Raw genomic sequence first — 72,089 nt, forward strand, 5'->3', positions numbered from 1 at the left:
AATAGCATTCACATAATGCCCTTCATGGCCTCAATTCACAATAATACAACAATATAACCACCTCCACCAAAGGTGGATCAAACCAACCAAAAATCCAAGCAATCACCAATACTTCACTCATAAGGCTTACCACCCTTAATTCACCCATTATCAATAATTAATCATGAATAAACATTAAACAACACAAGAGATATCAATACAATTCACTTTACACATAATTCCATCAACTTTGAATTTATAGAAATAGACCCACTTCATAAACACATTTTGGGGTTTTGTAGAATACAAGGATTCATGGAGTTTTTCATCTTAAAACATCAATAATATCATAACTTATCATTTGAAATCGTTTCATGCAAGAACCCATGAGTTTGAGTAGAAATTAGGCTTTTTCACAAACTTTGGAAAAGTTGAAAACCATTTGAAATTGGCTCTAGGGTGATAGCTTGCCCTAGATAAAGAACTCTCATACCTTTACTAAGATTCCCAAGAAATTTGATGAAGAAAACGTCTTGCATCCACAACCCTAGCTCCCACTTCTTCTTCTTCTTCTACTCTTCTTCACTCAAGAACCCTAACTCTTACTCTTTTAAAATGAAACAAAAATGATTCACAATCAGCCTAACACAACAATATAACCTCAAAAGAAATGATTTGTGAAACGACCAAAATGCCCTTAAATTTCCGGACGGACTCCCTGCCAACTGCCCAACTTTCAAAGGGCATAACTCGCTCATACGAACTCGGAATCGAGCAAATTCGGTGGCGTTGGAAAGATCGTTCCAAGGGATTTCCAAACATAACTGGAACTACTCCTGGATCATCCTGAGCTAGGAGTTATGACTGCTCAAAGTTGGCCAAAAACTCACTGATTTCCACACTTGGCCGAATTTCCAGATTCTGAATTTTTTTCCAAAAATGACTACTTCCAATTTCAAGCTTCTTCATATTCATTTTAAATTGTCGGATGTTACAACTTTGTTCTAGGAACTTTTTTTAAAGTATAGATTTGAATCTTACTACTTTGTACTATGTTTTAAATGGTGGTCAGCATTGCTATTGTTAAAGAATACAACAGTTCTCATTCTCCAAAAAGCAAATTTTCTACCACTGTCAAATAATAAAAATTAAAAATTTATCTCAATAAAAAAAGTATTATCATTTATATCATTGTATTATATTTTTTTGATGTTGCTTTACCAGTTTATGATCGTCATATGCGTAAACTTTTATTAAATAATTTTTAACAACCCAACAACTATCTATTACAAATACATTAAAAAATAACAACACCACAACATATCTCTAACTAAGTACAAACAAATAAGCCATTATAGTGTATCAGCTTATATTGAATTCTAATTTCTACGTAATGGCATTCAACGTTGTGTTGTATTCGATTTCTGATGAACTATTATAATTATAAACAATGACTGACAGATATACTCATAAGATTACTTCTTGTAGTTTTCAATACTTATATATTGTAACCTATTAAGTTAACATTAACCAGCAACAACTTAATACACAAGAAGCAACAAAGAAAGTCTAAATTACTTTGAAATATGCAAAAGTAACTATGTACTAACCTTAAGTATCCCAATATAATTGCTGATGTTTGTCAACAATACACTAAACAATCTATAAAACAGTAATTACAAATCAAATAAAAAATATAGTAAGAAATCCTTTTCACTTAGAATGAATTAAGACAGAAATTGTAGCATGAACATTGTTCAAAACAGTTGTATATATCTAAATTATCATAAACTACGCAAATCTATATATTAATACTTTTAAAGTTTGATAATAAATACAACTTCATAGTTATCAAATAGTTTGATCCATATTTAAATTAAAGATAGATTATAATACTTCAAATATTTACAAGCAATAATAATTTTTAAATTTAGTCATTTCTCAAAATACTTAAGTGAGAAGTGTCCTTGGTATAAAGAAGGTCATCCTTACAAAGTATGATATGGAGAACAAGAAATGATAAAATTTGTTGATAATATATACAAAGAAACTGTGGATAGCTATTAGTAACCTGTCCAATGTGCAATATTGTAGACACATTACCAATTCAACATCAAAATATCCATTAAACTCACAAATTAATACCTATTTTATTGAAATTACGATCATATGACTTCTACTTTTTCCTCTTCTTTTTTTACTTGAGCTTCTACATATCCGATCTACTGTTATAATTGACATAAATACATATAACAACAAATTAAACTTAAATAACTATGAGTAGGTTTTATACTTTTCTCATTAATAAACTTATGTTATTCAAAAACACAAACACTAAATACACCAGTTTTACATAGAAGTTCATAGGACTAATTTAACAAACATGCAGATGGTGCATGAGAGGTGTAGGTTGCTCATCTGCAACAAATTAATCACTATGTCCAAATTAATTTTAAAATGAAATGAAATCACATTTTTGTACTTTTCCATTTTACTCAAGATAGCTAATCTAATTGCTTGAAAGTTCAAACCAACAATTCACATGAAAAATTGTCCAGTACAAGTTACACCTGTTTGCTTGGGAAATTAAAACTGAGATAATCATAGAAGAACACTCTCAATCTCCAGACAAAACAACAAAATTTGTATCAACATAAGCTTATTACAGTTATAATATAGCATGCATTTACTAATTTATTATTTAAATTAAATTTAAAATATTAATTAGCCCATATCTAAGCATCCCAAATAGAGTAAGATCGAGCCAAAATAGAGTTGAACAAAACATCAAGATAAATCTCACAAAAATTAATCCAAAATAGGCTAATACTCTTCAATCGAAGTTCTCATTAAGAACGATCAATATAAAAAATGGAAAAAATTTAACTCATAATTTCACGGAACATTCAATGGTTGACAGAACGATATGCTACATCTGAAAACAAGTCCGATCAAATCTTATAGGCGAAATGTTCTGGTGGACCCTTGTACTTGTATGTGTTTGTATTTTGGACCCTTCTACTTACCATTTTGTCATCTGGACCCCTGAACCCATCCAAACACAATATTTTAAACACACTTTTTGATGTGGCATCCTATGTGGAAAGAATCCACACGGAGCATGTGAAACACACAAAACAAGAGTGTGAGACACCTTCAAAAGGCAATAACTATCAGATTTTGACGTTTAAAGACAATCTCTTCTTCCTTATTTTAACTCAACACCATTGTTGGACAAATTTGAGCATTTTTCTCCTTTTTTTCTCGATCTTGTCTTTTCAAATTTTCTCTCGCCTTTATTTTTTTCTTCGATTTACCATCTCTTTTTTTTGTGTGATTCTATTGTATTTTTGTTGGTTTGATTTTGTTGGTCTTCACAATGACGGCTCGATGCTACTACTGTGGAGTATATGCTGAACTAAAGACGTCAAGAACACCAACTAATCCTGGAAGAATGTTTTGGGGTTAACAAAAATATTCATCTGGTAATGGGTGTGAATTTTTCCGATGGGCTTATACAAATGATTCAACATACCAAGAACAATACAACATCAAGAATCCATCAACGAGTTCAGGGCAAGGAAGACAAGCAAGACATAGAAGACAAGGAAGGCATGGAAGGCAAGGAAGACAAGGATCAAGCACTAGTATTGATATCAGTGTTATTGTAATTGTTGTTATTTGGTTTCTAGCTATTATTTGTAAGATATATTGATTTGTACTAGCTGTTATTTGATAATGAAATGGAATAACAAAGACCTTGGCCTCAATAGTTGACTGCATTTGCTTCAGAAATCTAAAGAGCAACTTCATTTAAACACAAATTCATACAGAAAAACAAAGTCTTCCCAATAGCAACTTAACAAAAATTCATATACAAACACAAAGTCTTCCTAATAGCAGAACCAAAACAGTTAGGATCAAGTCATTAATCAAAATAAAGTTAGTTGGGATCAAGTCATTAAGCTAAACAAAGTGAAATCTAATGTGTGCCTTGAGTGCTTGGTGTGGCATAAGTGTATGTTCTGCCTTGAGTGCTTGTGTAACTCTCCTCTCATAGCTGTGTCACGACCCAAGCCTAGGGCCTAGACGTGACCGGCGAATGGGGAACCCGAAGGAACCCCAAACAAGCCTCATAGCGTATCTTACACATCATTGGTCGCGGAAGCAATTAAAATGACCATAAGCGATAAGCATAATCAAGGGGGAAATCAGGACTAAGGGAGCAAGAAAAAAAAAGAAGAAATGATACATAAATACCATAGATGAATCAAGCTCAAACATAATACACAACTTGTCCAACACCACCTCTAAACATAGGTACTTTAGCGGGGGCCAAGACAAACAACTGGGCTCACCCTCATAGTCAAAACATAACTAAAAGGAAAAGTCTTATACATAGCAAAAGATCATAAGCAACGTCCCCGGAATGGAGGACTCACCAATAACCTTGATAGAAAATCGTATTAGCCACGCGGAGGACGAGGGTCAAGCGGTGCTCCGGTCCCTACATGGTGACATCATGTAGGCATAGAGTATGCGTTAGTACGTTTGAATGTACTAAGTATATGGGATGCAATGCAATGCAACAAGGGATGGACATCATAGGCAAAATGCATAATCGTACCCGATAGATAGCATATTAATGAGATGATATGTATAATGATGCTTATATAAAAATCATATTTAGTAGGACATAGTATATGTGTAGTGAGTGACCATCAATATAGTATTTCCAAGGCCTACCACCCCCTTGGAGAGGCGAAAGAGGTACAAACCCCTCAATATGGTTATACGGGGCTACTACCCCCCGTACTAGGCAACCAAGGTACAAACCCCTCGATACGGTTATACGGGCCTACTACCCCCCGTACTAGGCAATCAAGGTACCAACCCCTTGATACGGTTACCCGGGCCTACAACCCCCCGAGCTAGGCTTGATCGACTCACACACTATATAGAGAAAATCATATACATGTATCCATTTCATCATCATTTCAATACTTATATAATCATCCGACTCATAGGACGTACATTGGACCTTCCATTTCATAAGAATTCTACAAATGGCATTTTATCAAACATATGGTGGGCTACTTGTTCATGTAAATAAAATCATGTGTTTCAAGAGTACTAAGTCCAACCAATTTCAAAATCCATACAAAACAGCCCACCAACAACATACATATATATATACATATATAACAACCTTCATAATTTGATCATTGAGGCATGAAAACCATAAACATCATATAATCATTCTATTTCATGATAATATACAAAAATAGACCATAATAGGATGTGTAGTAATAATTCCATAATTCAATAGTTCATAAATGATCATAAGGACCCATAAACTTGAAGTAAAATAGAGGATAAATGGTTGGACTTGTGGAAAGGAAGGTTTCCACAATCAACCCACATACCTCAACTTTGGAGAATTCTTGATGAAGATTGGAATGGAGAATTGCTTGAGATTGAATCTTGAATCCGGAATTAAAGCTTGGGATCCTTGAATTTGGTTGATGATCTTGGTGGAATTTTTGGAGAGGGTTTAGAGAGAGTTTTTGGATGTTTTGAAGTTAAATGACTAAGTATGGATATGTCCCCTTTTTATAAAAACGTCCCAACACTTAGAAAAAAAAAATTGAGGCGGGTGAACAGTGTTTTCGGCTACTGGAATTTGCATTTTCTGCCGGACAGGTTTTACGAAAATGGTCATAACTCCTTCATCCTAACTCGGAATGAGGTGAAACAAATTGCGTTGGAAAGCTAACTCACAGAGCTTTAATTTTGATAGTTTGAGCTCCTTCCAGTTCCTTGTGTGCTGAGAGATATGCCCCTTTAAAGTTGACCCTCAAAATCGCATTTTTTGCGATTTTCGAATTTTGATACGGTTGTTCTAAAATTCGGGTTAGACTCATTTCCCACTCAATTTGACCCCCTGAATAAGAATATGAAGTCGAATTTCCAAAATGATGCACGGATTTTGAGATATATGGAAATTACAATTTTAGGTGTTTTCGAAGCACATTTTCGGGCATTTTTGGGGTCGTTTCAAGCTGCCTTTGAGTAACTGCAGCTCTTCCCTTCCACCTTAGTCCATTGGGTTTGTAACCAAGATGAATATTCGTAGGAGTTGAACTTGACAATGTAGCACTATGTAACACCCTATTAATATTTTCAGACTAAGAAAGCAACAAAAATCTTCACTTAAAGATGAACTAATATCAATTAACACAATTAAATGTGTTTAAATAATAAATTTCTAAATCACTTAAGTTAAATTTTAACATTTCCATTTCTACTCTATCTAATTCGAATTCATACCATTCCTGGTTCATTAATTCTTCTTCTTCTTCTTCAAATATCAGCTGCCATATCATTTGTTTTAGTTCCGTAATTTCTATGTTTCTTAATACATACAAGATTAATATTTTATATGCTAATATCATTTCGTCATGCAAATTAGGCATAATAATTTCAAAACATAATTCCCTTATACCATAGTCTTGACGAATATTATTCATATTAGATTACTATAAACTAGATTATTTTCAACATGTTTTCCGGTCACTGTTAACATCGTACTTTCGAAAGTATTTTCTTCCTAACAGTGCCTCAAATATGTTTACTCCCCTCACGGCTTCTTGCCTATGGTTTCAACTTTAGGATGGCATAGTCTGGAAGTTTTCTTTTCTTTCCTCATGTTAACAAACTAGAAAACATCTAAAAATAATTCTAGTATATAATAACTAATATAAATTCTATTCTATCATTACTATGATATTCAGGAATTAATAAATTTAGTTATGCATCATAAATGTATATACCTGTGTAGTATCTGCACTATTTTGATCCATAGTTTTACTTGAAACTTAGATTTTTATTTGAGAGAATATTTGTTTACAAAAGGGCTGTGCTTTCCGTGTCGAAAGTCTTGCCTCTATATGCCATAATGGCTACCTATTTATACACATATAAGTAACCTTACTATGGTTACTTTATTCCTACTATGATTACTTTACAAACTTTACACCTAACTATAGTTACTTTACTATTCCTACTTTTGTACATATTCCTACTTAGACTAACACGTTAGTGCTTCTTTACATCTGCACTACTTTACAAAGTCAACAAAATGACAAACAACTTTACTTTACATTTTGTACATAATATTTCTAACTTAACACGTTACTACTATCTTTTCTTTTCATAAAGTAGCTCCACTTAGCAAAGTAGCTCCACTTATAGCTTTTTCTTTTTATCTTGTCGGTTTTGTCACTTTCTTGTTTTTACTCTAGCTGCACGTCTGGGATCACATTATCTTCGCTTTGACATTTGGAACATTGATGATCCGGATATTTATGGCCAATAGTTTTGCAGTATCTGGTCATTATTTCTGAAGAGATAAAATCCTTCCTTATAGCTCTTGTTGTAGGTTGCTGCTCAGGTTTTAGTAGACTTAGTGCCCATTGCCTGAGTTCTTCCATATCTGATGCTCTAAATTCTCGACAATTCGAATATATCATTGTTTGTTCCCGTGAATAATAACTCCATATTGAATTGTTGTTCAAATAATTAGATGTTAACTCATTCAATATAGTAGCTATTCCAATAATCCTTTTCCCTGCATAAAATGCTGGTATCTCTACTTTTTGTATCTCCTCTTGCTCCTCTATTTTTTCCGGTATAATCATTTCTCTAGTTAGTCCAATTTTTATAACTTGTATAATCGGTTTTATTTCGTCGTAAAGTATTTCTGCTGGTGCTGAATAAAACTTTATATAAAACAAAGTTCCTTTAGTTGGATCTTGTAATTCATGAATGCTTTATGTAACTCTGGTATCGTAGCTATTTCATCTCCAGTTTGGGTATATACTGTGTTCAATAATCCATAGTTATAGCAAGTTGCTATTAGGTTTGCATTTGTCTTAGGTAAAGCGATTAGTTTATTATATCCTTGCAAAGCTTGGGTAATATAATCTTCATGTGGATTTTGGGTAGTTTTTGATCTGGGGTTTTTATTTAAAAAGGTTTGTATTTTGTGGATATTTTCTATATATGCTCTGGTTATATGGTTATAGGTCTTTTTGTCCTGGTTTAGACTTTCCTTATAAGTATTTATTTGAGGTGGTACAAATATGGGGTTTTGTTTTTTGGGTATAAATGGTTTTTCGAATATCTTGTTCATATTTGTATTGACATATCTTTTCTCCTCTTTTGTAGATGATGTGCTACCTGTAGCTGCATGTAATAAATTGTTAGCTTGGGTTTTTCGGTGTTTCCCAACGTCACCTTCTAGCTCTGGAATTTTTAAGTCTTCCGATCGACTTAGCTCCGCATATTTACCGCCATGCTGCTGACCTTTCATTTTTTGTATCTCTTTGTCCATATTATCTATCTTTGTACAAAGCATTGCTATAGCATTGAATATTTTTTCATCTTTGTCTAGATCCGTCTGTGTAGCTTTGTCTTGATATGTAGTCTGCAATGACATTTTTGTTAGTACTTATCACTTCTAATGTAAATGTAAAATTCTGTATATTTAATACTAGTCTTCGTATTTCTTTTGTTGTTACTGAATCTTGTATCTTCCTCGTAATCCACCATTTCACCTGCGTATTATCTGTTCTTACAATGAACTTATTATATACTATATATGGTTCAAAAGCTAATAAGCATTTATATAGTGCATATAATTCTTTTCTATTTATTTCCCATTTTATTTCGGGATTTGTAAATGTCCCTGAGCAATATCTACAATGATGTTCTATTTTTTCTTTATCGTATTTATATTTTAGTACTCCTCCATAACTTATTTCGCTTGCATCTGATTCTACTATATATATAAAATTTTTATTTTCATCTGGAAAATATAATTTAGGTAACTTCTTACATAATGATTTTATTTTTTGTATTTGTTCTTGATCTTTTTTATCAAAATAATATTCTACGTCTTTCTTTAATTTTTTGTGCAAAGGTTTTAGATTTTCTGCTAAATTAGGTATATATTCTCTTACTTGGTTTACTAATCCTAAAAATGATTGTAATTTCTTTTTCGTATCTATTTGTTCGTCAGAATTTATTATTTTTTGTACTATATGGTTTTGCATTTTTATACCATTTTTATCTATTTGTATTCCTAAAAATTCTATTTGATTTTTCATTATTTCTGCATTTTTCTTACTTAAACTTATTCCTGAGTATGTTATAATATGTATAAATTTTTCTAACAATCGTATATGATCTTCTTCTGTTCGTGAATATAACAATATATCATCTATGTATACTATACAATTTTCTAGTTGGTTAAAATAATTATCCATAAAATGTTGGTATCTTCCTGGTACATTTTTATATCCAAAAGGTAGTACGTTCCATTCATAGAATCCTTGTGGTACTGTAAAAGCTGTTAATTTTTTAGATTCTTCTTCTAGCTTTAGATGATAAAATCCTGATTTACAATCAAATTTACTAAAATAATTATATCCTTGTATTTGTCTTACTTTTAATACTTTGTTAGGTATGGGGTAATTATATGTTTTTGTTTTTGCATTTAAATTTCTATAGTCAATAACCATACGACTTTTACCTCTTTTTTGTTCGCTGTGTTTATTTACTATGAATGCTGGACTTGTATGTTTGCTATTACTTTCTTGAATATATTTGTTTTCTAATAATTCTTTTATATGCATTTTAAATTCTTTTAAATCTTCAAAATTATATTTCAATGGTTTTTGGGTTATTATGCTATTTTCATCAATTAGTTCAATTTTTACTTTTGTTTTATGGTTTTCCCATCCTTTTAAGGGATCTTCACTATATAACATATCTAATTTTTCTTGAATTAATTTTAATTTGTCTATTGAAAATATTATTAATTCTATATTGTGAGTATTTTCTTTAACATTTTCTAATTTTTGAGTGATTTTTTTACTTCCTTTAATCCATGGTGTAGGTTTTCTGTTTTTATTACTTACTCTTTTTGCTCCTATCTTTTGCTTACATGGTGTGGTAAATCACCAATGTGTTTTTGTTATTACATGGGGATATAGTTTTTCTAGAAATGGCATTCCTAAAAGCATATCTTTATTTATAAATTCATAACTATATATATCTTCTATAGTTAATATTTTATCCCATATTTGTAACTTTATATTTTTTGCTTTATATGTTATCATACTTCCTTCATTATTAAATCCTGTGACGACTATAGGTGTTTTTAGTTTTTCCCATTTTTCATCTGGTAGACAGTTATGTTTACACATGTTTGCTTCTGCTCCTGTATCTATCATTGGAGTATAATATCTGTTGTAGTAATTTTCTACTATTATTTTTGCAAGTATATAAATTTTCATAATGCTCTTTTTACTATAATCTTTTTATTTTTATAAGTTATTGTTAATTGGGTATTTTCTAAATTATATGGTTTCATTTCTTCTAACCATTTTATTCCTAATATTATATTATCTTCTTGGTATATTTTAAAGTCTATTAATATTATTATACCTCCTATGATTATTTCTTTTTGAGTTGTTTCCTCTATATGTAACAATTCTTTTGGTAATTCTGGGCATACTTGTTCTTTAGAGGTTATCTCTTCTTCCGATACTAATTCTCTTGGTATATAATTTTCTTCTTGTCCAGTATTTATTATGATGATATGTTTCCTTTGTTCTATTATTCCAGTTATATAGTAGTAATATGGTTCAATTTCTTTTATTCTTTGATATTCTACTGATTTTCTTAAGGGTTGGGACGTATCAATATTTTTATCCATGTTTTTTATTCTATTTGATGTACTTATCCTATCACTTACTATTTCTAGATCGTCTTCTATGTCTATTTCTTTGTAACTATAATCATTATTATCTATCACTGTTACAATTTGTTCAAAAGGACTCTCTATTTTTATTTTATTTATCTTATTTTTTGCTGTTATCTTATGTTTTGTTGTTAATACATATAGATTTTTACAGCGGGCTGTAAATATTTTACTTCCTGGGGCTAACTCTATTCCTGACATTTTCCAATATAATACTAATGATTTATCTATATTTCTATCATTTATTGCTACTGAATAATTAGCACTTATTATAAACTTAAATTTTTGGTAGATTAAATTTCCTTTTACCGCACTTATTATACTTCTTTCTATTGGTTCTACTATTCTGTCATCCGCCAAATATATTTCTATTGGTGTATCTATTCCTTCTCTAAAACAAGCTTTTATTAATATTTCTGTTCCACCTAAGTGTACGTATTTTATTGGTTCTTTAGCTTTAATTTCTTGTATTTCTTTATTTATTATCCTTTTATTTATTATAGGTATTCTTGCTTTTCCTTTGGTATATTTACAATCTATTATGTGTTCTTTTTGACTTACTACATAGTATTCCTCTTTTTGTCTTTTAAATATATTCCTTATTAATGGTATCTTAAATATTTTTTCTACACTGAGATCTAATTCTTTTCCTTTTATTTGTTCAAATATATTGGTATCAAATATTACCTTCTGTTCCGTAGACTCTTCATTTGTATATTCTTCTTTATTTATTATTTGTACGTCTTTTTCAGTCATTATTTTCTTCTATTTCATTTTCAGATATTTCGTTTTCAAGTGATTCAAATTCATATATACTATCATCACTATCTGGTTCATAATCTATATAATCTATTTGTGTATATGTTTCATCGTTAATTATTATTTCAGATATTTGTTTTTTCTTTGGATTTTTGGGTAATTTACAATCTTTAGCAAAGTGTCCTAGTTTTCCACAATTATAACATGTACATTCTGTTATTTTTTTCTTTGGTCTAAAAGGTCTTTTTGCTTTAGTATTTTTTATATAATATCTTCTTCTTGGTCTTTTATACATATATTGGGATTTATATTTTTTATATTTCCCTGATTTTCTATATTTCTTTTTATAATAATTATCATTGCATCCGAATTGGGGTGCTATTTTATCTTTACAACATGCTAGGTTTTTAATTATTGTTTTTTCCATTTTTATGTCTTCTCTATATTTTTCACATATTGCTGAATACCATTTTTGTAGATATCTCATTCTTGCTCCAAGTGTATCTTGTAATCCTGCTTCGTTCCAATCTTTTATTATTTTAGAACTAAATGGTTCTGGTAATTTTGTAAAATATAATTTTCTTATTTCTTTTGATTCTTCTGCATTATATGTTCCTTTATAATAATATTCTCTAAATACACATGTATATTCGTCTATGTAGCACATGTTACATATAGCTAATTTTAGCATTAAATTCCTATGTAACTGTTTTTCTTTATTTTGTTCTTCTACTTCTGTAGTTGTACTACTGAATTCATTTCTTATTACCATTTCATATTTATTTAATATGTCGATTGGTGTGGTTGCACTATCTCCGTCTATTTTTTTATTATTTCTTAATGTTTTTATGCTTTCTTCTGCTAAATTTTGTAACCATAATTTTACCGTTCCTAAAAATGTTCTTTCTATATATCCTGGTACTTCTGACATTCCAATTTTATTATTTATTAGTTGTTTTGCTATATACATGCCTAGCACAACATCTAATTTCAGCATTTGGCAATAATTCAACAAGTGCAAAATGAAGATCCTGTCAAACAAAGAACATTTGACATACAACAATGTTAAATATCAATTACTCGAGAAATTAAAGAATTAATTTAACAAATAATATAGTAATACCTTCTGCATATCATACATCACTGTTAGTCACTCACCTTCTGTAAGCTCCAGATCATGTTTGATGCACTTGAGAAATCAAGACCATGTATCCTTGGTTTCTTTATCAACTATTGCCCATGATATAGGGTACATCTGATTATTTCCATCTTCAGAAATGCAAGATAACAGTTCACCTTTACATACACTTTTGAGAAATGAACCATCTAAACCAATAATCCTTCTACACCCTTCTTTCCATCCATTTTTTAAGGAACCAAGACAAATATAGATGCTCATAAACACCTTTTTTTTCTGAAATTGTGTTCTTGGATGTCCTAATAGATACGGTAGTTCCAGAATTTGTGGTCTTTAATTCCTCAGCATGATCATACAACCTGGCAAACTCCTCTCTGAAATCTCCCAAATGTTCATTCATAACTCTCAGTTTTGCCTTTCTACAGCTTGTCTTACTAACATACAAATCATACTGCTTTTGTATCAAAGACTGAATCTGATGTAGTTTGATGGTAGGCTCACTCATAATTCTCTCCTTCTAATGTTTACTAATTCAAATAGGGGTACACAGTTTGTTTCTTGTTCTTTTAAAACACTTGTGGACAGGAAAATATGTTTTAACAGTGAAGTTTCCAGTGTTACCATCAATACTTCCAAGAATATGCCAGGACAATACTTTTTCTTACACTTTGCCCTTATACTTTCCTTCTCATTAGGTTTCAACTTAATATTCACACTCTTCTTAATAGAGTAAGTTTGCAGTGCCTCCCTGAACTCAATATGATTTAAAAAAAACATATACAATTGAAATAAAACCTTTTTAGCAATTGGATCAAAGTAGATCTTTGTAGTTTCCTTCCTAGGTACTGGATCTACCACTTCATCATTCTTAACATGATCCCCTTCAGCTTCACTAATGTCACTATTAGGATCTGAGCTATCAAAATAAGGGTCATCACCACCCAAATTGCCTTCAAATCTCCCCCTCTTCTCTTTATAAATGTCTTCAAAATCAGTATCTATACATACAGGACCAGATGGTATCTCATCTGGATTTACTCTATCAGCCTTATCTTTAACTTGTTCTTGAATGTTAGACTGCCTAGCTTGAAGTAACTCCTCATCCAAATTACTCAAATCATCAATATTTTCATCAACATCATAGAGGGAGTCAGAATCAGAATGTTCTTCAACTCTAGGGGCTTGTTCTTCAACTCTAGGGGACTGTTCTTCAACTATAGGGGACTGATTTTGGTTTAAATGCTTATTTTTATTTTCATCAAATGGTTGAGAAGAAGACACATCAGCCCTATCTATTTGTGGAGAGAATGACAGATCAACACTATCTATTTGTGGGGAGGATGACAGATTAGCCCTATTTTTGTGTCGGGAAGAGGACACATCAACCTTATCTTTTTGTGGAGAGGAGGACACATCAACATTAGTGCTAGGCAATATAAGTATCTCCTCAACAACTAAATATATACTAATGGGATATACAACATCAGCCCTATCTATTTGTGGGGAGGATGACAGATCAACCCTATCTATTTGTGGGGAGGATGACAGATTAGCCCTAATTTTGTGTGGGGAGGAGGACACATCAACATTATCTTTTTGTGGAGAGGAGGACACATCAACATTAGTGCTAGGCAATATAAGTATCTCCTTAACAACTAAAGATATACTAATGGGATATACAACATATACATAAACAAAATTAGCACCCTTCAAACCATTAAGAAAGTTTAAAACGTCAAAATCAGTATTTAACATGTAATAACCACCCTTCTTGTTGACTCTACATCCAAATGCTCAACATTTTCAACACTCAATTTCAGTGTTATTTTATGAAACAACATAATATGCAACTCATCTACATCTATATAATCTTTTCAAGACTAGTGATTCCATTGGCATACCTTACAGTAGAATCTAGTGAAATTGAAGTGTCACTATAGTTAAAGCCATTAACTTATCATGCATGTAAAGTCAAAAGAAAAACAACTATCGTTAAAGCCATTAACTTACCAAGCCTGTAAGTTAAAATAACAAAAAGACCTATTTTTTTAAAGGAGACAAGGTGTCAAGAATCTTATACACCTATGATATGTAACAATGGACCACTAACACTATCAATACCCAAGACAATTGACGAGAAAAAAATTATTAATTTTAGTCGAAACTGAGAATTACGAATAAACTCTAGAATCTAGTCGAATTCACGAAATATGCCATTGAAGTCACTCGAAGTCATTCATCCACTACGAAAGCATAGTACACTAACAATAGACACAAACCAAAGTAGAATCTCCAAAATATTTTAGAAAATTGAATGACAATGACCCTAAAGTCAAATAGATACGCACGAAGAAAATGAAAAAAAATCAGAATTAACACAAAAGACAAGAACTTACAATGAAAATCTCAGTGGAACTGAGCTTCAACTAAGCTTCAATTGTGCTTCAACTTAGCAAAATCATAGAGAAATCGCGGAGAGGAGAAGGGGAAAAGTCGTGATGGTTTTGGAATTGCCTTTGGAATACAATGACGACTATTCTTACTTCATATGTGTGATAGGCTAAGTGGAATATAATATTCATACGTGGATTGAAATTTTTTCTTTTTGGTCAACGTGTACGAGTTTGTGCAACACGCACCATACCACATCAAAAAGTGTGTTTAAAATGTTGTGTTTGGATGGGTTCATGAGTTCAGATGACAAATGGATAAGTAGAAGAGTCCAGAATACAAACAGATACAAGTATAAGAGTCTACCAGACCATTTCATCAATCTTATATGCCAGATCAATTAATCATAGCCTGCTTGAAGAAAGTCTTTATTATGCTATGTTATCATCTGCATGTTCAAATGTTGAAACGGTAAAAAAATTATCATAGTTATGATAAAGAGTATCAAAGTAGAAAGGAGAATCGAAGAAGTATTAAAGAAACAAAAGAAAGAACACTCACAGTGATGGTAAAGCACGCAGGAGCTTAGAGAAGATCGACACTAGCTCTGGCCGGAGACAATCGAAAGAAGAAGCGCACCTCCCTTCTCAAAATTTAGCTTCTATCACTGCATATGTTTGGTCTCCTTCTTGAGAGAAAAAGTTTTCTTTTTTTTCTTTTTAATATTATTTTAATAGCTTCCTTTTTATCCAGACTCATTTGATGGTTTGTCCAAAGTTATATTTCATTTTTTAACTTATTCAATAAAATTGGCCCATGGCCATAGTTTAATTTTTGAAAAAAAATAAATATTGAAATGAGTGTACATGAGTCTTACCATCTATAGACAATGATGAAGGGACGCGTATCAATATACGGATACCTAGGAAGTTGTATTTTTTTATTACTTCATTTACCTCTTTCCATATTAGTTTACTATTTTATTACCTCCGTCTATTTTTAATTGTCATAATTTTTTCATTTAGAGTCAAACGATAATAACTTTGACAAACATTTTATGAATGTATTTTTAGCATATTGATATGCAAAAAAATGAAATTTATAATACTTTTAGTATAGTTTTTTATTATCTAATTTTTTTTTGTTTAAAATATCGAATTAATGTAATCTAATTCAATTTTTAAAATTAGTCAAATTGACTTTTGAAAAGCGCAACATAACAATTAAAAATGAATAGAGGAAGTAATAAATATAGTTATCCCATATTATTTGATTATCTTCCTAAATCACTGCTTCAACTGTCAACGGATAAAAAAAAATTAGTTTTCTATATATGAAATTTGACAAAGTGATTTATAGTACCTTTTAAGTAATTTTAAGAAAATATGTATTTCTCTTTTTTCCAATTTATTTATACACATAGAATTTTGAGAGTCAATCAAATATAACATAGTAAATTTTTTACATATTTAATTTGTGAATTATTGTAATTTATAATACTTTTAACTTTTTTTCTAGATCAAATATGTTGCTTTCTTACGAGTGTCCTAATTAATGTTATGCAAAATAAACTTTCAATATTCAATTTAGTTCTTTAAATAGTTCAAATTATTTATTATTGTAATTTATAGTACTTCATATTATTTTTCAAACAATATATGTTAATTTATCTATCACAATTTATATAGAGTTAATAGAGTTTTTATATGTCTTAAATTTTTTTCTTTATGACAACTTATTATTTTTACGTGATTTTCAATTAATTAAAATAATAATAATAATTTAATTTAGAAAAATACATAAATACCCTAGAAGCATACACATTGACCAACAAGTATCACCTTCAACACTTTTATATATAATATTATCTTTTAAAAATATAATTGACTAATAATAACATTAATTTAATGAAATAAAATAAATATAACTAATGAATTCTGATATTTATTTGAATAAACTATTAACAAGTTAATAATAGATTTTTTAAAAAATTATATTTTAAAATATTGGCGCAACGCGCTGATACGCATACTAGTTTAACAATACCACAATAAAAACTAACAAGTTTTGTGTAATGCAGAGTTCTCCATACTTAGTGATACACAATACTGTGTTAGACTAACACATTACCCATTTTCAGTTAGCATTTCTAAGTGTTACAGTTCATCCATCTCAGGCTACAATCTGATATCATAAAACAAGACTGCCTACCAGCACTGAGGTTAAGGGAACTGTTAAGTTGTCATCGAGTTCACTGCTTAGAGGATGGGATTCAACCAGTGCTGCAGCAAGAGACATAAACAAGAACCCTAAGACCGTCTTGGAGCTCACCTGAATATACCCCAACAAGGAGAAATAGAGCAAGAATCTGTAGCAAAACCATAGAGACCAGTAAGAAATATGCAGTATTTAAGCAAAACATGATAACAATGAAAGCTTTCAATTACCCAAGGGATGCTAAGAAACCAGCAGCTGCCATTGCAATACTACCAGCAAATGATTTGTTTTTATTGTATGGGAGTTTCTGTTTTCCGAACCTCCTGCCAACAATGTCAGCAATACCTGGAGCACGAAAACAGTAACTTTTACTATTTCTTAGAACATCGTCAGTCAATCAGGGAGGTCAAGTAACCATGACAGACAGAAATTAAATTGCCTCAGCATAGCATACCATCACCAGCACAAAGGTTGCAAATTAGTCCAATTGAAATAGGAGAATATCTCCAATATATAGCACAAGCATAAGTGATTGAAAAGGCATAGTACAATGGTCCCTTGAGAAGCTCCCTAATGTAAGAGGCATGCCAAACACAATGTAAGTTGCCAATTAAATTGCTTAACAAAGAATAAGAGGTCATTGAAGGACAATAAGAAGTAATCCTTAGCTTAATTAGGACTACAAAAAAAGGATTGGGGTTGGCCCGGCAATTATGCTTTACCAATTTTGGCACAGCTGCCTGTTTTCAGAAACTTTTCTCCCGCATCATTTTGTTATGATATAGGAGAAATAGTAGGACTTATAAGAATAAATAGTGTTATCATGTTCAAGTGTTCACAGATGTTGGCAGCATCATATTACGCACAGATTGCAGCTTTAGTAAAATTAACAAATAGCCTGTTGCCAACTTACCATTAGAGGAATGAAGATATGGATGCACATAAATAAATATGGTTTGCAACCTCCTCCTCAAGGGAACCAGTTTTTGGTTGTGACGTCTCGCTATTTTCAGTAATAGTTAAGTTCTATAACAAGAGATGGTTTAATGAAATTGTTCAAGTAAAAGCTAAAAATATTCTTCTGATTACTAAACCTGTGGTCTCCAAATCGGCTCATAGACTTGACAGTTGCATCATCTTTCCATATTCCTAATCCCAAAAGAAGCATTTTTATTATGTTAAGACCGGGAATAAAAGCTGCTAGAATTGCTCCTTGTTGACCAGAACTGGAAAAACAAAACACCGCCTCACTCACCAGGTATATTAGGAATTGAATGAATGAAAGGCTTCATGGTTAGGTTGAAAAGCATTACCTGAACATTGGCCAGCAGAGCATGAAGACTAGCCCAATGCTAATATGAACAAGCTTTCTGTTCGTTTTCTGGGTAATACAAAAATTGTAGAATTCAGAAAATACAGTACAAAGGCCATATCGGGACATCATTAAGCAGAAAAGGTAAGGATATCACTTCCAAAAGATGAGCGAATCCAGCAATATGCTTAAGGTGGGCTAAGGTCATAAATTTAGTTATAACTTATAACATCCTCTTCAATGGATTTGATAAACCTTACTTGTTTAAGTATATAGTAATTACAGATTACAGCTCAATACTAAAATCATACAACCTTGGAATAATTTCTCGATTTTCAGTATAATTTCTGAATTACGTAAGGAAAAATACATGAATATGGTCCACACCTTATAATATGGCATCTATATAACAGTAAATGCACTCAAGATTAGCAGTGTTTGCCAATATAAACACTGCCTGTGTTACAGTAATTTGGAATTCAAAAGTTAGTTGACAAAGTTAGTTAAACACTGTTAAGCTACAATAATCAGTGTAGTGGTAGTTAGTTAGATGTTAGTTGTAATTGATTTGTGTTAGATGGAATAAGTCAAGTTCTTTATAAATGGACATTGTAATCATCAGTTACATTCATATATGGAAAATAAAAAATTCTCTTTCTCTTTCTAATCTCTCTCTTTCTATTCTTCTTCTTCTTCTTCATTACTAACTGTTTTCTCGAGAGATCCTGAAGCAGTGCTTCGATCCTCGAATTCATTGTGAATTCCTGCAATCGAGTAACATTGGTATCAGAGCTACTCTATCCTTGGATTTTAATGGTGAAAGGAACAAAATCTGCTGATAATTCTCCAACATAAATGGGGGAATTGAAGGAAATGATGCAGAATTTGGCAGAAAAAATAGGAACGTTGGCAGGGGAAGTTACAAACCTGAAGAGATTGGATCAGGTGGTCATGGAATTGAAGGAATAGTTGGTCACTAATCGAGAATCTGGGAGGGATAAAACTCCTATAGAAGATGGTCCTTCGACTGCAAAACATTCTGATGAGAGAATTCACCACTATGAAGGGAGAAGTCACAGACCCAAGAGTCCTACCAGTTACAACACCCATCATTCAAACTTCTCAAGATGGTCCCGAATGGAATTCCTCAGGTTTGCAGGGGAAGATCTGAGATCGTGGTTGTTCAAGATTGAACAATTTTTCTCCATGGAGAATGTAGCTGCAGCTGAAAAGGTAACAGTAGCTGCAATGCAACTGGAAGGAGAAGCCATCCAATGGCATCTTTCTTTCATGAGATACAGACAGTATTTACAACCAGCTACTTGGAATGAGTATGTGATGGCTATGGTGGAGAGATTTGGAACAAATTTTGATGATCCCATGGAGGAAATCAAGAAGATCAAACAAGTGGGGAGTGTTAAGGAATATCAATCAGTGTTTGAAAGACATCTCATTAGGGTGAATTTGTCACAAGAGAATGCAATCAGTTGCTTTATTGGAGGGTTAAAACATAAGCTGAACATTGCTGTGAAGATCACCAATCCGATTTCTTTATCACAGGTATACAGGACTGCAAGAATGCAAGAAGCATACTTAACGGTTGTGAGACAGCCAATATCTAATCAGTCTCAAATGGGTGCAAAAAGATTCATGGACCAAAGGATTAGTAACAATAAGCCTCTGTTATCTACACCTGGTACAAATACTTCTAGTTTTTCTAAGGCAGTAAATAGAAGAACTTTGATCATAGAGGAGATGAATGAAAAAAGGGCAAAGGGGTTATGTTACTTGTGCAATGAAAAGTACATGCCTAGGCATAAGGGTAAGAATTCCAAGCAGTTGTATTTGTTGGAAGTGGAAGAATTAGAAGAAGGGCAGGATTAAATGCAGGAACAAGGTGGAGAATTACAAGAGGAACAAAATGAACAATTAGAGTTGGGACCACCTGTGGAACACATGGAAATTTCTATGCATGCGTTAAATGGGTCTTTGGGATTTAGAACCTTGAAGATGACTGGTTATCACTCAAAAATGGCATTACACATATTAATTGATACAAGAAGTTCTCATAACTTCATTGATCCTGACCTGGTCAAGCAATTGGGGTGTGAAGTGAAGTCTATTAAACCTGAGATGGTAGCCGCAGCAAATGGTAGCATGTGGGTGGACAAGATGACGTCTGTGACTTGGTTACTACAAGGAGCGGAGTTTTCTGCTGATTTTCTATTATTACCTTTAGGTTCTTGTGGAGTTGTGCTGGGGTCCAATGGCTATTAACGTTGGGTGATATCAAGTTGAATTTCAGAAATTTAACAATGGAGTTTTGGTACAAGAGAAGGAAGCATTTACTCAGAGGGTCTGGCAATCAAGTGTTAACTCCTAGTGCTGGGAAACTGACCAAACACTTCAAAAATCAGTCTCAGCTTTGTATGATTCAAGTAATTCCTCAGGGAAGTGATGAAGACAAGTGGCATCCATTAGAAGTAGCAGCTGATAAAGATCTTGAAGAAGACCCTGCACTACTAGAGGTATTGTCAGAATTTTTGCATTATTTGAAGAACCTGTTGGTTTACCACCTTTTAGAGGTGTATTTGATCATAGGATTGTGTTGTATTCTGGAGCTGAACCTGTGAATAAGAGACCTTATAGATATCCTTCAGTGAAAAAGGATATTATTGAGGGTCTTGTACAACAAATGTTGGATCAAGGGATCATTCAACCTAGTTGCAATCCTTTTGCATCACCAGTGGTATTAGTAGGCAAAAAGGATGGCACCTGGAGACTATGTGTAGACTATAGAGACTTGAATAAGTTTACTATAAAGAACAAGTTTCCAATCCCTATTGTAGAAGATCTATTGGATGAACTAGGAGGATCCAAAATATTTTCTAAAATAGACTTAAGGTCTGGATACCATCAACTAATAATGGCAAAGGAGGATGTGCCTAAGACTGCTTTTAGAACACACTCGGGACATTTTGAATACTTAGTCATGCCTTTTGGTTTATCAAATGCCCAGCTACATTTCAAGGTTTGATGAACACTGTGTTCCAGAATTTTCTAAGGAAGCATGTCTTGGTGTTTTTTGATGAGATACTAATATATAGTAGAACTATGGAGGAACACATATTACATCTGAGGTCTGTTTTTTTGAAAATGGTGGAGCATCAACTATTTGCCAAGAAAAGCAAATGTTTCTTTGGTGTCCATAGAATTGAATACCTTGGTCACTTTATCACATCAAAAGGTGTTTCTACCGATCCTCAAAAGATCCAAGCTGTGAGGGATTGGCCTGCCCCAACTACTCTTAAGCAATTAAGGGGTTTTTTAGGTTTGGCTGGTTATTACAGAAGATTTACACAGGGATTTGGAGTTATTTGTAAACCTCTTACTAATCTAACTAAGAAAGATAAATTCAAATGGCACCACACAGCTCAGGAGGCATTTTTGCAATTAAAGGAAGTTTTGACTCAATCTCCTGTATTAGCTCTACCTGATGCCAACAAAACTTTCATTGTTGAAACTGATGCTAGTGGTTATGGAATTGGTGTTGTTCTTATGCAAGAGGGACATCCTATAGCCTTTATTAGCAAGGCATTATCTCCAAGCCATGCTGCTATGTCAGTTTATGATAGAGAGTTATTGGCCATTATCCAAGCTGTTACTAAGTGGTCTCAGTACTTGTTAGGTCAGAGGTTTATTATAAGGACTGATCAAAGAGCTTTGAAGTACCTTATGGAACAGAAGTTGCACACAAACTCACAGTTATTGTGGTTAACAAAGTTGATGCCATTTGACTATTCTATTGAGTACAAAAAAGGAGTTGAGAACAAAGTCGATGATGCACTGTCGAGAGGTACCGAGGCTGAGTTACTTGCTTTGGTGATTTCCCCAACCAACACTGATCTCTTTCAAGCTATTGTGGATAGTTGGCACTCCGACCCAGAGCTTACACAGTTGATTGTAGATTTACAAGTTAATCATGACTCTCATAGGCAGTTTACTTGGTTGCAAGGCCAATTAAGAAGGAAAGGAAAACTAGTGATTGGCAAGGTGCAGAGTTTAAGGAATGACATTATGTCCCTATGGCATGCTGGCCCTCTAGGAGGTCATTCAGGTGTAGAAGCTACCCTCAAGAGATTGTTGACACTATTTTATTGGAAGAACATGAGAACAGAAGTGAAGGATTTCATTCAAAGGTGTGATGTTTGTCAGAAGAACAAATCTGATTTAGCTGCTTACCCTGGGTTGTTACAACCATTACCTATTCCTGAAGTGGTGTGGTCTCAAATTAGTATGGACTTCATTGATGGTCTTCCCAAGTCTCATGGTTGTGAGGTGATTCTGGTGGTCGTCGACAAACTCAGCAAATATGGTAATTTCCTCCCACTGAAACATCCCTATACTGCTCAATCAGTTGCCCAGGTGTTTTTGGATACTATTGTGAAATTACATGGCTTACCTGATGCTATAACCAGTGATAGAGATGATGTGTTCCTGAGCTCTTTTTGGCAGGAGCTATTTACTCTTCAACGGGTATTGTTGCATACATCTACAGCTTATCATCCTCAGTCTGATGGACAAACAGAAGTGCTGAATAGATGCCTTGAAACGTACTTAAGATGCTACTACAGTGATGATGCTTCCAATTGGTTGGCTTGTTTGCCTATGGCTGAGTATTGGTATAATACTTGCTTCCATTCAGCCATACAAACCACACCATATGAAGTCTTATATGGCTGGCCGCCTCCTCTACATCTCCCTTACTTACCTAGTGAATCAGCTTCTGCCGAAGTTGACACTACCTTGGTGAACAGAGAACTTAAGTTGCAACTCCTTAAGCATCATTTGCATAGAGCTCAACTCCGAATGAAGCAACAGGCAGATTCCCATAGAAGTGAGAGGCATTTGGCTGTAGGGGATTGGGTCTACTTTAGGGTGCATCCGTACAAACAAGCGACTATCTCTCATCACTCTTATCCTAAGCTTGCTGCTAAATACTATGGTCCCTTTCAGATCATTAAGAAGGTTGGCCATGTGGCCTACACTCTTTTGTTACCTAGTTCTGTCAAGATTCATCCAACTGTGCATGTCTCGTTGTTAAAAAAGTGTTATGAAGTGCCTTCCCACGTTTCTTATCCTCCGATTGTTGACCTAGCCAATCCAAATTGCCCTACTCCGGAGTCTGTTTTACATCGAAGAATGGTCAAGAAGGGCAACAAGGTTGTTGCTCAGTTATTGGTTAAATGGGTTGGTCTTCCCGCTGATGTAGCCACTTGGGAATTTGCTACCATCTTGAAGACAAGGTTTCCATCCTTTGATCCTTGAGGACAAGGATCTTTTGTATGGGGGAGTACTGTTACAGTAATTTGGAATTCAAAAGTTAGTTGACAAAGTTAGTTAAACACTGTTAAGCTACAATAATCAGTGTAGTGGTAGTTAGTTAGATGTTAGTTGTAACTGATTTGTGTTAGATGGAATAAGTCAGTCAAGTTCTTTATAAATAGACATTGTAATCATCAGTTACATTCATATATGGAATATACAGAATTCTCTTTCTCTTTCTAATCTCTCTCTTTCTATTCTTCTTCTTCTTCTTCATTACTAACTGTTTTCTCGAGAAATCCTGAAACAGTGCTTCGATCCTCGAATTCATTGTGAATTCCTGCAATCGAGTAACAACCTGCCTTTGTTTTCTTATCTGGTACTCAATATACACCACAAATGAAAATTTTGCATATTTTGCAACATCAGATTCAGAAAAGCTTATTGCACACAACGGTGTGGACAAGTGGTCAATGAAGTGAGTGCACGCCTTGAAAACTAGGGTTCACATAGTAGAGACAAAAAAACACTAGGTGATTTCATTCCACTGGCTGGAACCTTGGTGGGCAGAGTTATTAATCACCAGTGCAAGTGGGAGATAACAGGTACTAATGAAATAGCTGAGATGTGCCCAAGTTGTCCCAAACACCACCATCATCCATAAGAAAAAAATCGAAGAAATTCATTTCATTATTAAACTTAGCACATGGAGATTAGCATTCATATTTAGGATTTATCAGAACCTTAACTGCAATTCAATGAATCCCCGATACTTAAATAAGCAGACAGTTCCTAGCACCCAATACTTCTATTCTAAGCTTCCTCAAGTTAGAACAGAGTTACAATTGACTCTGTCAAAGATGGCCATTCATGTTATGAAGTCAGTTCCATCATGCGTTACACATTGATATACTCTCACCAAGTCGAACACCATTATGATGCTGAAACAAGTCAAGGGAACAAAATGATAGCACCAGTTAGCATCATAAGCAATTTAAAATGCTGGTCTAGAGTTTTGTTTAGCAAACTTCTATCACCCACTAGTTACAACATTAATTGTGAGAAACATGAAAAATCACACGCATTTGCAGACTTGAGGAACTTGGCATGACAAATTAAACCATTGAATTTCTTTGTCCAATAGGTGAACTCTCATGCCAGAGGCCAAAAGTTGAAGAGGAATGGAAGACCCTGACTTCAACAACAACATACCCGCTATAATCCCACAAGTGGGGTCAGGGAGGATAGAACGTATGCAGACCTTACCCCTATCTCATGGAGGTAGAGAGATTGTTTCCGAAATACCCTCGGCTCAAGTAACACATATTAAAGCAGTTTGAAAAGGAAAATATAAAAGTAAGGAGGACATATGAAATGATAGGCGAAACATGACATAACATTAAGAAAACAAGGAAGAGTTAACAACAATCAAATAATTCAATAACGCACAAGAAACAACAATATTAATCAAGGACTTGATAGATTAATATTCAACTAAGAGTGTTTTTCATAGAAATACAACAGAAAAGCAAAAAAGGTGCTCAAGCCAAGCAGAGATTCAACATAAGCTCACACGAAATTGCTCTAACAGTTTAACTTAGAACACGCGAGACAGTATTTTTGGAGCTGTTTTGGACCAGCTGACTGCCTCTGCCATTTTTCCTTTAGTCATACTTACCATTTATATAAAGCTTGAAACTTTTTTTCGAAATTTACCTCTTTGCATCATTACATCAGAGGAGAATAATGCCTAAAAAAAACCTAGCATCTAAGATGTGAGCAAGAAATCAAAGAAAATAAGTTGTCTTTGTTGCTTCGTCGTGGTTTAAATGGTATGCTATTTTGAATTTAACCATAAACAAAGATATTCGAAAACTAGTGCGTTTACAACTAAATAGTAAAGATTGAGAGAAACAAATTTCAGTTCGGCTTAAAAGTAAAGAAAGATAAAAAGCATGAAAGACCTGATCGAAAACCCCTCTCTTGGCTGTTTCTTCCCACAATCGAAGCATGGAAAAGGCAATACCACCGGAAAATGCAGTGGCGATTAAATCTCCGATGAGTGGATTTTCTGAAAACATTGCAAAATGTACCGCCACTTTAGTCCTGTGTAATCTTCTGGTTTTAAGCTTCTGGAATCCCAAATTGAACCCTTTCTTGGTAGAGAACAGACGATAGGGATCTGAGTTTGACTTAAACAGAGGAAGAGGGAAGACAGAAGAAGCAAAGAGAGCCATATACTGTTAGTTGAGTATTTCACCAGCTTTCAATGTGCCCATTACCTATCTGTATCTCTGCGTACCTCACACCTACACTAATTTATGTCCTATAATAAACAGCACAAAATGAAATCAATATTTATACAAAGCCAAATATATTCCACAATTAGAAATGCTATATCAATTTATCCCACTATAACTAATTTTAACATAATTTTAATTATTTCCATTACTTAATCGCAATAGATATTTTTATTATCTTTTGAATTGGGTTTTGTAACAACTGAATTTAATTTATATATCATGGGAAATTTTGTATTCTTTTATCTTTTTATATCACAAACACTTCAATACTGTACTAACCCATCTTGTTATTTTATTCTGCTTCCTACTAATTTGCTTTGTTGACATACACAAGTGAAGGTCTTTATAATGAATTACATGTCATTGGGTTCGTTGTTCTGAGATAGGATTTCATGGCCATATGACATTTCGTTGGCCTTTAGAGGTTGAAAGTTCAATTTTGCCAATAAGGTTGTTCAGCCCTCAAATTCTCAATATTCCTGACCGCACTAGCTAACGTACAAATAAAGGAAAGAGTGTTCAAATTCGGTCATGGGTAAGTAAATTATGTAAATTATTGAGCATTTGGGTCAAGTATATATCTATCTATATTCTATATTACCTTAAAAGCATGAACTCCTAACTTGAATGTTAAATTACTATAATATCCCTAACTTAAGTTGTGACTTTTTCAATCAGTTGTGACTTTTTCGATTAGTTGTGACTTTTCCGATAAGTTGTGACTTTTTTCAAAGGTTTGTGATTTTTCGAAGAGTTGTGAACTTTTCAAAGAGTTGTGACTTTTTCAATAAGTTGTAACTTTTTCGATCAGTTGTGACTTTTACGATAAGTTCTGACTATTCTCAAAGGGTTGTGATTTTTTGATGAGTTGTGACTTTTGCAATGAGTTGTGACTTTTTTAATAAGTTGTGAATTTTCCAAAGGGTTGTGACTTCTCGGAAAGGGTATGACTTTTTAGATAAGACACATAAAAAACACTTGTTCGTACTACCCTATGTTGACTATAAATAGAGGGGATTCCTCTCATTTTTCAACCGCATTATTTTTTAATCTTCTACTTTTCTTCTTCTTGCATTTAAATTTTTTTGTGTATTTGTTATGGTTGAGTGAGTTCGAAGTTTAGCGGAATATGAGGTACCACTATTCTGATGAAGTAAATCGTCTATCCTAAGAGGGTATATTCCATAACCTCGAGTACTTGATAAAAATAATTTTGATGATATAATATTAATTTTTTGCTTAATATATTAATTAGTATGTAATGCTCTAATATATGAAGTTAACATGATGTAGTCTAAATTTATTTGTTTTTGTTAACAATTTATCTTGTGATGTAGATATATGCTTCTAAATATCGTTTTACAAAATTTAGAGAATTGTCATGATTTGGTTTTTTGATGCTCAAGACAAAAGAATGACTTTATTTATCAATGCTACTTATGTGATTTAGATTGTCAGGAAGTTTGCTTCAAAATAGGTATTACGATATGAACAATAGACCTTTTGTTTTACTTATTTACTATTTTTCCTTTGCCGAATCAGGTTGAATAAATTGAAAATCATTTAAAGTATATGAACTTATATTTGTTGGGTGTAAGATGAACAGTTGATTATATATATGATTTCACAGATACAATATACCCTTTTAATTTTTATTTTTATTTTTCTGGTAAAAAAAAAAGGAAACCTTTCTCTGCTATCGTAGTTGTTCTCTTCACATGTTCATATGACATCTAAATAGTTTAACGTGGAATACACGTGCAAAGCAAATCTGGTTAGATGACAAGAAAATACACAGCAAATATCATTTATAAGGTAATATTAGTGAGATACGATAAATTACATGATTGAACCTCAACAAATTGAAACAAATATATACATTGTTGCATTTAACTAATAAAATCTTTCATTGACCATCTTCATAGGTTCGTGTGAATAAGAGACACGTATGACGATCTACATTGTACATTCACAAAAAAATCTGCAATAGTATTTTGTGCTAAACTTATTATTCAAATCTTCACTAAAATAAGCAATACTATTTACTATAACGTATATTTTCTGAATTGGTAATCACGTGCAACACACGTGTCAAAAAACTAGTATATATATATGGCCCAAAAGTATGATGCAAGCATATATGCAAACTTGAAGTATAAATGGAAGATGTATACATACAATTTCTAATAGTTCGGGATATATTTGACTTTTTCCCATTCCCTAAATAGTCACTCAATTTTTGACAAATGTCTATTAACATTGCTTTCCATTCACTTAGAATAAGAACATCACTTATGTTATGACTCTCGTGGTCATTTCATGCTTTTGCATTTCTTTATTATTTTTCTCTTCCCCGTAGCTTTTGTGTTGTATTTGTGACTTGCCAGGGTGGACGTCTGCTTTTCGAGGTGATCGGGACAGTTTTGGATGGTTTTCCTCTTTTTGAGCTCTTATGTTGAAAGGGTTGACTTTGGTCAATATTTTTGCTGATGGGCTCAAATGAAATTCTCGTCAGTGTCATTAGCTCTAGAACATTGAATTATTGTGTAGTAGGACCTTTGGTTTGAGTCTTGTAGTTATTGGTTTGGTTTTGGAACAATTAGTTGTTTTGATTATAGTGTTGACTTCTGCCAACATTTCGTTGAGACGACCTCCGTTGGTTTTTTTTTCACTCCACTCAGTACGAAATATCTTTTTTATTAGATAGTGCAATTGGGCCAACCGTTCCTGTTTTAGCCCACTAAGTTGTAATACCTCAGAAATTTAGAAAAGGAAAGAGTGCCAAAAGATTGGATGCTAGTTCAGTCTACGAGACTAGTCTATGGTTTGTAGAATGTTCTACTGATCATAAACCAATCTCCAAGGATGTGAATAAATAATTTTGTAAATCAAATCCCAGTATCTCATTCTATGATGGACCAGGATGGTCTATCGAATGGACTACTGATCGTAGGAAGGTCCCGTAGAAAAGTTCTAAACTTCGTGAAATTTTGGGGTTAAAGTTGAGTTCTACGATTCGGGTATACAGACCATAGGAAGTCCTACGGGCCGTAGAAAGGTGTTGTCGAAAGTTGGTTGATTTTAAGGTTCTATTACTTTAGTCTATGGCTGACCAGTACGGTCAGTAGAAATTCCTACAGACCATAGGTCGGTTTCGTAGACTAGGTCCCGATAGTTATTTTTAAAGGGTATTTGAGTTTTTTCCTATGAACCTAATTCCTATACAATGTCATTTTACCTATAAAAATGACTCTATTACTGATTTTACTCCTAAAATCTACATATTCTCCTTCATTCCCCCAAATCCTAAAATTTCCTCTCAAGGGTTTGCTCTCCTAGAGGTTCTTTAAGTTCAATTATCCATTCTTCCTCAATTACTTAGGGCTTCAAGATCAATGTAAGTAGAGAGTTCATCAATGGGTTCCATTCACCTATTGATTCCTAAAGATTCTCAAATTCTGCAATTCAATTTTACAAAATTGGTTAAGTTTTCATTCAATTCCTCTTGGGTTCTCTTTGTATGGATTCAATTGTTCAATTTTGATCATATAATAATTTTTTTACTTAATTACTTTCTTTCCAATCAAATTCATATAAACCACTGCATTGATAATGATTTTTGACTATGAATACTAATTTGCATGAATTTGAAGAAAAGCTACGAATCAATAAATGACGTTTTCATGAACTTATGCATGATCTATGAAAAAAAGAATTGTTTATGATCTAGGTTGCTTTAAGATAAGTATCGATTAATTGTTAAAGGATTTTCTCACCTATGCATAAATTGTGAAAGATTTTCTCACATTAAGGGATCAGGGTTTGATGAAAGGTTTTCTCACTGATGCATGATTCGAGATTTAAGGAGCTATTGTATGATGTTTTATCTTGGATTAGTAACTTAATTGTGCTTTTCTATGGATAATTATTGTCACGATCCAAGATAGCCCCTAGGCGTAACATGACGTATAAGACCCCGAGAAGCCTCATACAAGCCACTGGCCATTCATCATACAAGATAATAGAACATAAGAGATTTAAACGACAGTTTCAACATATCAAAGTTTTATAGAGAAAAGCAGAAGACGAAACATCGTCTCAAAGCCATCTACTACATAAGATTGATCAGGGTGTAGCCTGTACATCAAGTTCAAAAAGTGAAAGTAAAGAAAAAAAAAGGAAATCAAGCTTGGTCCTCAGTTGATGAGGACTTACCAATCTTCAATCTTCTATATGAGATCCCTAGCCACGAAAGTGCAAATCAGTAAGGTCAGATCCTACATTTGGGGAAATGTAGGAAAAAGTATGCATTAGTACAAACATGTACCAAGTATGATAGCCATGCATAAAGAATTTAAAAACATGCTTAAAAAGAGAAATTTTCATGAGATGCAATAACCAAGCTAAAACGTGAGACAAGAGATTAAAACATGAATCATAAAACATGGTCAATGCAAATAAACGTCATTTTAAACACATGTGAGATACTTCTTGAAGTAGCCTTAGTTCATTATAGCTTACTTGTGGCTAGTAGCCTTAACTGACATATAAGACCATGTGAGCTATTAACACGGAATCAGGTATCTCCCACACCAAAAAGGGTTGTCACACTCCGAGAGCACCCCTTAGGCGTAACACGATGTACTTGACCCCAAAGGGGTCTTATACAAGCCCTTAGCATATTCGTCAACATTGAATAATGCGGAAATTTAAAACTTTTCAACATCAATGTCAAAATGTCTCATAATAGAAAATAGAAAGTAGGATGTCTAGACATCATCTCCATGAAACCATCTAAGTACACATAAGAATCTCAAATAGGGACCATAGCCCTTTACAATAGAATTGTCTCAAAATGACAAGTGCATAAGGATTCTAATAGTCTATTACAATATAAGGAATATAAGTGTCATAATGTGTGTCCTTGAAACTTGAGGACACACCAAAAAGTCTAGGAGAAGTCTAAATCCAAGCTTGAGTATCTTAGTAGCACAATCACTTCCCGGAACCTACACTTAGTAGAAAAAGGAAGAATTATGGGTTAGCACAATCAATTGTACTAAGTATGGAAGCCATGCAATTAAAACCATTTAAATTATGCAAAAAGGGACCTTTAGTTGAAAACATGCTATTTCAAGTTAGAAGCCATAATGCATATTCAAGGAACATTTAGCCAATCCACATTACAAGGTAAAAAGACATTCATGATCATAACAAGAAGCCATATAACGTATACCTTATATATTCGATTTCCATTTACATTATACCATCATAAGACAACACCTATCCCCCCCCCCCTTCAAGTTCACTTGTGCAATGTACATAAGCACCCTATCTCCCCCTTGGGAGAAAGCCTCAACGGACTTATCAAGAACCGACTGTTTCAAATCCATCAAAGTGGTATCTAGGGGTTGCTTGGACTTAACCTCAACCACAAGTGATGACTCGGAACAATGATGAAACATAAACCCACCCTTAGAGGAATCCCTTAGTTGGACACCTAACCGGGTCAACCTATGTACCTCCCAAACTAACTCTTTCTTCTCATCCTCTATGTGAGCAACACTACCTATGGACACTCTACTCAACGTATCCGCCAATACATTAGCCTTTTTGGGGTGGTATAAGACACTCATATCACAGTCCTTCAAAAGTTCCAACAACCTCCTTTGTCGGAGATTCAACTCTTTTTGGCTAAAAACATATTGAAGACTCTTGTGGTCGGTAAACACATCGACATGAACCCCATAGAGATAGTGTCTCCATATTTTTAGAGCAGAAACTACCGCCACAAGTTTGAGATCGTGGGTTGGATAGTTCTTTTCATGAATCTTTAATTGTCTAGAAGCATATGAGATTACTTTACCATGTTGCATAAGGACACACCCCAAACCTACTCTTGATGCATCACAATATACTACAAACCCTTCGGTACCCTCCGGTACCCTCCGGTAAGGTCAATACTGGAGCAGAGGTAAGCTTATCTTTCAACATTTGAAAATTCCTTTCACATGACTCTGACCATTCGAATTTAGCCTTTTTTTGGGTTAAGGCCGTTAATGGAGAAGCAATTAAGGAGAAACCCTCAACAAACCTTCTATAGTAACCGGCCAATCCCAAAAAGCTTCTAATGTTGGAAGGGCTTAAGGGTCTAGCCCATCTCTTAACTGTCTCCATTTTCTTTGGATCTACTTCAATTCCCTCACTTGACACTATATGACCGAGAAACGCAACCGATCTCAACCAAAATTCACATTTGCTAAACTTAGCATTCAACCGTTGGTCCTTGAGAACTTACAACACCATTCTCAAATGTTCTATGTGGTCATTCTCACTCTTAGAATATATCAAAATGTCATCAATGAAGACAATCACGAATGAGTCAAGATATTGTCTAAACACCCTATTCATAAGGTCTATGAATGCTGCCGGGGGATTTGTGAGACCAAAAGACATTACTAGGAACTTAAAATAACCATATCTTGTTCGGAATGCCGTTTTAGGAACATCAACACCTCGCATTCTAAGTTGGTGATAACCTGACCTTAAGGCGATCTTCTAAAAGTAGCTCGCCCTTTAGAGTTGGTCAAATAAATCATCAATCCTAGGGAGCGGGTACTTATTCTTTATAGTGACCTTGTTCAATTGTCGATAATCAATACACATCCTAAGCGACCCATCTTTCTTCTTCACAAACAAAACTGGTGCACCCCATGGTGATATGCTTGGTTGAATAAAACCTTTTATCTAGCAAATCTTTAAGTTGTGCCTTCAATTCCTTCAATTTGGCGGGGGCCATCTGTAAGGAGGAATTGAATAAAAGGATGACTTAGAAGCACTAGAAAAAGAATTGATAAAAGAAAAGAAGGGAATGCCTTGAGAATACCACATCTCAAGAGGAAAGAGTCACTGAGCCTTAATGACCATATCTTTACATTCAACCTCATTACAAGATTTAGAAAGACCTTTTTGATCTTGAGTAAGCTGGATCGAAAGTCAATTGGAAAATAAGGGCAAACCTATGGGTGAAAACATGCATTGTGTTCCTCTTTTTGAGTGTGAGCGTTGTATCTGATTCCTGATCTTAAATTGACTTATATCTGTGTGGGAATATGGAATCATTCCTTACGTGAGGGCATTTAGATACTTTTGTTGAGCTTGAACTTGCACAAGTAGCAAGTATTGTGAGCATGAGAATCTTTGGTAATGGTGTGTCACAATTTGAATCTTTGAGTACACAAGTGATCCTTGCATAAGTAAATTGGGTCTTGTTGTGTGAATTCATGATTTAGTCTTGTGTAGCACTGTTTGAGGCACCCTATTTGAACTACTGAACTTGAGTTTGCTTGACGACAAGCAAAAGTTTAAGTTAAGGGTGTTGATGAGTCCACAAATTGGACTCATTTAGGGCTTTTTTGTAATAGAAATAGTGTCCTTGAATGCTTGTTTTATCTCAATACCTGATTAAAATATTGAAGTTTTAGGTATTTGAAGTTTTACTGGAAGCATGGACACTTAGGCGCAAAACGGAGTAAAAAAGGCTGAAAAGAACAAGGAATGAAACTCTGCGAATCACCGAGTCCAACTGGCGAGTCGCCGAATTGACATGCACCGTCCTTTGTTCCAGTACGCGAAGCCTTGAAGGAAGTGGATCGAAAGGTGAGAAAATGAGTAGTCGACGAGTCGTCGATTAGTTCCGCGAAGCAGTACTGTAGCGTCCAATGATCCAGAATACGAGGATGCTGAAGGCAAGACACTGAAGGTGATGAACTGATTAAAGGGCGGATCACCGAGTTCATCGGCAATCTCGACTAATTTCGCCGAATGATCCCCCGCAACACAATTTGTGAAAACTATAAATACTAGTTAGAGTTGTAGTCTTAGTGTGGAACATTTTAGAGTAAAAATTATTATTAGTCTATAGTATTTTTCTGTATTTTTCTCTCAAGTTTGGAGAGGGTTTTGTGGAGACTTGAAGAAAGGAGTTCATCTTCCCGAAGTTGGAAATGGGTCTTCTTTATTCTTCTTCCGTAGCTTAATTCAAGGTTTAATTTCTTATACCCAATTGATTTCTTTATCATGTTAGGTATAATTTCTTATTTCTTGATGTGTGGCTAAAAAAAACTCCATTATTGGGGTGTGATTTAGCAAATATGGGTTGATATTCTTGTTGGGTCTTGCTTGTTGATAGGTTAACTGTATTTTAATGGTGATTTCATCTAGTGGTTATGGTTTAATCTAAAGGGTTTGTAGTTGCAAATACAAATCCACCCATGTGTTTTTGGCTTGCCCGAGAGGGTGTTGCGAAACCAAAATCACTAGACTGATGGCCTAAGGAGTGGGTTGACATGAGGTTCAGCCCGGGAGGGTGAGCCCTAGTCCCATATCATAACACTCAGCTCGAGAGAGTGAGTGGGTAAGGCATAGGCTGGTCTTTATGCAATAAATGGGTGTCCGAGAGGACCGCATTTGAAACGGGGTAAGTTGCCCGAGAGGGAACTTATTTCCATTTAAAACTTAGCCTAGTCACTATTGTCTTGCAAATTTCCTATTGAAAGCATGTACCCAACGATTTATCTCAACTTGTACTGCGGTCACATCCCAAGAACCTTCCTCATATTTGATTTTCTTGTTTATTTTGCTGTTTTATCACTTGTTACAAAACCCCTTTTGATAGTTGACACTTTTGCATCACCCCCTTTAATTTACAATGCATTTTATCGCAAATGTTTTTAGCTACGACTAATTCAAACGAAATTCTAATTGGCTACTATTCTCAAAACCGCTCCCTTGGGACATGACCCCAACCCTTGGTTGGGTTACTATATTATCGACGATCGTAGACACTCATACCGTAGGATAGTGTCGTTGGTCATGATAAGCATCAGGGAGCAGTCGGCGCATCGCCGAGAAGTTTCGCGAAGCAGTACCATGTTGCCCAATGACACAGAGTATGACGATGCTGAAGGATGGTGCAAGACGACAATGAACTACACCAAAGTACGAATTGCCGAGTTGATCGACAATTCTGACTAACGACATTGAATGATCCACTGCAGCATAAATTTGTGAAAACTTCGGAGCAGCTCACAATTTGCATAATATAGCTAAGGCTAATATCGCTGCAACAACTGAGGCAAACACAAATAATGAAAACCAGAGTCAGAATGACAACACTCCGAGCACTGATGCTAAGACAGATGGAGCAACTGCGTAGACAGGACCCCCTCTTTACCTACCTCTCAGTCTCTCTTTGTTTTAATTTTGGATATTATGTTATTTGCATTTGAGGACAATTGCTTTTTAATTGTGGTGGGGGTGAGGCTCACCTTTTTTGTGCTATTTGTGACTCGTGCTTTTATGTATGTATTTGGGATGTTCTATTTAAAATTGTGTTAATACTTCTTTTATGTGGATGTTTGAGCTTGTGGCTCCTTTTATTTTAAATTGCAAAATGATTTTGACCCTTCCAAATTTTTTTGAATTTTTCGTACATTTTCGCCACCCTTTATATGCTCGTGTTTTGAATGTGGCTGTTCCTTGACAAATTTGAGTCTCGGTTTCGATCAATACCAATGACTTGACTAGTGCTTACAATTGAACGAACATGAATGTACGGTTACAATGAGGCCAAATGAAGTTGCATAGACAATATGTGAACTCTTTGCACCTCGTTGTGATTAGCCATTTATCAAATCGATTCTCTTGTGATGACCGTTGCACACTATCGAAAGTGTGGAGTCTTTTTTGACTTAAGTGTGATGCCTTGTGAGATAAGCTTACATAGAACCATGCATGAGAATATTTAGAATTTGCCCTGTTGGTCCGGTTGACTAAGTAAGACTTTCTCTTGATATGATCTTAGACAACTTCGAAGAGTGTGAACCAATTTGACATATACCTTTTTTGTGACCTACCTTGTGAGCGTGTGATTCTCTCTTGAACACACTTTGAGCCTAACCCTTCTTTGAAAGAAACTTGATGAAAACTAGACCTTTCTTAATCCATTACCTATAATCCTCTTGAATTGTGGCTAATTGAATAGCCAACTTAGGCCAAAAGCCTATGTTGGCGGTGTGGTGAAAAAGAAAAGGGAAAGTCAAGAAGTGCAAGGAAAGTCTCTTTTAACCCATGGTGTTGAGAAAAATGGAACCCTTCTGTATATAAAAAAAAAGAGAAAGAGAAAAAGAGTAGAAAAGAAGATTAAAAAAAGAAGAGAAAGCTGTGGAATAAAGTACCAAAGAAATAGGGTTCTAAACAATCCATGGGAAGCGAATAATAGGATGATGTATGATTCACTAATGAAAATGATGAAGGAAAAAGAAAGGAAGTGTTGAGAGCACCACATTTCATGAGGATAAAAGTCACTGAGCCTAAATGAGCATACCTTTGCACTCAGCCCCGTTACAAGCCTTGTTAAGACCTTTGTGATCTTGAGAAAGTTGAAACAAATGTTGATTGGAAAATACGAGCAAACCTATGGGTGAAAGCATGCATTGTGTTCATCTTTGTGAGTGTCAGCGTTGTATCTGATTCCTGAACTTTAAATTGATTATACCTTTGCGTGCGAAAATGGAATCATCATTTGTGTGTGGGCATTCGAAGGCTTTTGTTGAGCTTGAACTTGCATTTGAAGCAAGTATTGCGAGCTTGAGAATCTTTGGAAATGGTGTGTCACAACTTGAATCTTTGAGTATACAATTGATCCTTGCATAAGTAAATTGAGTCTTGTTGTGTACATTCATAATTGAGTCTTGTGTAGCACTGTTTGAGACATCATTATTGAACTGCTAAACTTGAGTTTTACTTGAGGACAAGCAAAAGTTTAAGTTGGGGTGTTGATGAGTCCACAAATTGGACTCATTTAGGGCTATATTTTAATAGAAATTATGTCCTCAAATGCTTATTTTATCTCAATATCTGATGAAAACCATTAAGTTTCAGGTATTTGAAGTTTGAAGGAAAGCATGGACACTACGTTGCAAAAAGGAATGAAAAGGCTGATAAGAACGAAGAAATGAAGGCCTGAGGATCGCCGAGTCCACTTGGAGAGTCGCCGAAGGGTTTTACTTCACCTCTTGTTCTAGTGTGCTGAGCCCTGAGGAAAGGATCAAGTTGGCAGAAAAAGGGAGTAGTCGGTGCATCGCCGAGAAGTTTCGCGAAGCAGTACCATGTCGCCCAATGACCCAAAGCACGATGACACTGAAGGCTGGTGCAAGACAGCGATGAACTACACCAAAAGGCGAATCGTCAAGTTGATCGGTGATTCCGACTAACGACGCCGAATGATCCGCTGCAGCACAAATCAATGAAAACTATAAATACTAGTTAGAAGTGTAGTTTTAAGTGTGGAACAATTATTATAATTTTCATATAGAATAGTACTTTTTGATTTTTTTTCTCTAAGTTTGAGAGGGTTTTGAAGACTTGAAGATCGGGTTCCATCTTAAAGATTTGGATTTGGGTTTGTCCTCGAAGCTATGAGGACTCACCAAATCTTCAATTTCTTGCTCCTTAGAAACCCATCTTCCAAGAATAGAACTCAAATCTCCAAACCCTACACTTTGTAAAAATGTATAAGAATATGGGTTAGTACAAAAATGCATTAAGTATGTTAGCCATGCATAAAAACCTTTGAAAATATGCTAAAAAGAGACATTTTAGTTGAAACCATGCTATATGCCAATTTTGAACATCATCCTTGAAATAGTTGGAAAACATATCTCATAAAAAAATTCATGTATAGTTCATCATAGCATAAAGGATAACAACATAATCATAAGCATAACCTCTAACATGGACACAATATAAGCATAAATAAACATAAGACATAATTCAATACTTCAAGAAATATCAACTATAAGCATAAGAGACAATATCATAACAATAAGTAAAGTCTCCAGCATAAGCATCATATAAACATTGTCCAACTCCTAGTCATTCATATAATAATAGAACCATTCTCAACTAACCTCAAAGCATACTTGTGCAATGCATTGATGTCATCCCATAATACTATCCACGCTAAGCATAACCTTGAAGTCACCACATGCATACTTACCATTCATTTGGTCTCATTCTTACCTTACTTCATAACCAAGGGAATCTCTCACCTTTAGTCAATCATAACAGAACAAGAAACGCAACTATAACAACAATCCAAACTAAGCATACATCATAAGCATAATCCATAAGCCTATTAAACATATTATCATCATAACATAAAAGGAACCTACCATAAATACCCTCAAAGCATACTTGTGCAAATGAAACATCTATTTTGAGAATTCCCGAAAAAAGGTAGCAATCCTGGGTAGAAAAAAACTATAGGAAGGATGCTTGATTAAGATCCCATACTCTCATCCATACTAAGTAGGCTTCTTATGTACCCATAGGGCATAATTCCTATTCTATTTAATACTACTACTATACTGGGGACATAAGCCTTAACCGACATAGACCATGTGAGCTTAACATGGAATTCGGTGTCTACCCAACACCGAAAATGGGTATCCTATTTGCCTAAGGTAGAACTAAAATGTATTAGCTTGGAAATGAATCCAATGGATAAATAACCTACAGGGGCACGTAGTTATGAGATAAGGAGATTGCTACTATAAACCTAGACTCAACTAAGGTAAAAGGTTTCCATCTCATGAGATAACTACTTTGGGAACCCGGACTAAACTAGTGTAAAAGGAACCCAATTGGAAAGCCGGACTCAACTAGTGTAAAAGCTTCCATATCATATTCATATCCACTCGGTGCTACACATTAAGTCCCATTGAGTTCACATTAAGTCTTGACTTAAGTTCATATTTGTGGAAGAATGTCTTTACACTCAATCCAACATAACTCATACTATAGCTTATTAGATCATGCGTGAGCAACTATCACTATCCATGACCTATTTATGATGGCTCTAGACCCTTTGATTCAAGTAGGTGAGACTAGTATTCCAACCTTAGAATCACTATATGTGACAAACCTTACACATTATATCATATTCATGCATGAGTGTGTATATCAAATTAACCTTTCAACAACACTACCACTAGGTCATGAGCATATTCATTTTACTCTCAAAGTGTCTCTAAAGTATGTCCTAAACTTCATAAAACATGCATACTATCATATATTGCCCTTTCAAGAGTCAATGCTCTCATTAAATCATTAGATCTAGAATGACTACACTAGACATGGATACATTCAAAATTCAGGTAGTTCAATTTCTACATGAACAATAGTGCTTCCACAATAATACCATATACAATTCGACATACACAATAGCTTCTCGCTTAAGGCCTTAACATCCTTAGCTCATTCATCTTACCTTTTACCCGTAAAGCTCTAGAAGTCATTTTCATTCTACAAGCCTTACTCTCAAGAAATACCTCACATGATCATAATCTATACCCAATTCTCAAGGTAATCTACCCACATGCTTCATTCTTAACCAATTATAGTCATATAGCATCATATAAATTCCATCTCAATACTAATTCAACCATTATCAATCCTATAAGTCCTAATCTAATCAATTCATGTCTAGAAGCTTTACTTTTAAGCAATTCATATCTAGGTGCTCTAATCTCAAGCAATTCATAAAGAAGTTCATCAATCTTAGAAGGTCACATCTAAACCCTCAATTGCCTCTTCCATGGCATAAAACCAAAGTATATCAATTTCACCCTAAAAACATAAATTAATCAAAATACATGTATAATCATACTAAACTCATGTAATTACACCATAAACAACAATTATTCATTCAATTGGGTCAACATATAATGATACCCACACTTTAAGATCTACTTTAGGAAAATAGGGAAATTTATGGAATCTTGAAGAATTCATCTTAAAACAGTAAGTAATCATCAATTTGATCATAATATAATGAAATTAAACCATTAAAAACGTTTTAGAACTGAATAATGACTTGGAGTGAAAACCCTAGGTTTTAGAGAATTTTCTACTTTGAAATTGAGAGTTTAAGGACTTCATGGATGAATAGATAATCATGAATCAAAACTACCATACCTTAGATGAATATTCTTCACGAATTTGAGTGGAAAAGATGAGTTCTTGAGCCCTAGACCTTGACTTCTTCTTCTCCAATGGAGGTTCTTAGTGAGAGAAATATTTGGGGGTAAAGTTAGTTCTGATTTGGGGTCTTGGGAATTATGAAGCAAATAGGTTATTTAATGGTTTAAAAGTACTTATATTAGTGTATTAAAATGATATAAAACAAACCCACATTAAAATAATTAAACTAGGAATTACCTAAAATGAACTCACCTTGGCCGAACCTTGGAGGTAGATTGTAGGCCCCATCCACGACCCCCACCCATGGAGCATGTATGGAAGCACGGACCATGCTTGTCACTAATGGGTTGGGGTCTGCAGCCCCTCAACTTGGCTTTGATCCAAGAAGCACCACCAACGGAGTGTGGACCACTCTAAAGGGGGCAGGTCCCTCCGTGGGTCACTATTTTAAAGCAGTTTGGCAGTTTTGGGGTTACTCTTTAGGGTCCTCCTCAAGGACCCCTTGGTTGGTCCTTGGGGAGTCGTACCTTGATGTTTAACCCCTAAACCCCTTAACCTAAGTTTGGGAAACCATTTTACACCTATAAACCACACATCAAACTCTAAAACTTTAACGTAAGGCTCTAGTTTCTCCTACTAGTTTTACGTTAGGCTCTAGCTTAGTCTTCTTGTTTTATAGGGTGTTACATATTAGTTTCTATTTTGGGTTGGCCAATGATATCTACTAAGTACATGTTGCCCTGTACTGAGCCCTACTTGTGTTTTTCTTTGTTTTGTTTTTGTGGAGTGCAGCGAGTGTACCAGTGACTTCAATTCGCCCTTAACTCTAGCCAGTCTCCACCACAACAGGTTCCAAGGTGAGCTATTGATTCTAGTTCGTGTTGAATTCTATCTGTCATGGCATGATGTCCTTAATTTTTGGACACAAACTATCTTATTCAGTATTTTGGTGTCTTTGATACTCTTAGACTTAGTATTTGGAAATTAGATGTCCTTGATGTGATGACTTCCAGGTTTTTGGAATGACATATAGTAGATTTTAGTGGATTTGTGTTTCTTACCTTAATAAAACTGAGCTTCCGCATTATGATTTGTATTTCGTAAGATTAACAATTAATATATGTTGGGGTTTGGATTCCTTGGTTTGCCCACCTAGGAGGTTAAATGTGGGTGCCGCTCATGACTCGTTTTGGGTCATGACAAACATGGTATTAGAGCTTTAGGTTCGGTGATCTCATTACACAAGGACAAGTCTAGTAGAGGCTTGCGGAATAGTACAGGAACACCTTTACTGTTCTTCGAGAGGCTAAATGACTTTGGGAAAACTCTATTCCTTCTTTGTTTCGTGCTATTACTTGAATCCAATTAGTTTCTAGGAGATACAAATTGGTATCTGACATTCTTCACCGTATTTCACATATGTTCAAAACTAGAGTAACAAAAGTGACAATACCAACACCAGAAAGAGAGGATGCGTTCTTTGAAATAGGCATGCTTCTCTGATAGGCTACATGCCTGTAATGACTGGTGACCAACATGATCTCTTTATTATGTTCTTAAAATTGAAACCCCCATTCTTCGTGGGTACTAAAGATGAAGATGCTTATGATTTACTTGTTGATTGCCATGAGTTACTTCATAAGATAAATATAGTGGAGAGGCTTGATTTTGAGTTTGTGACATACCAATTTTGAGGAGACGCCAAAATGTGGTGGCGGTCTCGTGCCGACCAGTAAAGGTACTACCTATGATGTGGGAATTTTTTAAAATTTTTTTCATGGGGAAGTATTCCCCAGACTTTTAGGGATATGAGGAAATATGAGTTCCTAAACATAGAGCAACGAAAGATATCTTTTGCATCTTATGACGCTATTTTTTGTGCTTTATCCAGATATGTGAATCAGCTTTGCTTCAGTTTGGAAGAGAGGATTCACTGCTTTGTGAATGGATTGGGGTCTGATTTGTAGATTCAAGCTTTATAGGTGGCTGCTTCAGTAAAATCTTTTCAAGAAGTGGTTGATTTTTTGATTTAGGTAGAGGGGGTGAATCCATATGACTTTGTCAATGCAAACACATTCAAGAACTTTCGTAAGGGACGACTAGATAATGAACATCAGTACTTTGGAAATTATAGTTACTAAATTTATCAAAACATGTATGGGTTTCTTAGCAAATTATGAAATTATGTTGCATAAAATTGAGGTTAGATGATGTTTGCATAATCAAGACACAACTTCAAATGCAAGTGTCTATGATCGTGCAATAGTAAAGTAACCCAACCAAGGGTTGGGGTCGAGTCCCAAGGGAGTGGGCTTGAGAATTAATAGAAAAATACAACTAAGTTCTAATTAGTCATAGCTAAAAACATTATCTAATATAAACTTACTAAATCTAAGGGGTGACGCAAGCGTCAATTATGAATGGGGATTTGTGACAAGTAAGCAAAAATAACAAAAATAAAAGGAGTACTAATCAAGGAGACGTGATTCTTGGGATGTGATAGGAATACGGGTTAGACTAAACTATTGGGTACATGCTTTTGATAGTAAATCCGTTGAGTATCTGTGACTAGGCTAGACTAAAGTGGGGGTAAAATCTCTCTCGAGCAACTTACCCCGGATCAAATGGGTTCCTCTCGGACACCCACTTGCCACATGAAGAACAACCTTCGCCTTAGCCCACTCACTCTCTCGAGCTGAGTGTGTTGGAGAAGGACTAGGGTTCACTCTTTCGAGCTGAACCTTATGTCGACCCACTCCCACCGGCCATCAATTTAGTAGTCTTAGTTTTACGACCACTCTCTCGAGAAAGCCGAAAACACAAAGGTGAAATTGTATTTGCAACTACAATTTCATTAAGTTCCACCACAACTACTAAATGAAATCACATTTACACAACAAATAAACCATCAACAAGCAAGACCTAAGAGATAATCTAACCCATATTCACAAAATTACACCCCAAGAATTGGGGTTTTAGCTACACATGTAAAAGATATAGATATTTATACGAATATATGAGTTTGCATTCAAATGGGTATGGAGATTTAAGTTTTAAAACAAGCAAAGAGTGAAGAATCCACAAGACCCAAGTCCAAATTCTTGGAGTTGAAACCCTTTGAATCTTCAAGTTCTTCAAAATCCTCTCCAAACTTTGAACTCAAAATTCTATGTTAAATATTATATATTAAAAATCTGATATTAAGCTACAACTCTCAACGATTATTTATAGTTTTCAAAAATCTGTGCTACAGCGGATCATTCGGCGTCGTTAGTCGAGATCACAATCAACTTGACGAACTTCCCTTTGGTAGGTTTCATCGCCGTCTTGCATTAGCTTGCAACATCGTCATGTTTTGAATCATTGGGGGACATAGTACAACTTCGTGGAACTACTCGGTGATACACTGACTGCTCCTTTTCACCACCGATTTGATCTGTTCTTACAAGGCTCAGCATACTGGAACAAAAGGTGAGGATAAGACCTTTTGGCAACTGACCGAATGGGTTTGGCGATTCTCAGATCTACATTTCTTCAATCTTTCAATTGCTTTTGTTCCTTTTTGCTAAGTAGTGTCCATGCTTTCCCTCAAACTTCAAATACCTAAAACTTAAGGGTTTTCATCAGATATTGAGATAAAATATGAATTTGAGGATAGTAATTGTATCAAAATATAGCCCTAAATGAGTCCAATTTGTGGACTCATCATTAGATCTCTACCACAATTTCATAGACTGATTATACATCAAAGAGGGTCATGATATGACTACTAGAATAGTATCGATGCTTACTTGGTTAGAGTTATGAAGTGTGTTACTTTTGTTATCAACTTGATCTAAGAAATAATGTGAATATCTTGGGTTAGATATAGAATGGATTTGATAATGTTTTATAGTTATTCAATGGGTAAAGATGTGGGCTATTTGGGTACGATCTTCTCGATAGGTATGATATGTGATTGATCTAATAGACTTTCACACTGTGGTTCTAGTGTTATATGAAAATGAATATGTTGATTGTCATGTGGGAATAATAACTACTTATGGAATTATTAGTTGTATGACATGTTCAAATAATGAGATTCGGTGATGCATTTACATTTGAGAAACCAACTAATGTGTTACAACGGATGTTTGGTTAAACATTGTCTTAAGGAAGATTTTAGTGGTGGATCTTTGGTACGGTATTAATGTATTTAGCTTTTGAGTGTATCTTAAGGATTCTAAGGGAAGACTGGTAACTTTATCTTAAGCTCCAAAAGAGTTGATTGATATTGGAATGACATGCTTATGGGTAAAGAAATTCCCAGTGAGGATACTTGGGTGAAAGCAATTGAATATTTTAGTAATAAAGTGCGTATGAAATTGATTTAGTCCTTTGGGTTTGATTGGTATAATTGAGTTAGATGAGTCATGTCGATGAATAGGTTGACTTTGTGGTGATGGCAAAGGCTAACTGAGCATGATGGTAATAAGAGTTTGTGATGGATTGTGATTGAGATGCAACTATAAATTGAATATTGTTGGTTAAACTAATTTTATATAGTAACAATGACTTGGGATTATCAAAGGTTGTGCTTTTCTACAATTTGTTGAGTAATGTGGTTAGATGGAAAATTTTAGGAGTTGCTGCGACACCACTCTAATAGAATTTAAAAGAGCTATAGTCATAATGGAAAGAAAAATTAGTGGGATATAATATAGCATTCAGAATGAGATGAGAGCAAGAATAATTTCTCTGATTCCATGGGCTAAAGAGGTATCTTCAGAGGGGTTGAGAATTGGGTTTAGAGACGCGGGGTTTCATTTGTTTTGCTCTAGTTATGGTAATCGTGTCATGGGCTCTTCAGATTGGTTAAAAACTATTGGATAAGACTTGAGAAAATAGTGTACAGTCGTTTAGCTCGAGTGTGATGATAAGTTATTTTGTGCTTTTGAGTTTGGTAATGAGTACTGTTGAATTTTTAGCAAAGGATATGGTAAGGTCAATGGAGAGGCGATCAATGATAATCTAAGATACTTGAATTCATAATAATCTTCAAGGTATGAGCTAATGTTGATAGATAGGGGGATTGAGTTGCATAGTTTGATTCACAATTTAATACTTTTTTTCATTGTAAGTCTACATTTGTAGTGGTATATTTTGTCAAGGTATGAATTTGTAAGGTAAGAAACAATAAATTGCATCGGGTATTGAGCATATGGAAGGACTTATGCATGTTTTGGGTCATAATGTTTGTTAGTATTGAGAATGTGAGCTTCGGTTGAATGATGTGAAGAGTATGTGGAATCTGATAAATAAAGTATAAGTATGATTGTGATGGGGATCAGACCAGTGGATTGTGGGTAGCTAAAAATCAAATAAATGGAGTTAGATGAATGTAAATGTTTGATATGATCTCTTTAGAGGAAACATTTAGTGGTATTCAACCTTGGTGTCAATATTCTTATGTGACCATATATTTCGTTTTGTATATGGTTTAGAGTATGATTCACTAGCTATGTCGACGCGTATTTTCACTTTTGTTAGTGGATCCCTAGTGGTGGATCGGGTGCACTGACCTGCTATGTCCTCTTGTTTGGGTAAGGATGTTTAGGCAGACTTGGTTATCTCAGATGAAATATTTGGTGGTGTCTTGGAGCTGTTGAAGTATTCCAGTGATTCTATATATACCACCTTACTTATGAGAAATTATAGAAGAACTACCGTGAATATTTACAGTTGTTCGACAGTCTTAATATTCATATATTCATCAAGCTCATATTTCAATTATGTGTGGTTGAATTGGGGACCATTGGGTCTAGCTTTACAATTTTTAAAGATTATTTATAATCAAAATTACTAATTTAGCATTTCGATAGTGTGGTTAGAGGTTCTGAATGCTTTGGTGTATTACTCGTTTGGTGGTTACTTGATCATTCCTTCATTGGGTTAGATAAGTTTGATTCTACCTTGATTAGTACTTGATATCTAAAGATCAATTGTTTATAACTTAAGCTCATGGAAAGTTTATGTTGTGAGAAGGAAATACAGATAAGATTTGTGATAGTTTGTGCATTATGAGTTTGTGGTGGTTGGTTCAGGTTCACTTATGGTTATAGCCAGAATTGATTCAAGATTTTATCATGGTTATGTGAGAAGAGATTAATCCAGATGGTTGTGTCAAGGTCCTTGAGAACATGTTGCGGACGTATGTATGATTAACTTTGGTAGTTATTGGGAATAGTTTTGTTGTTAGTTGAGTTTACAAAAAATAACATTTACAGTTGAGTATTGATATGGCCCGATTTGAGGCTTTGTATGAGAGGAGATGCAGGTCTCCCATTTGTTGGTTTGATGCATTTGAGGTGAGACCTTAGGAAACTGATCTTTTGAGGGAACAGAGAAGATGAAAATTCATTTAGGAAAAGCTTCTAGCAACTCAGAGCAGAAAGAAAAAGTATGCATATCGGATGGTCAAGGACATGGAGTTTATGGAGAGTGAGCAAGTCTTGCAGAAGGTTTCACCCATGAAGGTTGTGATGCGGTTGGATAAGCGAGGTAAGCTTAGTCCGAGGTATATTGGCCCATTTGAAGTTCTTAGGCGTGTATTGGAGGTGGCCTATGAATTGGCCTTGACTCAAGGGTTGTCAGGAATGCACCCGGTATTTCATGTGTCTATGCTGAAAAAATATCATGGTGATGGAAACTACATCATTCGTTGGCATTCACTCCTTCTTGATGAGAATCTGTCTTATGAGGAGGAGCATGTAGCTATTCTAGATAGGGAGGTCCACAAGTTGAGATAAAAGGAAATTGCATCTATCAAGGTTCAGTGGAAGAATCGATCGGTTGTAGTGAGGCTTATATGGATGAAATATATCCACACCTTTTTATCGATTCAGGTACCCTTCCTTACCCTCGCCTTCTTTTGTTCATTCGAGGATGAACGATAGTTAAATTGGTATCCTATGTAACGACCCATTTGGTCGTTTTGAGTACTAGAGCTTTTTATTTCATGAAGTACTTTCCGATAGATTCTACATGGGTACTTTTTACTATTCGTAACTATAATTATGAATTTAGTAGGGTAGTTTTAATAATTAATTTAGTTGGTAGTTAAAGAAGATAACATTAAAATTAATAGTGGGTCAGTTTCACGACTTTATAATTAGGTATGTTTAATAATTAGGCTAGTAAATAATCTATAGAAGAAAGGAAAAACAAAAGCAGCCGCAACAACTTCGTAAGAACTTGAGGAAATCAAAGTCAAGGTATAACCGTAGCCTTAACTCTTGCAATTTGTACCTGCACAGAGGATATCGTATGTTATTAATTATATTGTATAGTGGGGTTGAGGGAATAAGGGATCAACTTTTGTAGAAACTTTGAATTGCTTTCCGTTTAGCTGCTCGCAACTTTTCCGCCTAGGGGTTGGGGGGATAAACTTTTAATTATCATAATTGGGAAACAGTGAGGGTTAATTATATATATTATATTTGTGTGTAACTGGACATTAACTATTGTATATGAATTGGGTGTGGGTTGCTTCTAGTCTGTCTGCCACTGTTTCGTGACCAGTGGCTTCCATCTTTATATATTAATATTTTGTTCTCACATTATAAACTATATTGAGAAAGGTAATTAAAAATAAGGTGCATCAAATTATTTAAATTCCATTAAAGTTATGCTAATTGGAGGAATTAAGACTTACTCTTAGGTTTGAACTTTAGGAAATTGATTATAGAATTAGGTAACTGTTTGGGTCTAGGCTAGACATAGAATAATATGAGTGTTTATAGACTCGTTAACTTACAAATTATGCATATATACTTGATAGATTGGAAAGGTTCGGAGGCATTGAGGAAAGGAAACGTATTGGAGAAGTAGCTTGCTTGATTACGGATCTTCGGTGGAGGTAGGTTATGGTTTATTATATTTGATAGATAGAATCTGAATAGTGTTTGATATGCATTGAGTGATATTGTAAAGTTCTCTATGCACTTGATTGTGTGGCTTGGTTGTGTGGTTTGTCATTGGTCTGAAATCCTAAGACCGTGAAATTTATAATGTTGAACCCTCTCTATCGAAGTGATGCCTTGAATAAAGAAGGCTTGATGAAATATTGTTAATTAAGTGAAAAGTGGTGATAATAAATGATAAATTAATGATATATTGGATCGAATGCCATGAGCGGACATGCTATTATTGGATCGGATGCCACGGCCGACATGATATTATTGGATCGGGTGTCACGTTCCAACAAGGTAACATTAAAGGAAAACACACACACACACACACATACACCTACATATATATACATATATATATATATATAACGTAATGCACTCAATCTCAAAGAACTCAATTCCCAAAATAGCTTGGTTTGGAGGCATGAGTCCTTATGTGTGATCTTGATATTGTTGACTGATTACGTACTTACTTTAGTGTTGTTGACACTGGTTCATGTTGTTTGTTTCTTGCCACCTACTAAGTGTCATAGTTTATTTTATACTATTATTCATTACATATTAGTTTCTATTTTGGGTTGGCCGATGATATCTACTCAGTACATGTTGCCCTGTAATGAGCCCTACTTTTGTTTTTCTTTGTTTTCTTTTTATGGAGTGCAACGAGTGTACCAGTGACTTCGACTCTCCCTCAGCTTTAGCGAGTCTCCAGCACAACAAGTTCTTGGGTGAGCTATTCATTCTAGCTCGTGTTGGATTCTATTAGTCATGTCATAATGTCCTTAATTTTTGGACACAACCTACCTTATTCATTATTTTGGTTTCTTTGATACTCTTAGACTTAGTATTTGGAGATTAGATGTCCATGATGTAATGACTTTCAGGTTTTGGGAATGACAAATAGTAAACTTTAGTGGATTTGTGTTTCTTACCTTAATGAGATTGAACTTCCGCATTATGGTTTGTATTTCGTAATCTTAACAATTAATATATGTTGGGGTTTGGATTCCTTGGTTTGCCCACCTAGGAGGTTAAGTGTGGGTGCCACTCATGACTCATTTTGGTTCGTGAGAAGTGATCATTAGCCCGGACTGGTTCGAACCATTTGAGGTGATGTGTGATGCGAGTGGTACTGCTCTAGGAGCTATGTTAGGGAAAAACACAACAAAATATTTCATCCAATTTATTATACCAGTAAATCACTAAATGGAGCATAGCGTAACTACACTGTTACTGAACAAGAACTACTTGTTGTAGTATATGTATTTGAAAAGTTCAGGGCATACTTGTTGGGCACTAATGTGATAGTTCATACTGATCATGCAGCGCTGCGGTACTTAATGGACAAGAAAGATGCCAAGCCGAGGTTCATTAGGTGGGTCTTGTTGTTGAAAGAGTTTGATTTTGAAGTAAAAGATCGAAAGGGGTGTGAAAATCAAGTGGCAGATCATTTGTCATGGTTAGAAACCATATGATCGACTTCAAAGAAAGGGACATTATGGCCGAATTCTCAGATTAAACAGTGCTGATGATAACCCAAAACAACACCCCATGGTATGCTGTCCTTGTTAACTATGTAGTGTGTGGAATAATACCTGAAGTCCTGAATTTTTACCAACAAAAGCGGTTATTGTTCGATGTAAAGAAATATATTTTGGACGAACTGTCTCTCTTCAGAGAATGTGTAGATCATATAATCCGACAGTGCGTACCGAAAGAGGAAGTCAATGAAATTCTCAATGCGTGTCATGCTTCACCTATTGGCGAACATCAGAGAGGAGTGCGAACAATAGCAAAAGTGTTTCAAAGTTGTTACTATTGGCCATCTCTATACCGTGACGCGCATGACTTTATGACACATTACATACCTGATGAATCTAGGACTCATTTAGGATTTCGTTTTGATAGTTTTAATGTCCTCAAATGCCTAACTTATGCTATAAACTGATGTTAAAGCCTTGATTTCCAGGTATGGGGATTAAGGAGCAAGGCAAGGATACTAACATGCTAAAAGGAACAAAACAAGCTGAAGTAGTGGAGAAAGGTGAGACTGGTGATCGCCAAGACCACTTGGCGACTCGCCGAGTGACTATCCAGTCCACTTAAAGTTACAGTGTGCCAGCCCTGAAGGAAGAAAGAAAGTCGGCGACAGGAAAGGGGCAGTCGGCGAACCGCCGATCAGTTCCGTAATGACAAGACTGATCGCCCAAAGTCACAGGACGTAAGGATACTGAGAGCCAATGCACTTGAATACTCTTACCTCTGTTCCGTGATGACAAGACCGATCACTTGAATACTCTTACCCAGATCATGGCTAATGCATTTGGTGATTGCTTTTTTCTGTTTTATGAGGTGTGGCTAAAACCCCAATTCTTGGGGTGTGATTATGTGATTATCAGTTGAATTAGCTTATGGGTATTGCTTATTACTAATTTAAATGCTATATTGAAGTGGATTTAATCATTAGCTTTGTTTTTACTTATGAATTGTAGTTGCGAATTCAGTTCTTACTTTGTGTTCTTAGCTTGCTCGAGAGAGAGAGGTTTTGGAACCAAAGCTTTTGATTAATGGTTTGTGGTTATTGGGTTGATTTGGGTTTAGCTCTAGAGAGTGAATCCTAAACCCAATCCTACCCATATTTCGAGAGAGAGAAGATGCATTAAGGTTGTGGGATGTTCTTAGTAGTTAAGCTTGTTGATGTTCGAGAGAATTAACTTGATTCGAAGTAGTTGTTCGAGAGAAAGGTATTTCACTCATAGTCTAGCGTACACACTGATATTTAGCTATTTATTAGTAGTTTCAATTACCCATATAGCGAAATTTGTCTTTAATCAATCACATCCAGAGAATTCCTTTCTATATTGTTAAGTTAGTTTTGTATGATTGCGTTGTAGCTGATAATTGCAAATCAAAACCCCCATCTGACATATGTTGTCACCCCCTTTGACTTTCTTCCATGTTTTTTTCGATAGTGTCTGTTCCTATAGCTAGTTAGATCAAGTTTGTACTTCGTAATTGAATTTGAACACGTACCACTACTTGTGGGTTCGACCCAACTCATTCGTTGGGTTTTATACTGCTTAACGATTGTTTGCACCTACAATTGGATGAGGTGTGCTTGCAACGTTAATGAAAATGACACCGCTACCGGGGAGTGTTGTTGTTTAAAATTATTTTAGTGAAGTTAAATGGTGATCTATTTAGTTGTAGTTGAATTTATTTACTCTAGTTTTTGGTTTTGTGTTGCTTGTGTTGAACAGAGAAAGAGATGAGCGTAAACGGGAGTAATGGTAGCCAAGTGGGCCACCAAGACGATATTGGAAACCTCAATGATGTAAACGACCTAAATGTTAATGACCCAATCCAATTGGATGGTGTTGGTGCCATTCGTCTACCTCCGGTTGAAGGAAACATTGTTTTTCACATTACTAGCAAAATGTTGCAGCTCCTACAATTGAAAGGATTATTTGGGGGCCTAGCTCATGAGGATACCCATGAGCATATCCGGAACTTTGTGGACGTTTGTGGTCCGTTCTCATTTAAGAACATATCACAAGAATCAGTTCACCTAAGATTGTTCCCATTTTGTTTGATGGGTGAAGCTACAAAATGGTTATTTGAGTTACCAAGAGACTCCATCACCTCTTGGGATAAGCTGATCACAACATTCCAAGTGAGATTCTTCCCCCCATCGAAGATGATGACACTTAGAGATAACATCCAAGGTTTTAAATGCATGGAAGGTGAGCCAATCCACGAGACATGGATGAAGTTTAAGAAGTTGGTGTTGCAATGCCCTACTCATGGACTTCCAAATAATGTACTGCGACAATACTTCTATAGGAGCCTAGATTCGGTGAACAAAGGACTGGCTGATCAACTTTCTCTTGGTGGTATAATGCCACAGCCCTATAAAGTAGCATCTCAACTCATTGATTGCATGACCAAGATCAATTGGGCATGGTACACTCGTGAAGACCAAGTCTCTCCTCTCACTTTTAAAATGACAAAAGAGCATATCGAAAATGATCAAAAGATAGACCCAAAAATTGCCAAAATGATGACCTAGCTGAATATCTTGGCTAAAAATGTCATGGGTGTTGGTATAAAGAGTGTTAATGTCATGGGTGTTGGTGGAGTAAACCCCGATGAAGCACAATTTGATGTGCTATACAAGTGAAATTCCTAGCCAATCAAGGAGGAGGTTATCGTTCCAACTACCCAAGATCGAGTGGAAATCAAGGTTGGAATAGAGATGAGGGAAAGAGAGACCATGACAGAGATTGGCGTGATCGTAACACCACAAGGAAGGGGAGAGAGGGGGACAAAGACAGGTATGTTCCTCCTCATAAGCATCAAAATCCCAAGGAATCTGAAGGTGGTCGTATAGAAGATATGCTTTCACGCATTCTCAGTTAAGTTGAGAGGTTGCTTAATGACACAATGGAAAATCCCAAAAATGAAGCTTGATTTGGTATCCTCGTCGTGCCACAACGTTAACTAAGGCGCTTCTTGGGAGGTAACCCGAGTTTTTAATGCTTTATTTTTTGATTTTGAATAATGGGTCTTTATTGTGCAAGTTAAAAAGTGAAGAATGTTGGAAAATGGGTAGTTTGGCGAGCCCAAAGTCCAATCGGTGGCACGTTGAACAAGTTGGTGATCCCCAACTTGGACCACCATTGGAATAACCAGGCTTGAAGGGGAACTCTATAAAACTCGGTGAGCTAAGTGCTTAATCGGTGACTCACTGAATAGGTTGGCGAGGCCAATTCTATCCGCCGTTTGAACCCCTAAATTTGCTGGAGGTCCTGTAAAACTCGGGGAGGGAAATACCACTCGGCGCATCACCGAGTAGGTCGGCGAGCACAACTTACTTCACTGATGGTGCCACAAACTAAAAGGTTTTAAAGGCCAAATAGTTTCAAATTTAAAAATCCTTCACCCTCTCTCATTTCTAACTCTTATACCCTCTCACCCGAACTTTTGATCTTCCATATTTTATTGCTTTTAATTGATTTTTGTGTTATTTCGTGCTCGGGATTGGAGAACTTCACCGCCTAGCTATTCAAACTTGAAATTTGGCATTAAGGTTTGTTTTTCGAACCTCGTACTTTAATTTTGTGGTTGAACTCGAATGCAATAGGTAAATGTTTGGTTGTTTGATTTTGGGTAATTGCTTTAATCATGTGTAATGTGTTGGTTTGCTCGTTTTGATTTGAAATATGTACCTAAATGATTAAAACTGTTCAGTTCCCGTGTCTTGTTTGTTAAAATTGGTACTAAATTGTTGAGTTGCCATTTATTTGTGTTGGGTCTAGTGGTGTAAAGTCTAAGTAACTCCGAAATGTGCCAAATGATGTAATTTTCCCAATGATGGAGCGTTTGACGTCATTCTTACGGGAAAAAGTCATCAAATGACCAATTTTGGTCAAATCGGGGGAAGTCTGAGTACCCCGGGGGTATGGGTCATATGGGTTTTCTTTTAATTGAATAGTTTTTGTGTTTGATTTTGAATTCGTGGGCAGAAGGTTTGATTTTGAAGTTTGGGGTTTAAAATTGGCACGTTGGGCCGTTTGGTGAGTCGCGTCGAGCTTGTTGAGTGCTTCGGCGGTTTGCCGAAGGCCCTTTTTTATTGCCCTTAATTTCCAAGATTGGTTGATTTTGTTTTGCCAATTTTGGCGAGATGCCTGAGCTCGTCGAGTTCACTCCGCGACTCACCGAAACGTCTTCTTGATCACCTTTTCTGCGCCTCGAACCCTTAAAATGCTTTGTAACTTTCGACGGGTTACTCCTAGCTCACCGATTAGTGTCGGTGATTCACCGAATGACCCTAAACATCATCGACCTATCTTTATTCTGGAATATTTCTGCACTGGTACTTTCAGTGAGCCTGATCTGGGTCGCCAAAGTAACTCGGTGACTCGTCAGCTGGTTCATCAAATTTTTCTACAACTTAATGTCTGCACTTTTCTTGGACTATTTCTAACACTTTTCTATGTGTTTTGCAGATATGGCTAGAACAAACTTGGATGATAGTGGCATGCCGCCACGAAAGAAGGCACGAGGAATCATGATAAATGATGAAGCAACTACTTCCAACACAAAGGGAAGATGTACATCCAAAGGGAGGCAATGGAAAGGGTAAAGCGCCCATAATTGAGACACCAGACTACAACTTCGGCAGCGAGGGAGAATTATTTGATTCTCAGCTTCATTCTCTGAGCCGAGGATAATCACTTACTATAGGCCCGACGAGCAGAGGTTCCTTCAAAAGCTCGTCATGATTCATTTAGGATTCTGGAGTTGACCTATCATGCCTTTGATTCATTGTCAGCTCCAGCACTGATGGTGGTTCCAGCACCACCAGTTCAGGGTCCTCCTCCCCGGTTACTTAACCGGTCAAAGTCTAAGGAATTAAAGACCATTTTGGAAGAAAAAAGATTGTCCACGGATGGTGTAGTGGAAAAATACCCAGATTTATAGGACACTCTCCCATTACATCATTTCGAGATATTCACCTAGCCCCGTGGCCTATACATTACAACTTGGGTCGGGGAGTTTTATGCTGTCTACAGTAATCTGGTACCCCACGGGAAGAAGAAGGCCAGTGCCTTCAGATCGATAGAGTCTGTGATGATCCGAGGAAGGAAGGTTAGATGCAACAGCGATGATATCAACATTGTACTTAATAGGGCTACTGATTTCATGCACGACTACCAGAGTTTGATTACTAAATAGACTCTGGATGACCTTAAGGGTTGGCTGGCACCCCTGATTTCTGATATCACCCCGAGGTGGATTGAGGCCGGAGAGCCTATAGAGAAGAAGGTCCTAAATGTGGCAGCGAGATACTAGTTTGGATTTATTAGCAGTTCTATCATGCCGTTTCAGAACGAATCTATCCTCCGCCACCCATAGGTGTCCTGCCTCGGGAGTATCATAGCCAGGAAGAGCCTCAATTTGAGGCTAATCATTGAGTAGGAGATGGCTATGAGGGACAACCAACACCATACACCCCTTCCCTTTCCGGTATTGATCACAAGTTGTGTCATCGGGTAGGGGTTCCTCTATATGAGAAGAGGGATGTTGAGGTTACTCCTACATCTTCCACCGACATCCGACACAAAGAGGCCCGAGTACTCACGGGATGAGGCTGATAGGAGGAGACCGGCTCTGGTGTACATATCCCCGGAGGTAGATATTATACAATACTTGTAGAGTCAGCCTTGCGTACTCCAGCTCCAGGGCCTTCAGGTACCTCGAGCTCTATTCCTTCTAGCACTCCGAGCACCTCCTCTACTCCCCCTTCTACTAGGTCTGCTGCTGGTTCTACTGCCTCCAAGCCTCCGATTACCCAGGCCATGCTTCTCAAGATAGGACACCTAGCCCATTCTGCCGATGTGCAAGCTTCCCGGCTAGGGGCTGAGGTGCCCTGGATGATTGAGAGAGCTATTACTATTGTACTGACACCTCTTAGGTCTTCCATTGATACTCTCACAGTGAGGGTAGAGGTTAGTGAGAGAGGGAAAGGTGTTACTACTAAGGTGATAGCCTTGAAAGCCGAAGTTTCTGAGTTGAGGAAGGATGTGGACCATCTGAAGTCCATAGACTTTACTTCGCTATTTGGGACGGTGGAGATCCCAGATGATTCAGGTGTTGAGGTTACAGCCTGTGCTGAGGTACCTCTGGCTACCACCAGAGATGCTACTATTTAGGATTCTATAGATGATAAGTCTGAGGTCGAGACATCTAAGGAGCAACTTGAGGTGTGAGATGTAGCTGTTTATGAAGATTTTCCCGACTTGAAGGGTGCTATGCTCGAGAAAGCTAGACAGGTCTCCTTGATAGATATTACTATAGTAGGCTCCAGTGCAACTCTAGCTGATGCCCCCAAAGATGGAGTGATTATGCAGACGTCACCCCAGGCTTAGCCTGTCAGGATTTTTCCCCTCCCTCTATGTTATTTTGTGATATATTATTGTTGTTTTAGTTGCATTTGAGGACAACTGCTTGTTTTGTTAGGTGGGTGAGATATTTCCATACCTACCGATTGTGATTTTAACTTGTTTGTGAATATTGGGCTTATTTTGCTGATATATATATGTTTTAATATTGATCTTGTGGATGTTTTAGCTTGTGGCCCATTGTTTTGACTGAAAAATGGTTTGGAACCTAATTTTAAAATTTTGCCACCTCTTTTGCATGTGATTGTGGCTGTTCTTGAGCTAATTTGAGTGTCGATTGTGATCAATACCGATCACTTGAATAGTACTCTTAATTGAACGAAATGAATGTGCGGCTACGATGAGGCAAACCAAGTTGCATAGACAATATATGAACTTTTAGCATCTCGTTGTGACTAGCCGGTTGTCGAATGAGTCTCTTGTGAAAAACATTGCGCGCTAGCTAGAAGGTGTGGAGTCTTGTTCGATATTGGTACCAATGCCTTGTGTGATGAGATTACTTTGAACATTGTGTGTTATGAAACCTAGAATTTTCCCCATTGGTCCGGTTGACGAGTGATGCAAGAACTTGAAATGATCTTAGGCAACAATTTTGAAGAGTGAAAACAATTTGACAATATACCTCTTTTGTGAGATGTGTGAACCTTGCTTGTCACATTCTGAGCCTTACCCCTTTTTCTTGGAAGAAACTTGAGGAATTATGACCTCTCTTTATCCATTCACCCATAACTTTCATGAAGTATGGTTTGTTTGAATAGCCAACTTAGGCCAAAAGTCTATGTTGGGGGTGTGGTGAAAAGAGAAGAAAAGTTAAAAAAGTGTGAGTAATCCCCCTTTTGTATGATCGATTTGAAAAAGATGGAACCCCTCCATGTAAAAAAAAAGAAAGCGAGAAAAGAAAAAAAGAATTGAAAAAGAACAAAGAAAAAGACCAAAAAAATTGTGAAATAAAGTAGTGGAAATTGCAAACGAAATGGGGTATCCCGTGGTTCTTATGAAGTTGAATAATCGGGTAGATTATAAGCATGTTTGAAATGATTATAAAAAGAAGGAAAGTGATGTTCAAACCATACTTCATGAAGTTAGAAGCCACTAAGCCTAAATGACCATACTTTTGCACTCAGCCCCATTACAGGCCTTGAAATGACCTTTGTGATCTTGAACGAGCTGAAATGGATGTTGATTGAAAAATAAGGGCAAACCTATGGGTGAAGTCATGCATGTGTTCATCTTTGTTAGTGTGAGAGTTTTATGTGATTCCGAGATTTTTAATTGTTGAGAAATTTTGTGTGAATATGAAATCATCTGTGTTGTGAGGGCATTTGAGTACCTTTGTTTAGCTTGAACTTGCATTTGAAGCAAGTATTGTGAGCTTCAGCATCTTTGATAATGGTGAGTAACAATTTGAATCTTTGAGTGCACAATTGATCATTGTATGAGTAGCTTGAACCTTGTTTTGTGTATTTATGTTGAGTCTTATGCAGCACTATTTGAGACATCCTTACTGAACTGCTAATCTTGAGTTTTACTGAGGACAAGAAAATGTTTAAGTTGGGGGTGTTGACGAGTCCTAGATTTGGACTCATTTAGGGCGTTGTTTTGATAGTTATCGTGTCCTCAAATGCCTAATTTATGCTATAAACTGATTTTAAAGCCTTGATATTCAGGTATGGGGTATTAAGGAGCAAGGCAAGGATACTAACAAGCAAAAATGAACAAAATAAGCTGAAGAAGTGGAGAAAGGGGAGACTAGTGATCGCCAAGACCACTTGGCGACTCACCAAGTGGCTATCCAGTCCTCCTAAAGTTACAGTGTGTCAGCCTTGAAGAAAGAAACCAAGTCGCCGACAGAAAAGGGTCAGTCGGCGAACCGCTGATCAGTTCCGCGATGACAAGACTGATCGCCCAAAGTCACAGGATGTGAGGATGCTGAGAGTCAATGCACAAAGGTGATAGAAGAGAGGTAAGGGCGGTTCGCCGAACCACTCGGCGAACCCGACTTAGCTCGCCTAATGACCCTTCGTGGCTAATATTTAGGAAACTATAAATTGGATTTTAAATGTCATTTTGAGGAGTCCTCTCCAAGATATTACAGTTTCCATTCTAGACTTAGAGTTTTCTCTATGTTTTTGAGTTTGAATTTTACAATTTTGGAGGATTTTGCAAGTGGATTATTAATTTTCTGCAATTTGGAACATTGTAAAGGCTTGAATACTCTTACCCAGATCATAACTAATGCATTTGGTAATTGTTTTTCTGTTTTTATGATGTGTGGCTAAAACCCTAATTCTTGGGGTGTGATTATGGGTTGAATTTGCTTATGCATATTGCTTATTATTAATTTAAATGCTATATTGAAGTGGGTTTAATCATTAGTTTTGTTGTTACTTATGAATTGTAGTTGCAAATGCAATTCTAACTTTCTATTCTTAGCTTGCTCGAGAGAGAGGTTTTGGAACCAAAGCTTTAGATTAATGGTTTGTGGGTATTGGGTTGATTTGGGTTCAGCTTGAGAGAGTGAATCCTAAACCCAATCCTACCCATCTTGCTCGAGAGAGAAGATGTATTAAAGTTGTGGGCTGTTCTTAGTAGTTAAGCTTGTTGATGTTAGAGAGAAATCACTTGATTTGAAGTAGTTGTTCGAGAGAAAGCTATTTCACTCATAGTCTCGCCTACCCATTGATATTTAGCTATTTATTAGTAGTTTCAATTACCCATATAGGGAAATTTTCCTATAATCAATCATATCCCAAGAATTCCTCTCTATATTGTTATTTTAGTTTTGTGTGATTGTGTTGTAGTTAATAATTGTAAATCAAAACCCCCATCTAACATTTGTTGTCACCCTATTTGACTTGTTTACATGTCTTTTTCGATAATGTCTATTCCTATGGTTAGTTAGATCACGTTTTTACTTCGTAATTGAATTTGAACACGCAACACTCCCTGTGGATTCGTCCCCAACTCATTTGTTGGGTTCTATACTGCTTAAAAATTGTTTGCACCTAGAATTTGATGAGGTATGAGTGAAACGTTAATCAATACCCTGCCAAAAGCAAGTAGGGGTATCAAGTAAGCATGAGTTACCTATTATAGAAGTTCAGTTGCTTGATGTTTGGGGTATAGATTTCATGGGACTATTTGTGAGGTCTTTTGGCAACATGTATATTTTGGTGGCGGTCGATTACATTTCAGAATGGGTGTAGGCTATAACATTACCCAACAATGAAGGTAAGAGTGTGGTACAATTCTTAAAGATATATGTTTTTGCACGATTTGTCACACCACGTGCTATCAGTGATGGAGGATCTCATTTTTACAATCGGGTATTTTCCTCATTGTTGAGCAAATATGGGGTCAAGCATAAAGTTGCAACACCATACCATTCGCAAACAAGCGACCAAGTGGAAGTTTCAAACCGATAAATCAAAGGTGTTTTGGATAAAATTGTGAATGCTAATCGGACTGATTGGTCTCAAAAATTGGATGATGCTCTATGAGCATATTGTACTGCGTTCAAAACACCGATTGATATGTCACCATACCAGTTGGTGTTTGGAAAGTCATGTCACCTGCCAATGAGTTTGAATATAAAGCTCTATGGGCGTTGAAGACACTGAACCTGAACTGGGAAAAGGTTGCGAAAGGGAGAGTAAGTCAGCTCCATAAGTTGGAGGAAGTTTGGTTGCGAGCATATGAAAGTTCAACCCTGTATAAGGAGAAGATGAAGAGGCGGCATGACGCCAAAATCATTCAACGCGAATTCCGAGTTGGTGATTTTGTGTTGCTCTACAATTCTCGACTGAGACTTTTTCCTAGTAAACTTAAGTCAAAGTGGTCTGGTCCATTCAACGTAACCCGAGTATTCACAAATGGGGCAATTGTAATTGAAGGTAAACAGGGCACTTCTTTTAAGATGAATGGGCAACGTCTGAAACTCTATTTTGGAGAATGTCATGAGATTTCGATAATTGAAGTGGTGTACTTGGAAGATGCTTAAAAGAAATTCCACGTCGTGCCACGACGTTAAATAAGGCACTTTTTGGGAGGCAACCCAAGCTTTAGTTGTCTCTGAATAATGTGTGCTAGATGTGCAGGAACACGTGATTTTGCGAGGGCAAGGTCATCTCGGTGATCCAGATTTAGCTCACCTTTTTCACAATGACAAAAGGACTATAGTTCTGGAATATTTGGCAAAGCAGCCAAGTTGCTTGGTGATCCACAGATAAGGTTCAGCGAACTCGACTTCCACCGCTCTTTGATCAATCCTGAAGGGTAAGTGTTCTGGGAAGTTTGGCGACAATTTTACTATACTCGACGGTGCGCCGATGCTGCTCGGCGAGCCCGATTTAAATCTTATTTTGGTCCCAACTGGAGAGCCATTGTTCTAGATATTTTGGCGAGCTGCATCAACTAGGCGTTGAGTTTAATGGTTCAGGGCTCTCCACAACATTTCGCCAACTGGCCACATAGTGAAGAATCCTCCTGACCCTGCTCGTTTCATTCAGTGCTATTCTCTTTCTACTTCTGTCTTTATTTCATGTTCTTTTTCTTTTTTACATTGAGGATAATGTAGGATTTTTTTGTGTGTTTGAGTATCACCTCTTGATGTGTTTGAATGTGACTGTCTTTTGCAATTTCGAGTGTCGGTTGTGATCAATATCGATGACTTGAATAATACTATTAATTGAACAATATGAGTGCGCGCCTAGGATGAGTTGAAATGAGTTACATATGTGATATGTGAACTCCTAGCATCTTGTTGTGACTAGCCAATTGTCGAGTGAATCTCTTGTGATGATCATTGCACGCTAGATAGAAAGTGTAAAGTCTTGTTAGATAATTGTGTCGAATGCCATGTGTGGTGAGGTTATCTTGAATATTGTGCTTGATGACTCCTAGAACATGCTCTATTTGTCCAATTGATTGATTGAAGCAAGCGATTGAAATGATCTTAGGCAGAAATTGTGAAGAGTGAAGCAAATTGACAGTATACCTTATTGTGGCCACCTTGTGAGAAGTGTGAACCTTGTTTGGCAGCGTTTGAGCCTATCCTTTTCTTTTCTTTGGTAGAAACTTGAACCACCTTTACCTCTTACCCCATCACCTTTAACCTCCATGAACTGTTGGTTCGTTGAATAGCCAATTAGGCAAAAAGCCTAAGTTGGAGGTGTGGTGAAAAAGGAGGAAAGTCAAGAAGTGTGAAGAATTCCCCTTTGATGGATTGTTTTGAAAAAGATGGAACCCTTCTATGTGAAAAAAAGAGAAATAAAATAAAAAGGCAAAAATGGAAAAAGACAGAAAAATAGAATAGTTTGTGAAATAAAGTGTGTGAAAGGAGTAGAAGAAATGGGGTATCCAATGAGTTATGCTTAAATGAATAATAGGGTGGATTGTGAACATGTGAGAAGTGTGAAAGAGAAGGAGAAAATAAGTGAATTGCAATCCATACTTCATGAAGATAAAAGACACTAAACCAAAATGATATACCTTTACACTCAACCCCATTACAAGTCTTGGAAGACCTTTTTGATCTTGAGCGAGTTGAAAATAATGTTGATTGGAAAATAAGAGCAAGCCTATGGGTAGAATCATCCATGTGTTCATCTTTGGGAGTGTGAGAGTTGTATTTGATTCCTAGATTATAAAGTATTGACTAATCTTGTGTGAGTATGGAATCATTTTTGGTGTGAGTGAATTTTAATACTTTTGTTGAGCTTGAAATTGCATTTGAGGCAAGCATTGTGAGCTTGAGTCTATTTGATGATGCTTAGTGACAATTTGAAACTTAGAGTGCATAATTAAATGTTGTATGTGTAGTTTGAACCTCTTGTGTGCATTTGTGGTGAGTCTTGAGTAGCACTGTTTGACGACATCTTTGTTGAACTGATTGATCTTGAATTTTACTTGAGGATAAGCAAAAGTTTAAGCTGGGGATGTTGACGAGTCTAGGATGTTGACTCAATTAGGTCTTTGTTTTCATAGTTTTATTGTCCTCAATGACTAATTTATTCTCTAAACCAATGTTAAAGTGTCGATTTGCAGAAATGAAGACTAAGGAGCAAGGCAAGGATATTACAGGGCCAAAAGGAGCGAAAAAGCTAAAGAAGTTTAAGAAAGGCAATCCTAGTGATCACCAAGACCAGTTGGCGAGTCACAAAGTGGCTTTTTAGCTCTCCTTAAGTTCCAGCATCCCAACCCTTGAAGAAGTGGAATTGGGCGAGGTAACATACCTTTTGACGGATCGTCGAATGGTTTGACGAATGAGGCTCAGATCGCCAAAGATTACAGACTTGTTGGTGAAGACACAAGCAAAACGGCGATTAGCAAGGACAATTGGAGCATCACCGATCAGGTCGGTGATCCCGACCTCAATCGCCCAAGTATACAATGTTTAAATAGTGGTAACGCAAGAAAAGAAAGTGAGAAGGAGGAGCATTGGGCGTGTCACCGACTGGTTTGGCGACACTCGACTTTTACCCCTTAATGACCCAAAGGCCAAATTTTGAGGAAGTATAAATAGATTTTTAAGAAAAGATTAAAGCATATTATCATTGTAAAAATTTATAGTTAAGAAAAAGATTGTTCTTGCTTTGTTTTGAAGCATTTTTCAAGTATTTTTGAATTGGGATTTGGAATTGAAGCTACATCAAATTATTGTAAGGATTTGGAGATTAATACCCACCTATGTGACTAAATGTCTAATCTAGTTTATGGGTGTTAGGGATTATTGATTTTATTTCTGTTTTGAAGTGGGTTTGATCTATAACTGATGTTCAATTTATGAATTGGAATGATGAGTTGAATTCTAATTTAGCATTTTATGCTTGCTTGAGAGAGAGGTGTAAAGTGAAGGTTATAAATCAGCATTTGTAGTGATTGGATTGTTGTGGGTTCAGCTTGAGAGTGTGAATTCTATACTCGATTCTTCATATCTAGCTCGAGAGAGTAGATAAGGTGAGGTATTAGGTTGTTTGTAGTGTTAAGCTTATCAAGGTTCGAGATAACTCGCTTGAAACGTAATAGTTGTTTGAGAGAGAGCTATTGCATCTTAAGTCTAACCTACCCACTAAGATTTAACAAACTTTAGTAATTACCAACCACCCGTTTAGCGAAATTGACAATTATTCGATCACATCCCCAAATATCCCTCAATTACTTGATTACTCCCATTGTTGTTCGTAATTGCTTAGTTGGCGTACCTATTCACCCTTTTTACATTCGTGTCAACCCTTTTGATTTATCCAGATGTATTCGATAATTTTTATTCCTATAACCTATTAGACCACATTTACAACTTCATAACTGAATTCAAACTTGTACCGCTCCCTGTGGGTTCGACCTTAACTCTTTATTGGGTTTTATACTATATTACGATCGCCTACACCTAGTATTGGATGAGGTGTAGTTTAGAGTTTATCAACGATCCACCAAATACGTTGGGTGAGCTCGACTAATGTCTCCATGTTGGTCACACATTGGATTTATGACCAAATTTTAGGAAACTACAAATAACCCAAATGAGAGAGAAAATAAAAAGTTTTTTAGAGATAATATTTTTGTATGAGATTTGTGTTTGTAACTTTTGACAAAGTTTGAGGACTTTTTACGTTGTGAGAAACACTTTTTAGTTTTGGGGTTTAAGAATACACTCTTGAAATTGACAATTGAAGGTTGAAATAGAAGTGGGAGTTGATTATAATTGCTTAATTTCAACGCATTCATGACTGCAATCATGATAGGTATAATTTCTTTACATTTTGATGTGTGGCTAAAATTCCAATTCTAGGGGTGAAGTTATGGGGTTGGATGTTGATTTAATGTGGTGGATTTTGTGTTTGCTCTGGTTTACTACTCTGCATTCATGGATTTAGACTAATTATCATGGGGTTAATTTATGGGTTAAGGTTACAACCTTAATCTTATTCTCTATCTTTGATTGATGGTCGAAATAGATCAATGTGAGTAGGTAATTAGTTTAATGTATGCAATTTAGGTCTGATTTCCTTAGATTGCTCGAATTAGAGATTATGGTTCAGATATTTTTGCACAAATCTTCTCAAAAGAGAAATTTCGTATGGTAATGTATTGATTGGTGATTCACAGAGATGAGACTAAAAGGAGATTCTATGATTTGTACTATGAGATCGAAAGAACATTATCATTGAAGATGACTCAGCATATCCATAATTGTTTAGTACTGTTGAGCAACACAATTACCCCTTTGTGACATCGATTCCAATCCCCGCACCCCTAGATTATATTTTAATTGCTTGAATTTATGAATTTTAGTCTAATTATGATATTTGATACTTCAAACTATTTTAGTAAATTTTTTGAAATCATCCAAAATTTCTCTAAGGCACTACAATGAATAGGTCCGCATTCTTAATTTCCTAGCTGGATTCTTATCCCTAAACCATTCCTTGTGGATATCGACACCGACTCTTTGTCGGATATTTTTTTTGACAATGACCAGTTACTCTTCGAATTGTTTTTAGGGTAGTTTGAGTTATCAAAAATTGCTCCATTATCGTTGAATTGTATCTAAGAATTCAATTAGTGAAGTTAGTTTGTAAACTTATTGAGTTGCAGTAGATTGTTGCTCGGTTTTTTGTGTTGCCTATTTGTAGGTACAAACATGAGTTATAATGGTACTGACAACGCTATTCACTATAGGTAAGATGATCAGATGGGCGACTTGAAGATCATGCACATAAATGTAATTGGGACAAATGGAGCTATTCAATTACCTTCTAAAACAAGGAGGGCAATGTTCCATGTAACCAGAACAATGCTACAACTGCTCCAAATAAGAGTAGTTAATGTTTAGGGTTTATCTCATGAAGATCCTCATGAAAACCTACGAAACTTTATGGATATTTGTGGACTGTTTTTCATCAAGAACATCTGACAAAAATCTACTTGGCTGAGATTATTCCTATTCTCCTTAGCTTGGGAAGCTACTAGATGATTTGCTGACTTTTGGAATGATTCTAACACTTCTTGGGAGGAGTTAACCAAAGGATTCTTAGAGAGATTCTTTCTTTACTTGAATTTGGTCAATCTTGGGGATAACATCTAGATCATTAAAAGAGTGGGAGGTGAACCTCTTCATGAGACATGGTTGTGGTAAAAAAATGCTACTACAACGTCGAACACATGGCGTTTTGGAAATTTTTGTGCAACAATACTTTTATTGTAGCCTTGATTCAGTCAACAAAGACTTGGCTGACCAAGTTGTTCATGGTGAGCTGATGCAACAACCGTTCGATGTGGGAACATTGTTGCTTATTGGTATGACTAAAGTAATTTGAGCACGTCATACTATAGAGGATCAAATATTTTCTCAACAATGCAGCATGATCAAGGAACAAATGGAAGGGGAGAAAACATGGCTAAAATGATTACCCAATATGACTTGTTGTCCAAATATGTCACTGGAGTTGTATGAAAATAGTAAATACAGGTGGAACAAGCATTGTGCAGTGTCTGGAAGATGCCAAATTTGAGGCATTGTATAATATAGAGGTGAATTATATGGGAAATCAATTGGGGGGGGGGGTTCTAATCCTAACTACCCAAGACTTGGTGAGAACAAAGTTTGGAACAAGGATTGAGATAATGGTTGGAGATATTAGAGAAATCGAGGTGGAAATTTGAGAGATAGGGAAGCTGAAAAAGATAGGTATGTCCCACCTCAAGATAGCCCAAAACCGAAGGAACCAGTTGGACTGTAGGGATTTCAAACAAAGGATATGCTAACAAGGATCTTCAATAAGGTTAAAGGGTCAGACAAAGTGTTGATGGATTTGAATAATGACTTGTCCACTTTGGCTCAAATGGTAACTTCTCATTCCATATCAATCAAGCAGGCGGAAACTCAAATTTTTCAGATCTCTACCTATCTAAATTCAATGCAAAAGAGAATGTTGCCTAGTGACACAATCCCAAAACCTAAAAATGATTATTGACGAGTAAGAACTATGTCATGCCACAATGTTAAATAAAGAGCTTGTAATACCTCAGATTTTGGTAAAGAGAGGAAAAAAGGTTTTTGAGTTGCAGGTTGGTTCTACGGGTCCTCATAAACGAATCGTAGAAGCTTCTACATGCCATACATGATATCATTAGAAAATAATGGAAATAATGTTTTAAAACCAAGTCCTTGTACCTATTTTACGGTTCACCAGTGCGGCTCATCAAGCGATCTACTAGTCGTTAATAGGTCTTTAGGTATGTTACACCCCAAGGGTATCCCCTAGACGTAACACGGCGTATAAGACTCCAAAACGTCTCATACAAGACGTTAGCATATCATGACATGAGATAAGAGAAAAGTACATAAAAAATTAAAACTTTTTACAACCGAAGTTATTTTCATAAAAGGAAGCGGAAGACTTTCTATACTTTGTCTCAAACCAACTAATACAACATTAGAATAAAACTCTTGGGACACAACCCATACAATAGTCTCAACATGAAAATAAAAGATATAAAAGAAAGGTGGGTTTTGTCCTCGAAGCTATGAAGACTTACCAAGATCTTCTACTGCTTGCAACTTCTAGAAACCTATCTCCAAGAGTAACACTCAATCTCTAAACCCTACATTTGATTAGAATGTAGGAAAAGTATGCATTAGTACATAATGTACTAAATATGTTATCCTACCATAATCATAAGAGAATGAGGCAAGGGTTAGTCAATATAAGACATAATCCAAAAATTATATGAATGTGGTTGTTCTTTTGCAAAAAATTAAGTCTCCGTTTTGATCAATACCGATGACTTCAATAGTGCTCTCAATTGAACGAACATGAATGTATGGCTACGATGAGGCCAAATGAAGTTGCATAGACAATATGTGAACTCTTTGCATCTCGTTGTGATTAGCCATTTACCAAATTGATTCTCTTGTTATGACCGTCGCACACTAGCGAAAGTGTGTAGTCTTGTTTGACTTAAGTGTCGATGCCTTGTGTGATTAGCTTGCTTTGAACCATGCATGAATAAACCTAGAATTTACCCTGTTAGACTAATTGAATTAAAAAGGTGTCCTCTTGAAATGATCTTAGGCAACTTTAAAGAGTGTGAGACAAATTTGACATATACCTCTTTTGTGGCCTACGCGTGTGGAACTCTTTTGAACACCCTTTGAGCCTTACCTTTCTTTGGAAGAACCTTGGTGAACCCTAGACCATACTTGACCCACTACCTATAATCCTCTTGATTTGTGGTTTAGCGAATAGCCAACTTAGGCCAAAAGGGGCGTGGTGAAAAGGAAAAGGAGAAGTCAAGAAGTGCAAGAAAAGCCCCCCTAACCCATGGTATTGCATGAAAATGGAACCCCTTTAATTCAAAAAAAAAATTAATAAAATTTTACGAAGGAGATCGGGTTCTAAGCAATCCATGAAGGTGAATAAAAAGGTGACTTAGAAGCACTAGAAAAAGAATTGATAGAAGAAAAGAAGGGAATGCCTTGAGAATACCACATCTCACGAGAATAAAGTCACTTAGCATAAATGACCATACCTTTGAACTCAGCCCCATTACAAGCCTTAGAAAGACCTTTTTGATCTTGAGTAAGCCTAATCGAAAGTCGATTGGAAAATAAGGGCAAATGTATGGGTGAAAACATGCATTGTGTTCCTCTTTTTTAGTGTGAGCGTTGCATCTGATTCCTGATCTTGAATTGATTAACCTCTGTATGTGAATATGGAATCATTCTTTATGTGAGGGCATTTAGATACTTTTTGTTGAACATGAACTTGCACAAGTAGCAAGTATTGCGAAAATGAGAATCTTTGGTATTGGTGTGTCACAACTTGAATATTTCAGTACACAGTTGATCTTTGCATAAGTAATTTGAATCTTGTTGTGTATGTTCATGATTGAGACTTGTGTAGCACTGTTTGAGACACCCTTTTTGAACAACTGAAATTGAGTTTGCTTGAGGACAAGCAAAAGTTTAAGTTGTGGATGTTGATGAGTCCACAATTTGGACTCATTTAGGTCTTTATTTTGATAGACATAGTGTCCTCGAATGCTTATTTTGTCTCAATATCTGATGAAAACTCTTAAGTTTCAGGTATTTGAAGTTTTAGAAGAAGCATGGACACTGAGGCGCAAAAAGGAACAAAAAGGTTGGAAAGAACGAAGAACTAAAGCCTGAGCATCGCCAAACATCTTTGGTGATTTGCCGAAAGAACAGACTCCGCCCTTTGTTCCAGTATGCGAAGCCCCTAAAGGAAGAGGATCAAGAAGGCAATGAGAGGAGTAGTTGGTGCTTCGTCAAATAATTCTGTGAAGCAGTATTATACCGCCCAACGGTCCAGAACGTGAAGACACTGAAGGGAAGCACTAAACGGCGATGAGAGAGAAGATAGGCGAGTTGCAGAGTCACTCGGCGAACTCGACTAATTTCGCCGAGCTATCCGCCAACACTAATTTCTAATGGCTATAAATACTAAACTTCTTATTAATTTTAGGAGTTCCGAACCATTTTTCTATTGTTCACAATAGAATAGTAATTTTTAGATATTTTTCTCTCAAGTTTGGAGAGGTTTTTGTGGGAGAGTTGAAGAGAGAAGGATTTCATCTTCCCCAAGTTGGAAGTGAGTCTTCTCCATTCTTCTTCCTTTGCTTAAATCAAGGATTAATTTATTATACCTATTTGATTTTAGTATCATTTTAGGTGTATTTTCTTATTTCTTGATGTGTAGCTAAAAACCCCATTCTTGGGGTGTGATTTAACAAATATGTGTTGATATTGTTGTTGGGTGTTGCTTGCTGATAGGGTAGATGTATTTTAATGGTGATTTCACCTAGTGGTTGTGGTTTAATTTAATGGGTTTGTAGTTGAAAATAAAAAACCACCCATGTGTTTTCGGCTTCCCCGAGAGGGAGGTCGCGAAACCAAGACCTCTAGACTGATGGCCTAAGGAGTGGGTTGACATGAGGTTCTGCCCGAGAGGGTGAGCCCAAGTTCCATATCCTAACACTCAGCTCGAGAGAGTGAGTGGGGTAAGGCGTAGGATGGTCTTTATGCGGCAAATGGGTGTCCGAGAGGAACCCATTTGAAACGGGGTAAGTTACCCGAGAGGAAACTTATTTCCATTTAAAGCTTAGCCTAGTCACTATTATTTTGCAAATTTCATATCGAAAGCATGTACCCAACGATTTATCTCAACTTTTATTGCGGTCACACCCCAAGAACTCCTCCCCATACTTGATTTTCTTGCTAATTTTTTGTTGTTTTTGCTACTTGTGACAAAACCCCCATTTGATATTTGACACTTTCATGTCACCCCCTTTAATCTACTATGTTTTTGTTCGTCAATATCTTTAGCTACGACTAGTTAGAACGTAATTTTATTTTTCTATCAATTCTCAAAACCACTCCCTTGGGACACAACCCTAACCTTTAGTTGGGTTACTATAATATCGACGATCGTAGAAACTCATACCGTAGGTTAGTATCGTTGGTCACGATAAGCATCAAAGGCTTCCATCTCATGAGACCTAACTTTGGGAAAACCCACACTCTACTACGTAAGAGTTGCCCCTTTAACTTGGATAGTCCTCACATCAACTAGGTGTGTTCTGCTTTCTACTTGGAGCCCAGACCCTATATTGTGTGACACCATCTCATTGTTAATATCCACTTAGAGCCAAGCATACACCCGAAGATTTACTATTAAGCCTTGCTTAACATTCATGTCTCATGGAAAGATGTCCCTTGACAATCAATCCATATTCAAGTGACTCTATCACTTTATACTTTAAAGCATTCATAAGGTAGGTTAGGTGAGTATAGGCCTTTCACCACAATTCTACCTATAAGACTTCTATTCCTCATCTAAGCTTTACTCTCAAAGCCCTAGTGATTCAATATTCTTGACTACAAGCCTTACTCTCAAAGATTTACTTCATTCTACAATCATTCTCATCTAGATTACAAGACACTCAAGTCATAAGATTCATCTTTTAAGAAAATCTAATCATATTCTTCATTATCAATAGATTCTAGTCATAATTCATTATATAAGGTTCAATATAAACTTTACTTAATCATGATCCATCACATGTAATAAAGTCTAATTAAATACATATATATATATGATACTAATCTTGAACCATTACTACACATGATATTAATTTTAGAGGATCAATGCTAATTCTTCAATTTCTTCTTTCAAGGCATAAACCAACAACATATCAAATTTATCACATAAACTATGGTTAACCATAGCAATCACATAAATTCATCAATACATCATGATCCAATACTAAAACAATCATAATTGAGTATTATCCAACCAATTGTATCAAACTCAAACACTACCCACACTTAGGAAGAAACCCTAGCGTAGATTGGGGGTTTTCTTCAAAATTAGGGAAAACCTAGGGGGCTATATTTGTGGAAGAACCCATAGATGAAGAAAATAACATACCTTAATGAAGATTCACCACGAATTTTAGGAGAAAATGCAGCCCCTTGAACCCTAGACTTCACCTTGATCTTGTTCTAGTGACAAATTTTTTTGAGAGGGAGTTGGGGTCTTTAGAAAAATGAGTTTATGATTTATTTTAGGGTCCTATTAAGCTTATATAGGGGGTTAAATAACTAACTAACTGACATCCTTTAACCCCTACGTAATTACTAATTAAACCCTAAGTCCCCTAACTAAAAACTAAACTTGGAAATCTGCTATGACTCACGAAACCACCACTCACGGACCATTGGTTGAGTCACGGAGCATACTGAACCTCCGTAGGTGAGGTACTTAGGCTATACAATGCAGGCCAACTCAGGCCTTGACCCACGATCCCAACCCATGGGGAGTGGGTCCACTCACGGCCAGTAGGTGTCAAACGTGAGTTGCTGAAATTTGACAGCTTTTGGGCAGTCCTAAGGGTCCTCCTCAAGGACCCCTTGGGTGGTCTTTGGTGGGTCGTACCTCGATGTATAGCCCCTAAAACCTCCATTATAAGTACGGGAATCATTTTTATGAGTTTTAATTCTCCTACCACACTCCAAAACTCTTTCGAAAAGCTGTAGAACTCCTAGCTCAACTTACTATTTTCCAAGGCATAATAATATCTCCTCCTTGGAATCATTCGTCCTCGAATGACGATTCTAAACACTTATTAGAGTCACAACTCTAGACTAGTAGCCCATCATGTATGCAACATATCTATATGCACACAACCAAGCAAGAAAACTTCAATTCCAAACTAAATATAGTCAATTCAACACAAGGGAGTAGGAACTACATCTACCAACCCAAAATGCATGAAATTCTTTCTTTACTCATTCTCAAGGAGGAACTAATATCTCCTGACTAAATCATGCTCAATACACACTAAGGCTCAAGAAGCATTCATTCAAGGAGGAATGTTTCAACTCCAAACTAAGGCATGCTCATTAATTCAACTCATGAAGTATATATGCAATTCTACTCAAATGCACTACATCATGAGGCAAAACCATGCATACAAGTCATTTCTAACAAGACCTAGGAATTTTCATGAACATGCATATAAGGAAATCATGGAAACATATAATCACATAATAACCTTGCTAGATAGGCACACTATCTCCTCCTTGGTAGTAAGCCTACACAAAGTCTTCTAAAAATCAACCATACTAAGGACAATTTCAAAGTTCAACATAACAAGTCACAAAAGACAAGAAATCCGGAAATTTACTAAAGCATAAAAACATATACCGGAAGGGACATGAGGAGATCACTCTTGATCTTCTCTAGATTGGAGAGCATAAAACCTATTATTCTTTTGAGCACTCTCATCCGGACCACTAGAGGCAAATATCTTATCCTCCCTTCCCTTAGCCTTAAGAACCGGGCAATCTCTCA

At 35.9% G+C, this 72,089-nt stretch overlaps 2 protein-coding genes across 2 annotated transcripts; one reads left to right on the top strand and one right to left on the bottom strand.

Moving 5' to 3' along the window:
- Positions 1-17,130: 17,130 nt before the first annotated feature.
- Positions 17,131-26,264, bottom strand: LOC125811275 (probable phytol kinase 3, chloroplastic). Its single transcript, XM_049490782.1, has 6 exons — positions 25,914-26,264; positions 18,626-18,693; positions 18,407-18,538; positions 17,767-17,882; positions 17,543-17,657; positions 17,131-17,463 (listed from the first exon to the last, which is right to left on the bottom strand). The coding sequence occupies exons 1-6, from the start codon at positions 26,184-26,186 to the stop codon at positions 17,286-17,288; spliced, it is 882 nt and encodes a 293-aa protein (XP_049346739.1). The 5' UTR covers positions 26,187-26,264; the 3' UTR covers positions 17,131-17,285.
- Positions 26,265-59,776: 33,512 nt separating this feature from the next.
- Positions 59,777-62,384, top strand: LOC125811272 (uncharacterized). Its single transcript, XM_049490778.1, has 2 exons — positions 59,777-60,104; positions 62,257-62,384. Exons 1-2 carry the CDS (start codon positions 59,777-59,779, stop codon positions 62,382-62,384), a joined length of 456 nt encoding a protein of 151 aa, XP_049346735.1.
- The last annotated feature ends 9,705 nt before the right edge of the window (positions 62,385-72,089 follow it).

This window comes from Solanum verrucosum, unplaced genomic scaffold (genome assembly GCF_900185275.1).
Source record: "Solanum verrucosum unplaced genomic scaffold, falcon-dt-bn FXZP01000226.1, whole genome shotgun sequence".
Lineage (NCBI taxonomy): Eukaryota > Viridiplantae > Streptophyta > Magnoliopsida > Solanales > Solanaceae > Solanum > Solanum verrucosum.

What these genes read in the sequence shown, in the direction of transcription:
- LOC125811275 (XM_049490782.1), bottom strand. Translation starts at nt 26,186, where the DNA reads ATGGCTCTCTTTGCTTCTTCTGTCTTCCCTCTTCCTCTGTTTAAGTCA. An exon ending in AGAGAGGGGTTTTCGATCAG is followed by an intron (nt 18,694 to 25,913) that starts GTCTTTCATGCT and finishes TGTATTACCCAG; the next exon opens with AAAACGAACAGAAAGCTTGT. An exon ending in CAACCTTTGTGCTGGTGATG is followed by an intron (nt 17,658 to 17,766) that starts GTATGCTATGCT and finishes TTCGTGCTCCAG; the next exon opens with GTATTGCTGACATTGTTGGC.
- LOC125811272 (XM_049490778.1), top strand. Translation starts at nt 59,777, where the DNA reads ATGTCACCTGCCAATGAGTTTGAATATAAAGCTCTATGGGCGTTGAAG. An exon ending in TGGGGCAATTGTAATTGAAG is followed by an intron (nt 60,105 to 62,256) that starts GTAAACAGGGCA and finishes GTCGATTTGCAG; the next exon opens with AAATGAAGACTAAGGAGCAA.